Source organism: Epinephelus fuscoguttatus, linkage group LG23 (assembly GCF_011397635.1).
Source record: "Epinephelus fuscoguttatus linkage group LG23, E.fuscoguttatus.final_Chr_v1".
Lineage (NCBI taxonomy): Eukaryota > Metazoa > Chordata > Actinopteri > Perciformes > Serranidae > Epinephelus > Epinephelus fuscoguttatus.
This window is the reverse complement of record NC_064774.1, coordinates 32,194,094-32,266,182: the sequence shown is the minus strand read 5'-3', so window position 1 is coordinate 32,266,182 and position 72,089 is coordinate 32,194,094. Positions and strand designations below refer to the sequence as shown.

The 72,089-nt window shown below is 40.7% G+C and overlaps 2 protein-coding genes across 7 annotated transcripts in view; both read right to left on the bottom strand.

Annotated features, from left to right (window-relative positions):
- mtmr1a (myotubularin related protein 1a) overlaps positions 1–27,821 on the bottom strand; it is a 33,306-nt gene extending 5,485 nt beyond the window's left edge. The window contains exons 1-19 of one of the 5 annotated variants that reach the window (XM_049568834.1): positions 27,399–27,821; positions 24,274–24,379; positions 24,166–24,189; positions 20,315–20,338; positions 11,082–11,169; positions 10,808–10,902; positions 10,582–10,689; positions 10,390–10,488; positions 5,639–5,722; positions 4,969–5,118; positions 3,746–3,934; positions 3,422–3,607; positions 3,143–3,301; positions 3,008–3,055; positions 2,034–2,126; positions 1,778–1,891; positions 1,653–1,696; positions 1,439–1,571; positions 1–898 (exon numbers count right to left, since the gene is read on the bottom strand). The exon at positions 1–898 is cut by the window's left edge and continues 5,485 nt beyond it. In XM_049568834.1, coding sequence (XP_049424791.1) covers positions 737–898; positions 1,439–1,571; positions 1,653–1,696; positions 1,778–1,891; positions 2,034–2,126; positions 3,008–3,055; positions 3,143–3,301; positions 3,422–3,607; positions 3,746–3,934; positions 4,969–5,118; positions 5,639–5,722; positions 10,390–10,488; positions 10,582–10,689; positions 10,808–10,902; positions 11,082–11,169; positions 20,315–20,338; positions 24,166–24,189; positions 24,274–24,379; positions 27,399–27,505 — 2,013 coding nt within the window. In that variant the 5' untranslated portion in view covers positions 27,506–27,821 and the 3' untranslated portion in view covers positions 1–736. Of the gene's footprint in view, positions 899–1,438; positions 1,572–1,652; positions 1,697–1,777; positions 1,892–2,033; positions 2,127–3,007; positions 3,056–3,142; positions 3,302–3,421; positions 3,608–3,745; positions 3,935–4,968; positions 5,119–5,638; positions 5,723–10,389; positions 10,489–10,581; positions 10,690–10,807; positions 10,903–11,081; positions 11,170–14,053; positions 14,123–20,314; positions 20,339–24,165; positions 24,190–24,273; positions 24,380–27,398 lie in introns of all 5 variants that reach the window. The other 4 variants (XM_049568832.1, XM_049568835.1, XM_049568833.1 and 1 more) reach the window with 4 other exon arrangements.
- A 7,464-nt stretch (positions 27,822–35,285) lies between these two features.
- mtm1 (myotubularin 1) lies at positions 35,286–70,360 on the bottom strand. Of its 2 annotated transcripts, none has more exons than XM_049568842.1 (16): positions 70,283–70,360; positions 60,627–60,708; positions 55,057–55,129; positions 54,401–54,495; positions 52,084–52,194; positions 51,448–51,549; positions 46,962–47,045; positions 46,624–46,773; positions 45,884–46,069; positions 45,377–45,559; positions 44,717–44,872; positions 42,865–42,912; positions 42,567–42,659; positions 41,582–41,695; positions 41,278–41,454; positions 35,286–38,775 (listed from the first exon to the last, which is right to left on the bottom strand). In XM_049568842.1, the coding sequence occupies exons 2-16, from the start codon at positions 60,681–60,683 to the stop codon at positions 38,581–38,583; spliced, it is 1,824 nt and encodes a 607-aa protein (XP_049424799.1). In that variant the 5' UTR covers positions 60,684–60,708; positions 70,283–70,360; the 3' UTR covers positions 35,286–38,580. The 2 variants fall into 2 exon arrangements, with proteins under 2 accessions (XP_049424799.1, XP_049424800.1); XM_049568843.1 differs by having other exon boundaries at positions 35,286–38,772.
- Between the last annotated feature and the right edge of the window lie 1,729 nt (positions 70,361–72,089).

The window sequence follows — 72,089 nt, the reverse complement described above, 5'->3', positions numbered from 1 at the left end:
GCTAGCATTTAACCATAGCTGTCTTCATTTTTGTTGACAGGCAGGGGCAGCCGATATGTGATAAAATTTAAGTTTTGAGCCATGACTTCTTCTATTCTGGCTCCCAATAACACAGCAAGACGACATTTTAAGACTCCTATGTAGCCTACAGCCCTGTGGTGGTGAGTGGTGTTTTGCCTCCAGCTAAAGAAAAGGCCCCAAAAGGGTCTAAGAATCTTCTGTGTTGTCGGGGTGAAGATGTGTGTGAAGCATCCATGTTTTCACAGACATGGATGTAAACTTTAAGTGCAACTTGACTGGTTTGCAGAGGCATGTAACAGGGAAAAAGTGTGAGGGAGGCTACACTATAGGTAACCATGTTACTGGCAGCTTTCTGCAGTCATGTGAATATCAGAGCCCTGAGACAAATAGAAGTTATTCTTCATACAAAAACAAAAACACTATGAAGCGAATGGTAAGATTCCCTCAGTACAGGGGAAACCGGTCTTTCTGAATTTAGAGATTTTTTAAATAATATAAATAATAAGCACAGGTGTGTCAGGCTAGTTTTAATACTGTCTTTAAATACGTTTTTATTTTTATTTAACAAACATCTTGAGGAGATTTTAGGAATGTTAATATAAAATTAGGATTCTCTTTGTAAAGGCTCCTTCACATTGTAAACATCAGTATTTATAGTAATTGGGCTAAAACATGCATTTAACTCTGTGTGTGTGTGTGTGTGTGTGTGTCTCAGTCAGACAGCGGTGTGCAGGGGAGTCCCTGTGGTGTGTGAGGGGGAGTGTTCAGAGGAGGAGGACAGGGAGCGGGAGGATGCTTCTCTCTGCAACTCCTCTACCCTCCTCTGGAGCTCTGCTCTCAGCATCAGCAGCTCCTTCAGCGTCTGGTGCACCGGCACCTGAAACACACATCACACAATCACAGTGTCAGTAACTGAAGCGTTCCTCTGCATGGATAACAACGTGATAACAAACCAGCATGCAGGTTTTAACTGCCCCTACATATCCAACACTTATGGTTTAGTTTAAAGTGGGAAACCTTGTAGTCTCTATAACAAAACATTATAGCCTCTATGCAGTGATACAGTTGGCGGCTGTAGTTCGGTAGACAGAAAATAGTTCCTACATGAAACTGCTCACAACAAAGTCTGGATTATCTTGAGTAATCGGGTCATGATTTCTGGAAAGAGACTTTGCTGCTGAGTTTTTCAAATGTGTTTTTTCGGCATTTTTAGCACCACAAGCTGAGTGCCATCTTGTTCCATTACACTGGAGAGAAGGCAGACATCTCTACGGCCGATATCACCAACACGCTGCAACTCAAACCAAAACATTCTAGACTGATAACCAATGGTCAGAGGGAAAATATGTATTTTTGATTTTGGGGTGAACTGTCCCTTTAATGCCCCATCTTCCATCGCCTCCCACAGAGCACGTACCTGTGGTCTCATGCGAGGGTTCCAGCGGGCGTAGTAGGCGGTCCACAGCTCCAGATGTCTGGAGGAAACCAGTGGATACAGAACGTGGTGCTCATAGTCCACATAGAAGGGGTTGGTGAAGTCCTCAGGTTGGCTGGTAGGGGACAGCATTGAACAGTCAGAGAATCACTCCTACTTCACTACATCACTTTTATCAAGGTGGTGAAAAACCTACCTGTTAATGTAGGACCACAGGGACACTGTCTTGGTCTGTACCTCCTGCACAGGACAGAAGAAGAGTTTGATGCGACATGGCTCTTACAGACCCATCACCCCTGTTAACAGAAGAATGGCACGTACCTTGGATGCCCTCTCCTGTTCACTGTTATAAAGGAATGTACCAAACAGACAGCTGTAGAGGTGGTCCAGCACTGTGATCAGGAACAACTCATTGAACTCAAAGGCTGATGGGAACTGCAGGGGAACACAAGTGATGACTGATAAGTAAAGAGTGGCAGCTTCTAAATGCCTACAATTGATATGAAAATGCATAATGTACTCAGGCTTGGTTCTTGAATAAGTAGTTGTTCAGGATTTGAAGCCACTAGAGACTGACCTGGCGAGTCATTTGCCAAACACAGTCGATGAACTGGACGAAGAGAGGCGAGCGTTCTGAGTTAGCATGGTTCTCATCACCGTGACCCACGCGCTGCAACAAAGAAAATACTTTCAATGGACATGCAGTAACATTCAGAGGCCAAGAGTGGCCTTGCTTGCAATTGTATTTTTAATGCCATTATCTCAAGATCATGAGTTAATTATTTCTTTATCTCGAGATAAAGCTTGTTTTCTTGTGAAAACCGGTTAATTTATGTCAGTTCTTGAGAAAACAAAAGGCAGATTTCTAGAAATAACGATATATTTTCACCACAAGAAAACATTTTTTAATCTCGAGATCACGGGTAAAAATTTCATTATCTCAGAATAACAAAGCTTGTTGTCTTGTGATAATGGGTTCATTTATGTCGATAAACAGAAGGCCAAATTTCATATGATAAATTATCTCAAGAAACTGTCCTTTTGTTTTCTCTCATTACAATAATTACGCGAACAACGGCTCACTTGACTGCAATATCTGTATTCCATCATCTTGAGAAAACAAAAGTTGTTTTTCGTGATAAAGTATCTCATTATCTTGAGAAATCTGCCTTTTGTTTTCTCAAAAATCGACATTAATTTTCCCCAGTGTTTTACAGATCAAGAATTTATCACCATTGTTTCTAGGTGTGCAAAATAATTTCTGCATTCTAGGCCTCCGCCTAATTGCTCACAAGTTAACTGTACATAACTGCGTCAAAAATGAGCTCTTTCATATTTGTACATTCATATTATTTGTGTTATGTGATATGTGTTTAAAATCAATAAAATATGCTTAAAAAAAATCAAGTTTCAACATGTAAGTACACGTCTGGCAGCAGCCAATTTCAAAGTCATGCTAGTAGTTACAATGGCAACATTTGCTTTAGTGGACTAAGTTTTCGTCATAAAGGATGATGTAACGGTGAGATCATCAGAGTAACTGTTCCTTACAGCAGCAAACTTGTGTCCAAAGCTAACCCACTCCTTCTCCACCAGAACCTGCAAACATATACATACAGCACATTATTATGTTGTACAGATGAAGACTACAGTGTACAGTTGATGTTGTGATGCAGTGTGTGTGACCTGGAATCCTCTGAGAGTGCGGTAGTGACTGTCGAGCATCAGCATAGCCAGCGAGGTGAGCTGAGCCGTCCGGTCCCAGCCATCACTGCAGTGAACCACCACCGACGTCTTCCCAGACTCTAGCTTATCAGCTATCTTTGCTGCTCCTGCTAATAGTAGCTACACACACACACACACACACACAGTTGAGTGGGCTGCCAGTGACAGATATTTATGATACATTCTCTGTATATGTTCTATAGTGATAAAAAAACAATTATTCTTTATAGTGTGATGTACCCGTATGTACTCCAGCCAGTGTGTTTGGTCAATAGCAGAGTGCCAGTGGGCTTCATCTATGGTGGGATAAACCACATCCTTCATCTTCCTCAGAGACTCCCTCATCACATGGATGTTGGGGATTTCCAGGAAGTTCAACTCCACGTTTGAATAAAAACTCTCACTTTCATACCCTCCATCCTTTGCCTACATGTGGTGGAGGCAGCAGGGGAGGAGGAGGAGGAGGAGGCAAGAGTGGAGGGATTGACAAGAGAGAGAGAGAACAAAATTAGTCAGCATGTAATACAAAGGTGAGGAGAGAGGCAAGCTAGATGTGTGCTGTACCTTGTTGGTGTCTGCTACACTATTCTGCCGGGCGTCAAATATGGTGAGCTTGTGGGACTGGGCGTTGGCATCCATGATGATTTGGAGGAAGCGTTCATCCTCTTTACAGCGACGGTCTGAAGGTCCGACTAACGGCTGGCTACAGCGTATGATGGTGGCCTGAGACTCTGGGTGAATCCAGGACAAGACCTGCAGGGAGAGTGGGGCCAGGTCAGGACACACATATACTATCTTTCTGCCACAAATACTCACTACAGCACCAAATGTGGATTAATCCACTGCTGAAAACAGTCCTGAAAAAATGCACTGTTCCCTCATGTTTGAGTAACATTAAAAAAAATACAGTGTCTGGATTTTTTTTTTAAAATGAAACTTTATTTTTGTGAGGTGTTTTGTGAGATGTAAATCCTCTGTAGAAACCAATGAGCTTGAGTGGCCTAGCTGAGGTCATACCTCAAAACCTAATACTGAAACTCAGTACTAAAAGACAGTAGTAGGAGTTTGTAAAGTCTGTCATAATTAGCATATGACTTCTTGAGTTATGGCCAAAACATATTTTGTGAGGCTACCTTTGACCTTCAACCACAAGTTTACTGTTCAGTTCACCAGTTTAGTTTATTCTTCACATTCACAAGAATGAGACAGTTGTAACGTAACACTAGCCTTTAACCAATGACCACCAAATACTAATCAGTTTATCGTTGAGTCCAAGTGGACATTTGTGCCAAAATTGAAGAAATTCCCTTGAGGCATCACAAGCATGGGACGGATGTACAGACAATCTTAAAACATAGTGCCTCCAGCCGCAGCTATCTTAACAACACAAGGTGGTGGTGCTCATGGAAACACCTACTTGTTTGTCCACGGTAGCGCCATATTGATACAAAATGAAAGTTACTTTAAGTTACTTTAATAAGAGGTCATTTGCATTCTTTTTTTCATATTTTGAGACAGATGTACAAATCCTGTACACATTAACAAATCTAAATACACACAAACACACTGAGACACAGTTTCTGAACTTTGCATGCACTTTGGCAAATGAAACAGCTATAATACTGACCCCAGTCTATGGTAATATTAAGCAGCTTGGACAACTGTAGCAGAGAGAGGATGAACATGGTTTGACAGATTATTTTGTTAACTGCTGTTTGCAAAGGTGGTATTAAACTGTCTCTGCATCAAACCCTCTGTCAGTGGGCATGTGAGCATCTTAGACTGACCGGTATGCGATGCTTGGCTCTAAACACAGCCACCCGTCTGATGTCTTCATCTGTGATGTTGGTGGGGATGACCACGACGGAGGGATAGGTGTCACAGAGCTCGTAGGTGCTGTTCATCTTGCTGATGGTCCAGCTCTCATTAGGGAGACCCTGACAGAACACATCCGACCAAGGAACCATAAGGACAAAGTATATTCCATACAGCAGTGCTATACAGTGTTTCCTGTGGAATGGGAGGTTTGTTGTGGGATTCATTGATACTAATTTGTATTTCACAGCACTAACCTCATCAGTACCACAGCAGAGTCATCAGTCCAAGTTTCTTCTCTATGAAAGTACTGATTTTCATTCACTAATTATTTCTAGTTGCCCTCATTATGCACATTTTAATCACTGTAAGCTACTGTCAATCAAACGCAACACTTCCTGTACAAGCATTTCACATTACAAAAAACTGGCACAGTGGAACCTTCAGGAAATTATTAGTGAATAATAAAAACAGTATTTGTGTTTGGAAGAGAAGAGGAAAGCAGCAAAGAGGTGATCTTGATATAACTATGTTGATTAACTGATGGACTTCATGAAGTGTACACATAAGCTGTGTTGTTGAGATGGACCAAACAGCAACAGATTCTGTGTGTGTGTATGTGTGTGTGTGTGTGTGTGTTACCTGGCGCCTGTACTCTGCTGTTGGGTCATACACCTTCCAGCCATCCACAGGAAACTGCTCTTTGTACAAGAAGGCAAACATGGGCTGCCACAGGAAGTCACAGGACATTATGTTAGCACTCAGTCACTATCAATTTTACATGCAGTTTATACATACATACATACACACACACACACACACATATATCTGTATATATCTATATATATGTATATGTATATGTATATCTATATCTATATCTATATATAAATAAATATATATATATCTATATACACACACACAACAGTTAGTTCCGGCCCTGCAATCTGATTGGTCGAGAGACAGTAAAACCGTGATGATACTGGAGTACAACATCACGGTTATTTCACTGTGTATGTATCACTCTGCCTCACAGCTGACTACAATCAACAATCAAATCAAAACTGACGGTTAGTGTCAGTTAGGTCAGCAGTTGCGTTGCATCCCTGGAAAAGTATTTAAACAAACTTCCACCAGATGCAAATGCCCTTTATCTGAAGCCCAGGATGACAGCAGCTCACACAGACAATATCTATCTAAATCTCCGCTGGGAATAAACTCACTCGCACAGATGCTGCCGAAGATGTGTGAAGAGGCGGGGACAACAGCTATCTACACCAATCACAGCCTCAGGGCGACTGCCATACAGAAGCTGTCAGATGCGGGTCTTGAAGCTAGGGACATCATGACAGTGAGTGGGCACAGGTATGATGTTGTTTTAACGTAGCCTATGTGTAAAGTTAGTCTTCTAATTAGGAGTCAGGCCCTAAAATATACCTTTTGTTTTGCACATCTGAGAGCTTGTTAAAAAGCTACTGCAAGCCATCCATGGAGAGCAGAAAACGATGGAGCAACATATTGTCAGATCAGAAGGCAGAGTCGGCTGTGCCTGTGAAGCGACACTCCACCATGCAGTCACCAGAGACTTATTTCACCGGCTGCACAATTAATGGAAATGTGCAGATAAATGTGTATAAAAAGTAAGTGCCTGGAGCACCATGTCTGCGTTACATAGCAATGGTGACAGCGGAGTCCTGAGGGAACTATTTTTGTTGGTGGAAGACAAATAAAATGCTTAAATTATCTATTTTGTCCTTATTTTTCAACATTTCTTAATCAGCCTTGCTTATTTAACTGTTGAACTGTTGTATAAAAGTAATATCACACTCGAGCTCGTGATGTTGTACTGTGATATCGTCACGGCTGTGATTGTCTTCGGCACTCGGCCAAGTGTGATATTGCTTAAATTTATATATACAGTCAGGTCCATAATTATTTGGACAATGATACAGTTGTCGTCATTTTGGCTCTGTACACCACCACAATGGGTTTTAAATGAAACAATGAAAACCTGCTTAAAGTGCAGACTCTCAGCTTTCATTTAAGGCTTTTTTCAAAAATGTAGTATGAACCGTGTAGGAATTACAACCATTTCTTCACACAGTCCCCCAACTTTAAGGGCTCATAAGTATTTGGACAAACTAACATAATCATCAATTAAACAGTCAGTTTTAATACTTGGTTGCAAATCCTTTACAGTCAATGACTGCCTGAAGTGTTGGACACATAGGCATCATCAGATGCTGGGTTTCTTCCCTGGTGATGCTCTGCCAGCCCTTTACTGCAGCCGTCTGCACTTCCTGCTTGTGTTTTGGGTGTTTTGCCCTCAGTTTTGGCTTCAGCAAGAGAAACGCATGCTCAGTTGGATTCAGGTCAGATGATATGACTTGGCCATTGCAGAGCATTCCACTTCTTTGCCTTAAAAATGTCTTTGGATAAGACAAAGATCAACTACCGGAATGATGGGAAGAGAAGAGAAGGAAGAAGGGAAGGAACTGCTCATGATCCAAAGCACACCACCTCATCAGTGAAGCATGGTGGAGGTACTGTTATGTCATGGCCATGTATGGCTGCCAGTGGAGCTGGTTCTCTTCTCTATTTATTGATGATGTGACTGCTGACAAGAGCAGCAGGATGAAAGCTGAAGTGTTTGGGGCTACATTATCTGCTCAGATTCAACCAAATGCCTCAAAACTCATTGGACGATGCTTCACAGTATAGATGGACATTGACCTGAAGCATACTGCAAAAGCAACCAAAGACATTTTTAATGGCCAAGTCATATCATCTGACCTGAATCCAACTGAGCTCTTCCTGAAGCCAAAACTGAGGGCAAAACACCCAAAACACAAGCAGGAAGTGCAGACGGCTGCAGTAAAGGGCTGGCAGAGCATCACCAGGGAAGAAACCCAGCATCTGATGATGCCTATGTGTCCAACACTTCAGGCAGTCATTGACTGTAAAGGATTTGCAACCAAGTATATATATATATATATATGTATAAATATGTATATGTGTGTGTGTGTGTGTGTGTGTGTGTGTGCGCATGTGTATTATTTATTTATTTTTATTTACTGATTTATAACTGATAGGCTGTCTGACTGATTTCTTGGATGAATAAAAGATTGCCTATCACGTTCAATGGAAGGTTGCTTTTTTGGAAGTGACTTCTTCCATGTTCTTACCATAATGCCTAGTATATACAGTACAGGCCAAAAGTTTGGACACACCTTCTCATTCAATGCGTTTTCTTTATTTTCTTGACTATTTACATTGTAGATTCTCACTGAAGGCATCAAAACTATGAAAACATGTTTTATATTCTAGTTTCTTCAAAATAGCCACCCTTTGCTCTGATTACTGCTTTGCACACTCTTGGCATTCTCTCCATGAGCTTCAAGAGGTAGTCACCTGAAATGGTTTCCACTTCACAGGTGTGCCTTATCAGGGTTAATTAGTGGAATTTCTTGCTTTATCAATGGGGTTGGGACCATCAGTTGTGTTGTGCAGAAGTCAGGTTAATACACAGCCGACAGCCCTATTGGACAACTGTTAAAATTCATATTATGGCAAGAACCAATCAGCTAACTAAAGAAAAACGAGTGGCCATCATTACTTTAAGAAATGAAGGTCAGTCAGTCCGAAAATTGCAAAACTTTAAATGTGTCCCCAATTGGAGTCGCAAAACCATCAAGCGCTACAACTAAACTGGCACACATGAGGACCGACCCAGGAAAGGAAGACCAAGAGTCACCTCTGCTTCTGAGGATAAGTTCATCCGAGTCACCAGCCTCAGAAATCGCAAGTTAACAGCAGCTCAGATCAGAGACCAGATGAATGCCACACAGAGTTCTAGCAGCAGACCCATCTCTAGAACAACTGTTAAGAGGAGACTGCGCGAATCAGGCCTTCATGGTCAAATAGCTGCTAGGAAACCACTGCTAAGGAGGCAACAAGCAGAAGAGATTTGTTTGGGCTAGAAACACAAGAATGGACATTAGACCAGTGGAAATCTGTGCTTTGGTCTGATGAGTCCAAATTTGAGATCTTTGGTTCCAAGAGACGCAGAAAAGGTGAACGGATGGATTCCACATGCCTGGTTCCCACTGTGAAGCATGGAGGAGGAGGTGTGATGGTGTGGGGGTGTTTTGCTGGTGACACTGTTGGGGATTTATTCAAAATTGAAGGCACACTGAACCAGCATGGCTACCACAGCATCCTGCAGCGACATGCCATCCCATCCGGTTTTCGTTTAGTTGGACGATCATTTATTTTTCAACAGGACAATGACCCCAAACACACCTCCAGGCTGTGAAATACTATTTGACCAAGAAGGAGAGTGATGGAGTGCTGCGGCAGATGACCTGGCCTCCACAGTCACCGGACCTGAACCCAATCGAGATGGTTTGGGGTGAGCTGGACCGCAGAGTGAAGGCAAAGGGGCCAACAAGTGCTAAACACCTCTGGGAACTCCTTCAAGACTGTTGGAAAACCATTTCAGGTGACTACCTCTTGAAGCTCATGGAGAGAATGCCAAGAGTGTGCAAAGCAGTAATCAGAGCAAAGGGTGGCTATTTTGAAGAAACTAGAATATAAAACATGTTTTCAGTTATTTCACCTTTTTTTGTTAAGTACATAACTCCACATGTGTTCATTCATAGTTTTGATGCCTTCAGTGAGAATCTACAATGTAAATAGTCATGAAAATAAAGAAAACGCATTGAATGAGAAGGTGTGTCCAAACTTTTGGCCTGTACTGTACATGTTGGGGGTGTGACTGTCTTTTTGGAAGTGGAGGCTGCAGTGTTCTGCACTGGGTGGTGTTTTAACTGATGGAATAGATTTGTGCTACTGCTACATTTAGCAGCAATCATTTAGTGGAAAAATTTGCAGGATAGTGTTCCTCCCTCCTGCCCTCCTTAACTAGATGACAGAGCCTCTTTAGGATCTTTCTAGATTTTTTAATTCAATTAACTCAATTATTGATGTTAACCTGGTGGAGCAGGTGGTCGGAATGTCGTCATTATCATGATATACTTTTTTTTTTCCCCTCGTAAAAAATTATACTTATCGAGAACAATATGAGATGGCCCACACCCAAGCCAGCCAAACTTTTTTTTCTCTTCTGTGCTACCAAAGATTGTGAAATGTTGGTACACTGGGCTACACTGGTTCTTACGTTACATTATGGGGCACCTATCAATTAAAAAAAAAAAAGCCTTATTGTAGATTCAATTGAACAAGTGTACACTGTTAAATTGCAATTACTACAACAAGCCTATGTTATCATTGTAACACTTGTCACAGAGATCACACTAATACAACATATGGAGCTTACAGTACACAAAAATGTTATATGTAGCCAACATTAATGAAGACATCTGAATAAGGCCTACCAGGCCGTGGGAGAGGGGGAAGGCATGTTTGGCCAGCAGCTCCACCACATCTGGATGGCTCTCCTCTGTCTTATAAGCAAACCTGGGACTCCTCATGTCCTGATGCAGAACAGAACATCCGAGCATCAACCATCAGTGTCACTACAGGCTCATCACAGTTATGGCTGAAAGGATGAGATTATTCTGTGGTACCTTGCAGACCAGCTCCAGTCCTTTGGTGTTCTCTCCCTGGTTGGGAACGCTGATGGTCTCCAGTCTGCTGATGACTCCCAGGTTCACATCAAGAACAAACGGAGACTCCTGGATGAGTACAGACAGACATAATCAAACAGCTGCAAAGACACACAGTGCTACAGAGAGACTACAGTCCTGTGATTGTGAGTTAAATGTACTGAATAATAAATGAAATCTGAGGTACCCTTTCCACACTGGAGAAGTAGAGCTTGTAGTCTGTGATGGTCAGGGTTCCATTAACCAGACCACTGAACGGACAGATATACATTACATCCTTGACTGCACGTCAGCATGCACACACACACACACACACACACACAAAGAAATAAAGTTATTGATCTGTGGACAGGTCATTAATATGTACATTCACTGTGATGTTTTCAAATATATACTGCCTCCTACATAATACACACGATGAATATGGACACAGGGGTGAGGGACAGGTGAGGTGCACCTACCTGTGGTCTGAATAGTCTCTCCTGGTAGCAGAGGAACCTGATTCTGAAACATTGTGGCCTGCGCCCCGTATCTCAAAGCTGGAAGGTTCTGTAGAGAACACAGACCTGTCAGTGGGACCATAACACCCAGCATGGACCAGCAGGCAGACCTGGACCACTGACACCTACACCAGTATTACTGAACATGCTGCTGATGAGGTTTTACTGAGAAGTAGTCAGCGATGACTACTAAAAACTAAATAAATGTCTGTCAAGATGAGCTTTTATCTTCAGTTCTCTTTCAAACCTTGCTCAGTATCTCACAATGGGAGGTACCTTCAGGTGTGACCAATCATGGAAACTTTAGTAATACCACATCTGTCTGAGAACAGACCAACCATCTAAGGATGCAAGGGTCAGTCCGTCCCCCTTTACAAATGCCTGCAGCACCCAGACTGTCACTTTTGCTTTGTTCCCCGTACAGATCATACAGGCTCTTTAGCTGTCCTGATGATGGATTTTCATTCAACTGGATTCTTTGCTCTGCAATATTCTAAAATGCCGCGAATCATTGGTCTGAATAGGGCTTAACGAAACAAGCTAACATGTTTAGGTGAGCTGTATATGTCTGTTCCCCTATCCTCTAGGGGGAACGCGGGTGGTGGCAAGGTTTAGGACGATGAGTCCTGCCCTTGACCAGCTGCATGTGGAGTCACCATATTGGGGAGAGACCCCCATCCTCTCTGCATTACATGTATGAGAGTGAAACATGCCCGGGCTTCGCTCAAAGACATAGAGTCCTGTGTACCATTTCAGTGAGGATTCTTGAATGCTGCTTGAGAGTGTAGGTCGGTCTCAAAAGCCAACCCTTGCCTCTCCGACACTGTGGCCAACCCCAGAGAGAAGCCAAGTCCTCAACTCAGAGGGTGGTGACAGAGAAAACAACACGGATAAGGTTAACCTGGTTGTGTTTCTGTGAGGGACACACACATTTTTTCGGTATTACCCCCTGGATGCCACTGCGCCCTCACTGGTGCACTCAGTCATGAGTGTGGGTTCATGGTTAACTGTGTGCTAGCTGATGGGCTGGGCTTGTGGTGTCGACCTTTGTGTGTCGAGGTGTTATGGGCTAAGGAGCATGCAGTTCAGGAGTGGGCATCATCTTCCAAAGTGTGATACCAAGCGAGGTTTAAAAGATAACATTAGGTCACCAGGGTAACCCTGGTTCTATGATAACAGATAGAGGTATCCTACAACACACAACACGAAAGACATATGCTTCTGAATGGCAGGTGGGATGCGGCAGGCATTTGCAAAAGGGGACGGACTGGCCTGTGCATCTGAAAATGATTGGTCTGTCTCCCAACAGACATGGTGTTAATGGAGCTTCCATGATTGGTCACGCCTAAAGGTGCTTCCCAAAGTGAGATACCTCATGCAGTTATCAGAAAACCAGGTTTCCAGTGGTTATCTTGAAGGTTTCTCCCTCTGGAACTGTATTCAGAGGACACCTGCTGCAAACTAGATGAAAAAAAAAAAAAAAAACACTTTTCATGCTAGAGAGCATGTACCAGTCAAAGACAAAGAAATTAACTACGCCACTTTATCTCTCATGAACACATAAGACTTTCATATATATGGATTGACAGTGGAGATGTAGTAGAATGCCATTCACTAATCAGACTCAAAATCTGTCCAATAGTAGTGCAACATAAGTCAGCTCAAATGATACTGTAACACATTAAATGTCGTCATTTTTAAACTATGAATTAATCTATGAATGAATTAAATCAACGTTTTCCTTCAGAGGTTGCTGAAAGAGGGACAGAGGGATGCCATACGCTGTAAACTGTGATTAGTGATATTCGGCTTCATAAATACAATTGAATTGAATTGAACTGAATTGAACCTGAGAAAAAGGAATAAATACATCAAACATTGGGGTAAAAAAAGGTTTTAGTTCTTGGAAAAAAACATAAAATTTGTGCATGTAATTTTAAAAGTTACACGCACTTGTGCATGTACACATTAAAGTATTCCGAGCCCTGGAAAATGACCTCTCATCAGTCTGGAGACAACCAATCAGCTATTTGAAATTTCACTCAGGAAACAGAAAAACCTCATTCAATGAGTACTTTGTCTGCTCTCCCCTTTTGTCCTGAGACTGGACAAACACATTTCTTATGTTAATATTATACTGATAAACTGACTGATGAAAGAAAGATGTCATGAACTCACTGTTGAGTAGCTACAACAGAACAGGGGTTACTAAATTGTAAATAAATGTAAGAAAATAACTGAGGGAACACACACACCTGTTCTACTGAGGTGCTGGTTCACAGGCAGACATCAAAACCACAGAATGAAAAACCTACACACTCAGACATTTATTCCAACTAATAAAGGTCAATAAATCACTTCATGAGTGTACAGCTTCTCCACTCATACTGTATTTTACTATATGATAAATGCAATATTAGATAAATGGGGATAAAACCACAAGGTATACACACAACACTGAGGACAGAGAAATATCACAGGAATATTTCAAAACGTTAAGGCAATGTTAAGGATTAGGCTACATCGAAAAGTGTGAATTATGTTAAGCTCTCAGTAAAGTCAGTAAGTAAATAAACTTTACCAGATAGTTGATTTATATTTCTATAATATCCTTATATCATGAAAATAAATAATATACCAGTGCTCCAGTGAATACGTATTTCACATTTACAAAGCAGAGTATAAGATATTCTGATTTATAGTCTCTGGTGTGGGCCAAGTTTCAAAAACACTGAATCACCCAGTCTGGTTAAATTACATCTGTCAAACTGCAAACTTGTTTATTACATGTGGTATGTATTAGCTGTCATTCATCAGGACAGCAGCACTGCAGGAGGCTGAGAGAAGGAGCAGGATGAGGCATGCAGACCAAGACAGAGTGAGGAGGAGGTGAACAAGAGAAAGGACAGACAGACAGACAGAAAGAGACTTGCCAAAGCATTGGAAGGATGCTCAGAATCACTTTCTCCATGGTAACAAAGCCCTTCATCTTGTGAATCTTGCTGCCGGAGAGAGCCAGCATGGAGGAAGTGAGAGACAGAGGAAAAGAGACATTATACAGAAAATAGACATTATTCTATATGTGGGATCCCGTTATTGTTGTCACTCCCCACTCTCTGCTGTGCTGAGCTTGGTGTGTTCGTGTAGGGAGTGAAGAGGTTAGGGCCTGTAAACACTGGAAATATTCAGCATTCACATAATTATATATTCCATATGAGGTGGCTGGCTGAAGTCCATGTCCATGAAAGTAAAAAAAAACTATATATACAGTACAGGCCAAAAGTTGGGACACACCTTCTCATTCAATGCGTTTTCTTTTTTTTCATGACTATTTACATTGTAGATTCTCACTGAAGGCATCAAAACTATGAATGAACACATGTGGAGTTATGTACTTAACAAAAAAAGGTGAAATAACTGAAAACATGTTTTATATTCTAGTTTCTTCAAAATTGCCACCCTTTGCTCTGATTACTGCTTTGCACACTCTTGGCATTCTCTCCATGAGCTTCAAGAGGTAGTCACCTGAAATGGTTTCCACTTCACAGGTGTGCCTTATCAGGGTTTGCTTTATCAATGGGGTTGGGACCATCAGTTGTGTTGTGCAGAAGTCAGGTTAATACACAGCCGACAGCCCTATTGGACAACTGTTAAAATTCATATTATGGCAAGAACCAATCAGCTAACTAAAGAAAAACCAGTGGCCATCATTACTTTAAGAAATGAAGGTCAGTCAGTCCAGAAAATTGCAAAAACTTTAAATGTGTCCCCAAGTGGAGTCGCAAAAACCATCAAGCGCTACAACGAAACTGGCACACATGAGGACCGACCCAGGAAAGGAAGACCAAGAGTCACCTCTGCTTCTGAGGATAAGTTCATCCGAGTCACCAGCCTCAGAAATCGCAAGTTAACAGCAGCTCAGATCAGAGACCAGATGAATGCCACACAGAGTTCTAGCAGCAGACCCATCTCTAGAACAACTGTTAAGAGGAGACTGCGCGAATCAGGCCTTCATGGTCAAATAGCTGCTAGGAAACCACTGCTAAGGAGAGGCAACAAGCAGAAGAGATTTGTTGGGCCAAGAAACACAAGGAATGGACATTAGACCAGTGGAAATCTGTGCTTTGGTCTGATGAGTCCAAATTTGAGATCTTTGGTTCCAACCACCGTGTCTTTGTGAGACGCAGAAAAGGTGAACGGATGGATTCCACATGCCTGGTTCCCACTGTGAAGCATGGAGGAGGAGGTGTGATGGTGTGGGGGTGTTTTGCTGGTGACACTGTTGGGGATTTATTCAAAATTGAAGGCACACTGAACCAGCATGGCTACCACAGCATCCTGCAGCGACATGCCATCCCATCCGGTTTGCGTTTAGTTGGACGATCATTTATTTTTCAACAGGACAATGACCCCAAACACACCTCCAGGCTGTGTAAGGGCTATTTGACCAAGAAGGAGAGTGATGGAGTGCAGCGGCAGATGACCTGGCCTCCACAGTCACCGGACCTGAACCCAATCGAGATGGTTTGGGGTGAGCTGGACCGCAGAGTGAAGGCAAAGGGGCCAACAAGTGCTAAACACCTCTGGGAACTCCTTCAAGACTGTTGGAAAACCATTTCAGGTGACTACCTCTTGAAGCTCATGGAGAGAATGCCAAGAGTGTGCAAAGCAGTAATCAGAGCAAAGGGTGGCTATTTTGAAGAAACTAGAATATAAAACATGTTTTCAGTTATTTCACCTTTTTTTGTTAAGTACATAACTCCACATGTGTATATATATACAGTACAGGCCAAAAGTTTGGACACACCTTCTCATTCAATGCGTTTTCTTTATTTTCATGACTATTTACATTGTAGATTCTCACTGAAGGCATCAAAACTATGAATGAACACATGTGGAGTTATGTACTTAACAAAAAAAGGTGAAATAACTGAAAACATGTTTTATATTCTAGTTTCTTCAAAATAGCCACCCATTGCTCTGATTACTGCTTTGCACACTCTTGGCATTCTCTCCATGAGCTTCAAGAGGTAGTCACCTGAAATGGTTTTCCAACAGTCTTGAAGGAGTTCCCAGAGGTGTTTAGCACTTGTTGGCCCCTTTGCCTTCACTCTGCGGTCCAGCTCACCCCAAACCATCTCGATTGGGTTCAGGTCCAGTGACTGTGGAGGCCAGGTCATCTGCCGCAGCACTCCATCACTCTCCTTCTTGGTCAAATAGCCCTTACACAGCCTGGAGGTGTGTTTGGGGTCATTGTCCTGTTGAAATGATGATCGTCCAACTAAACGCAAACCGGATGGGATGGCATGTCGCTGCAGGATGCTGTGGTAGCCATGCTGGTTCAGTGTGCCTTCAATTTTGAATAAATCCCCAACAGTGTCACCAGCAAAACAGCCCCACACCATCACACCTCCTCCTCCATGCTTCACAGTGGGAACCAGGCATGTGGAATCCATCCGTTCACCTTTTCTGCGTCTCACAAAGACACGGCGGTTGGAACCAAAGATCTCAAATTTGGACTCATCAGACCAAAGCACAGATTTCCACTGGTCTAATGTCCATTCCTTGTGTTTCTTGGCCCAAACAAATCTCTTCTGCTTGTTGCCTCTCCTTAGCAGTGGTTTCCTAGCAGCTATTTGACCATGAAGGCCTGATTCGCGCAGTCTCCTCTTAACAGTTGTTCTAGAGATGGGTCTGCTGCTAGAACTCTGTGCGGCATTCATTTGGTCTCTGATCTGAGCTGCTGTTAACTTGCGATTTCTGAGGCTGGTGACTCGGATGAACTTATCCTCAGAAGCAGAGGTGACTCTTGGTCTTCCTTTCCTGGGTCGGTCCTCATGTGTGCCAGTTTCGTTGTAGCGCTTGATGGTTTTTGTGACTCCACTTGGGGACACATTTAAAGTTTTTGCAATTTTCCCGACTGACTGACCTTCATTTCTTAAAGTAATGATGGCCACTGGTTTTTCTTTAGTTAGCTGATTGGTTCTTGCCATAATATGAATTTTAACAGTTGTCCAATAGGGCTGTCGGCTGTGTATTAACCTGACTTCTGCACAACACAACTGATGGTCCCAACCCCATTGATAAAGCAAGAAATTCCACTAATTAACCCTGTATACTAGAATATAAAACATGTTTTCAGTTATTTCACCTTTTTTTGTTAAGTACATAACTCCACATGTGTTCATTCATAGTTTTGATGCCTTCAGTGAGAATCTACAATGTAAATAGTCATGAAAATAAAGAAAACGCATTGAATGAGAAGGTGTGTCCAAACTTTTGGCCTGTACTGTATATATATATATATATATATATACATATGCACACACACCCACACACACACTAGGTCTGCCCCTCTCTCTTTTTTTTTTTTTACTTGTCTGCATTGGTCTTCCTCTCAAGTCACAGATTCAAATCGTTGGCTATGATGCCTGACAGGAGCTTCCATGTTGTACAGAGGCAGGTTATTGGCCAGTAGTTGGATAGGACTGTGCCCTTCTAGGGATCCTTCACTATCAGGACGGTCTATCCTTGGGTCAACCACTCTGGATAGGTCCCATCCATCAGCTTGGTGGAGAATATCCTATTTATTTTCCTGGTTTCTTCCTCTCTTGTGTATCTCTTAAGGCAGGTAGCCAGAGCTGTGAGCCTTTGCTTGACAGTCTCCAGTGCCTCAGGTATAGACAGTTTCCTGTACTTTTTAGGGATCTTTTTCTTCCTTACACCTTTTAGTAGCTCTGAGACTTGACTGACCTCTCTCTATGTCGCCTTGATCTTGGCCTCCAGCCTCCCTCTTCATGGAGGGTAATGTTTTTTGTCAGTCAATCAATCAATCAATCAATTTTATTTATAAAGCCCAATATCACAAATCACAATTTGCCTCACAGGGCTTTGCAACATACGACATCCCTCTGTCCTTAGGACCCTCACAGCGGATAAGGCTGGCTCATAGTGTTCATCTTGTAGCCAAGCATCTCTAGGATCACTGTTGCTGTGGCATTTATCAGCTGATTTGTCTCAGTAATGGGTCCTTGTGGGGATTGTACGTAGTACTGCATACACATCATCTAGCAGACTTTCAGAGGGTACTTTGTCACTTAGCCTTGGTAATTGGCTTCTGGGGTGCTGGGATTCCAGCTTATTCATTATTTTCAATCTCAGGTCATTCGTCCTTGCTGAATTTCCCTTTGGGGATGAATTTGAAGCATCCATACATCCCAAATCCTCTGCATGTAGCCCCTTTTGCTAGGGCTGCTTGTATAGTAGCATTCCAACAGTTGCATATTCTCTGCTCTAGTCCATCTATTTCATCTCTCTCTCTCGAGCTCTTTTACATGTTGTTTGGGCCATTCCTGAGCAGTTTTTGTGTTGTGGCATGGTACAATGTCCTGCTAGGTGGTGGCCACTGCCACTGGGGAATGCCTTTGCCATGAGGGGATGCACTTGGTCTGCAACAGTGTTTTGAAAGGTGGTGCATGTCAAGTGGCATCTACATCAACGCTAGGTGCCAAGCATTCCCAGGCAGCAGACCAATGCATTGTAACAAGCTGATCAAGGTTATTCACTTCATCTGCCAGCAGTTTTAATATTTTGGCTGATCTGTATATATATCATATCGCATATATATATTATATACCATATATACTGTATACTGAGTAAATTTTATGACAATGCATTCCATAGCTGTTGAGGGTGACCAACACTGTCATCCAGTGAGCCACACACTGTGATAGTCGCCATCTTCCAGAGAAGATTTAAGTGGTCAACCAGCTGCAGAAGAGTTCCCCTGCTGGAGTTTCAGATTTACACTTGACTTACACGTGATTTAGACATTTTGGTGTTGTAATTTTCCTATTTCATATTCATATTCATATGATAATGCTCATAAGAGAGTTTTGGAGTAAAGAACAAAGAAAAAGAAGAAAAAGGTACAGAAAAAAAAGGAGACCAAGCACACTGAGCTGGGACTGGCAGAGATGTCTACAGTGGGCCTGATAGAGGAAGTACTAATGCAGGAAGCACAGTTAAGCTCTGCCCCCAGACAGTTCATCTGCATACACCTCAGCCACACAGTCACATCCTGTTTACTATACATGAAGTAGCTTGTATGCACATTCAAGTCAAAGACACTGAAACAAACTGTTGTCAGATTGAGCGTTCACTTTTACCTATACATGACATGCTGTGTGGTAACTAGACTTTATTATGATCTTTGCATCAGTGTAGTGAAGCACACAGATTTATCAGGAGGTATTTCATGATTTGCTGGATAATTCATGTTTGTGTATCTTATCCATAAACAGTTCCTCAACTTATTATCAGTAAGTAGTCAAAAGCAGCTTTAGCTCAATTTTGGACCAATATTAAAAAACTGTTGCTCCCATTAAGCCTGGTATACACTGTAATTTTTGTCCCAGACAAAAGTTGACCAATGTGAAAGAAACGTGGTGATATCATTGGTTGTGGCTCTGAAACAGTAGTCCAATGTTACACAGTAAGAGAGGTTCAAGTATGGCCGTTGTCACAGTCTTGCGATCAAAGACAGCCTGTGATAAAATTCTGACAGTGTCAGAAATTTGGGATGACCATCTAACTGTATGACTGCTGTTGCAACCTACGTCTACTAACCAACCAACAGAAATGCAGCATGAAATGATGCACTAATCAGCGCAACAATGCTAAATACTCGTAGATGCTAATAAATACACTTTGAGCTCTCACTGCAAACTTGGCATGCCAAGACAGCCTGCCTTTTATCCTTAGCCACGACCACATTCCTATCCTCCTCCTTCTCTTCTTTAGCCTTTTTTGACACACTTAAATGCAGCTATAGCAAGGGCTTCAATCAAGTTTGTTTTCATTTTTCTTGTACCACTACAGCGGCATAGATGGATGACGCACGCTGATGACGTTTTGTTCTTGCATATTGGTGTCGATGGATGTACATCGTAGCTTGTGATTCAGTTGGTGTTATCATTGTATAGTGTGCATACATCAAACTTGATGTCATACCCAAGGTTATTAGATGCATGTTGCACAGTGTTGCTGTACTAAACTTATATGATTGCTAAAAACTCAGTCTGTAGGAGGTTTTAGTTCAGTTACCCTTTAAGCGAAACAACCCTTTGTTTAAAAATACATGTGTCTGAACTGTATTGTTCCAGAGGACAAACTCATAAGACTACAATTCTTACCCTTGGATTCAGCCTCTTGGACATCTGGAGATTAACAAACCGAATACACAGGACACACACACACACACACACACACACACACACATATATAAAACAAATGTAGTTCACATGAAATGGAAATGACTATATATTCACTGTCTGATATCAAACTGAAGACTACTTTAACTTACTTAACTTACTTTACTGCATTTTTATTGTTAGCAAACTCTATCATTGAAACTGTCTATGTCAAATAGTCCAATGCAACCATTCTGTATTTGGTGACAGACAGGTGCAAACACAAAGGAGCCCAAAGCAAATGCAACAATGTGGATTCAAATATCCAAGCGAATACAACAACCGGAAGCTGCTACAATAGAGGAACAGAGCTGCAGAACACTTTTGTAAAAGCACATTTAAAACCAAGCAGCAGAAAAGTGCTACATATGACAGACACAGAACTTCATTCCACAGAAGTGCTCCATAACATTAAATGGCTCTCAGTAACGTCGGGCTCAGACTACAAAATATCAGCCCTATTATAGCCCAATGTTGCTGTTGGCTCAGATCATGAATGACAGTGAGTGTCTTGGGGATAATCCATTGTTTCATCTCATGTAGTGTGTCATAGGAGACGACAACTGATGCTGCGTCTGGGACGCCTCACAACATCCCGACACAAAGTCTAGCATGTATGAATTATTATTTTGTCTTCCACAACTTCTCCCGTTACAGCCCTCACTTTGACCAATTGGAACACAGAGCGATCTGCTGTCATGGACACCTGTATGGCACCAACACCCCAGTCTTTTTGATATTTCCTCTAGGGATGTTACCATGACGGAATTAAAAAAAAAAAAAAAAAAAAAAAAGAAAAGAAAAATGCTGGCATTAAACAGCAGTGGAACTTTAGCAACCTGCTGAGTACCGCCAGTAGCGTCAAGCTAGTAAAGAATGTTATTTCTTCATAATGGAGGATATAAAGGAATAAAATTCACAAATAGTGCTGGGGCTTTTACTTGCTACAACTGCAGGTACCAGCTTCATTTGAAACAGACTAAATTAGAAACAGGCCTTAATTTATTATTCCCTCTGTATTTTCTACTTTTTACTTAAAGGATAACTTCGGTATTTTTCAACCTGGGCCCTATTTCCCCATGTGTATGTGTGCGTATGATTCATGGGTACCACTCGTTCTAAAATTGGTTCAGTATTGAGGCGCGAAACGAGCTAAAATGGTAACGGGGGCAAATGCGTCCCGTATAAAAGTGCTTTTTTTCGCCACTGACCGGTTCAGATCGCCAGTGCTATCTCTGTAGATAGCATACTGTAGCGGCCCTGGGGCAGTGGTGAGTGTGAATGAGTGGAGTCAGCTGTCAGTCAGTGTTGGAGCAGAGAGGGGGAAGGCGGCCCCGCTGGGTACTGTAAGTGAGTATGTGTGTATGAAGTGTGTGTGTAACGCCAGAAGAGTCAGAGTTTGGGATGGAGTCTTTTACGTGCTACCCCCTGGAGTGTTACCGGAGTTGTTGGAGTGCTCAAATAAACGGGCCTTTTTCCCGAACGCAAGAACAGGATGTCGGGCAACACCCTGCACAGCTTTCATAGGCTGCCTTTGTCAGACAGCGAGATGCTGAAGTTGTGGCTAGTTGTGCTACAAATGGATGCTAACACTCCTCTCCAGACAGTGCGCCTTGCAGACCATCAGGTCTGCAGTGCTCACTTCTCCCAAGATGACTACTGCCAGCCGAAGAAGAGAAGACATCCAATCCCTAAACACCTCTTCCTCAAGAAAACGGCTGTCCCACGAGTAGAGAGCTACAGAAACAGTGGAGCAAAGCTCGTGACATCACACAGCCCAGAGGTAAGGGAAAGGCTAAGTTAGTATGCTATTTACAGAGATAGCACTGGCGATCTGAACCGGTCAGTGGCGAAAAAACACACACTTCATACACACATACTCACATACTCACTTACAGTACCCAGCGGGGCAGCCTTCCCCCTCTCTGCTCCAACACTGACTGACAGCTGACTCCACTCACAGCACTCATAGCACTGGTGACCTGAACCGGTCAGTGGCGAAAAAAGCACTTTTAATGCGCAAACTTATACGGGACACATTTGCCCCCCTTACCGTTTTAGCTCATTTCGCCGCACCGGGCAGCCGCCTCCTTCAATACTGAACCAATTTTAGAACGAGTTGTACCTATGAATCATACGCACACATACACATGGGGAAATAGGGCCCAGGTTGAAAAATACCGAAGTTGTCCTTTAAAAGCCCCTTATAACTTCAGTTTAGAGAATCCCTATATTTATCCCTATTTATCAGTCTAGATTGTATTGGTATGAGTTGCTGAGTGTTGGAGATATCAGCTGTAGAGATGTCTGCTTTCTCTCCAGAATAGTGGAACTAGATGGCACTCAGCCTGTCGTGCTCAAAGTGCCAAAAAAAAAACCCAAAAAAAACACACATTTGACAAACAGCAATGTCTCTTTCCAGAAATCATGACCTGGTAACTCAAGGTAATCCAGACCCTGTTGTGAGCAATTTCATGTAGGAACTGTTTTGTGTCAATCACAATATACCTGCCAACCGTATCACCACACAAAAGGAACTGGGCATCTACTGCTAGCTCACCTAGCACCACTGAGCTAGCTAAAGTTACAGCTCAGCCAAAGACGATGCCATTAATGTTGAATTTCGTGCCGTCTTGAGGTAAATTCTCTCGTCCATGAGTAAAAGCACGCCTCTTTCTGTGGAGTGATATACATACTGATACGCAGAACTAAGTACAGTGTATTCAGCAGCTAATATTTTGGCGCATAGGGCGCACCTATAGTCTGTGTAAAAATCAGCTCCTTCAGGATGTTGTAAAGTCACAATTGCAACAGCAAACACAAATTCAACCAATCCCCATGACTGCATGACCTTGCAACTTTTCCGCAAATCTGACCAATCACTGTAGTTTCCTGTGAGTTTCACCAGTCATAGCAATCCCACGCACAACATCACAAAACTCCCTGCCTTGTTTTTAGTTGTGAAGAAGCAGACATGCACAACATGAACATCTCACATTTAACAACAAAATTACTGCTTAAAACCTCACAGGATTAGCTGCTTTCAGTTTTTAATGAATTTCAAAAAAAAAAAAAAAAAAAAAAAACAATATTATTACAATTTTCACTTGAATCCGCAATTTCATTGCAAAAAAAAAAAAAACCCTAAAAACTTTGCAACATGCATAGCTTTTTTTTTTTTTTTTTTTTTTCCCCCAGAAAAGCTGCCATGAAATCAGGCAAACAATAATTTAGCCCGCAACAATAAAAGCCTAAAGTTTAAAGCCTAAAGTTTGGCATTTTGGCCATCACCATATTTGAAAGAATACAAACAGGTGTGTTATATAAAAGTTCACCTCCATACTGTTGTCATGAACAGAAAAATAAGCTACAGAGGGCAAAACCATTTTTTGTACCAGGGTGTTGTTTACATGTTCATTTCTGCTGTAAAGTTGGCCATTTTAACATGGAGGTCTGTGGAGACTGACTCACTTTTGAAGTGAGCCTCACATGGCCATTAGAGGAACTGCAGTTTTTGGCTCTACGCGTTGAAGGTGCCGCTTGGGTGCACCCAACCAAACATTGCATGTCTTACACCACTCTACTGGTTTGATGACAAGTTTGATAAAACAAATAAGCACTTAGCTGCTGACAGGCAGAAGCAGAGAAGAAACTGTACAGCAGCTCAACAGTAGCTTATTCAGCAATGACAACAGCTGTGATACAGTACATTCACATACACTAAACACACAAAGCTCTGCCCCTGCACACACAGCACACATGTGCATACATATTGCCATTTGTGCCAGCCTTACCATGAGATCTGGTCTTCTTCTGGCCTATCAGTTACAAAAAACAAACTGATGAGTAATACTGTCAGCAGTGTGAGTGTGTTTGTTTGTGAGTGTGTGTCTGTTAGCTACCTTGTTGTCCCTGTTCACAATGTCAGGTGGGACCGATCCTGAGATCTGACTGGAGATGGTGGCTGCTATCAACTGTTTACACCACTCTACATGGGAACCTGTTGGACTGAACAGACAGAGGCGAGAAAACTATAACACCAAAACTATAACAAAATACTGTTTTTTCCCCCCTATTTCTATAACATTACCATTTTTTGATTGCTGTTAAGCTGCCATGAGTAAAACTCAACACTTCCTGCACAATGTAATCCCTTCATTTTCTGGCATGCTTTTGTTGCAAAACATCTGCAGGAAATGTTGAGTTTCAATGGCAGCAATATAACAACCTGGGGCAAGTTTGCATTATCAATGTCTGTTTACTAAAAGTGCTTGTTTTGTCACTGACAGGCTCAGATTGTTACTCTGTCTGGCAACATTATGTTTATTTAAATGGAGTCTGGTTTGTGTGGCGATAGCAATTTCGGGGCTGTTTCTGTTTTAACAAAAAGGATCTTGCTCTGTAAGGATATTTTCCTTAATGTTGTCAGACACTTAAAATAACGATCTGAGCCTGTCAGTGGCAAAAACAAACATTTTTAGCGGGCATAGTACATTGGCAGTGTGCATTGTCCATTAACGTTACATTGCAGCATGTTTTGAGGGCTGCAGCGCTTTCGCTCAACACCAGACTAATTTCAAAAATGATAGATCAGTTGGACACAAACATATGGGAAAACACGGTACAAATACTAAATTTACCCTTTTATTAACCCGACTGATTGCACTTCTGCTGAGGGTAAAGTTGGGTAGAGCTATGCTGGAAATAACGCACGGTCATCAATGTTAGTAAGTGCAAGTTATGCTGCCTTTACATGTGCAACTAGACACAGAGGAAGAATCAAGCACCTCCACTGTCATAAAACAAAGTCTGTTCAGGTTAATAAGTGAAAGCACCTGGTGGCTATACCATGGGTGTACAGGGCCTTAAATACCTTACCATGATATATGCTTATGGACTGTTCTTTGTTTATTAAAGGAGGCGGCTGGGGTGTGATGTACAAGTTCGGCTTTATTTAAGTGTTATTATTTTGACTCTTGAAGCTACAAATATTTTTACTTGAGCCTCCCTGAGTGAGTGAGGGAAATGCATGACCCTCCCTACACTATTTATGGTGTAGGGAGGGTCATGCATTTCCCTCACTCATAGGATAGGCCCTCACCATTGTTTTTCTATATTTACACCAAATTGAGGTACTGGAGTCAATGTAATAAGCAAACAGCACAGGATTTAAGAGGAACACCACCCAAATTAAGAATTCCAATATGTTGCTTCAATGGCCTTGGTAGTTAAATCAGTATTTGTGAACATAACATACTCTCTCTCAAAGCCAGAAACCAGAGAAGTAAGTCTCAAACTTGTAATGTCATAGGATATAAATTCTGGAGCTGCTCTGTAGACAATGAATGGGTGCCTGACTTTGTGGAGCCACAGAATGTTTGTTTTATTTTTTATACCCAAATGAGCTTAATTCAATTCTAATGTTCTCAGTTCTGAAACAGAAAACGTACCCATATACTCAGAACATTCCCCTGGGTGTTCTTAGTGTCACCTGGAACAGTGCATCCCAACAGATCTACAAACCTGACACATTTGCAAGTCACTTGTGGTCCATTCAGAATGGACCTGCGATCCACTAGCTGGGAACCACTGCTCTAGAGCGTATTTTACCATTCAATGTCTATGGACCCTTTAAGGGATGACATCACAATGACGTCATTTTGTCAGCTGGAGGCAAAACAGGACTCAAGCGGATACATTTCGACAGCGAATCTGAATTTCTGAATGGTCCAGTTTGTGCTACAGTGTGCTCACACCCTTGCAATGAGTGATCCCGACTGCTCCCTATTCAGAGAGACTCGAATTATCCTTCTCTATTGTCGGTAACAAGCCAACAGAACTTGCTTGCTAGCGCTAGCTAATGTCTGTGGAGAATTGTTTTGCCTCCAGCTAAGCCCCACCCACCAAAACCATCATACTGTTTACTATCAGCAAAAGAGTCTATGGATTAGCTCCAGACTTTATACCCTATGACATTACAAACTTGAGTTTTAACACTCCAGTTTTTGGATTTGGGAGAGTGTTGTTCATGTTTGCAAATATTTTTTGGACTGTTCTGGGCCATAGAACTAACATGTATGAAATTTGAAAATGGGCATAGCTCCCCTTTAAGAGTTACCCAAAATATTTATTTTTGCTAATTTTACAGTTTCTGACTATGATAACCAATGTGATCTTAGCAGTTTATTTTAATTTGACAGAAAGTATTTATTATATACCAAATACAACCATTTAAAGTTGTATGTCCTTCCCCTAAGCCAAAATAAAAAACATAAGTCCTTCCCCAGAGCTAAAAATATTATTTAACATGCCTCCCCTATTTCTAACCTAACGAACTCCATAATATAGTGCATGTTCTTCATTAAATATCAATTTCGTTAAATTGGTGGTGGGGCTAAACTACGCCCGGAACCCCCAGTGGCTTGATTCAGGCCCTGATCTCATTTCCTAGAGGGACAATTTTATTTAAAATGTATAAATTAAATGTGACAGATTATGGACGGTCATGCTGCATTCCTAAACATACTTAGCGACGCCCACAGTGCATACTATGCTCTGCATTAGCTGTAGCTAACATTAACGTTACTCTACACTGAGTGTTTTACAGAGATAACACTAGCTGCTAGCTGTCTGTTAACCAACTGGCAGACCACACTGTTGTGTCTGACAATATGTTGTGCTGTCGTCTCCTTGTTCTGTTACAGTATAATGGTTTAAACACGCTTGTAGCCTACACACCGCTAACTTAGCTACTCTATCATCGCTGCTATACTGTAACGTTAAGGTACCGTTACGCCAAACTCCATTAAAAACCGGTAGTATGTAGCAGCCTTTGCTTATTAGAAAATCTGATTTAAAAGTTGATATTTCAAAAATGTCTGCATTGGCTTCACGCCGAATTAAAGACAAGACCGTCTTCATTCAGGAAATTTGTGCAATATTTCATCGAGACTTGAATATTGCGGAATAGCAGGAAACTGTAAACGGTCGACATATAATATATTCTTGTAGGACCGAGCCCACTCACCTGTCCAGGGTTTCCCCGGCGGATGGTGCACTGGTCGGGGAGCCCCAGGGCTTTCTGTTCGGCCCTGCTCCGTCCGCCGCCCCGGCAGCTCCGGCCTGTTTCTCCATCTGTTTACTTGTAGGTCACAAGGGGCGGAGGCAGGCGATTTCCTCTGCTCCGAGGATGCGGGGGAAATTAGGCTTTTGTTTAATTCCAATGTTCGCCCTCAGCGCGCGTGTCTGTTTGTTCTACCGGGGCTCGTGGCTGTCTGTGAAATTAGTGTAAATGCTTCCTGTCATTTGGTTATTTGTGCTTCTTCCTCACTCGCATCTCTTCCTCGCTCTGTAGCTCCGCCCATTTACAACACGCCGGAGATGCGAGGATGAGAGGAGGCACGGGCAGCCGGGCCCGTCATGTTGTGGCTTCCACAAGTGCGTGGACATGAAGTGACATGTTCAGATGTGCCATGTCGTTTGGGTTGTCTTGTTAGAGCTAGATTTAGACTGCTGTGTTTCTCTGTGGAGCTCGTATTCACTTCCTTGTAGAAAAATGACGTGAAAGTAAATGTGAAACTATATCTAACCTATAAAAGAGGAATAACATAACCTCCACCCAGTGTTCATCATCAACATGGCGCTGTTTCGTTTAGAATATGAAATGAGATAAGAGTTTGAAAATACACTACACCCACTGACACATGACAGTTAATGTGCTGCTCTAATAGCTTCTGGTTTCAGGCTTTCCATGTGATGTTCAACCTGGCTGCAGTAATTTGCTCCAATTCAGACACAAGATCAGTAGTCCTTTCTTCCTTAACTACACACATTTAGGGGGGGAAAAAAGGACCTGCACACCTAGTATCACTTAGTCTAACCACATTCACCAGTGACAATGGATCAACTGATAGGTGTAGAGGCTGTGGAAACAGTCCAGTTGCCAGAGGAAAATGATGGCATTGATACATTGATACATTTTTGTATGAATGGATTGCTGAACGGGCCTACAGGGCACAGGCCCAGGGGCCTAAAGTGTCAGGGGCCCACCTGGTCTTCACCTGCAAAATGTCACTCGAAAAGACGTACCAACCTGAAAGAGACTCAGAATTATCACAGAGACCCGAAACGACTACAGAGAGATGCAAAACAACCACAAGGAGTCACAAAATGACTAAAAAGAAACATAAATGCTTAGGTTCATTATACATTATTCATAACTGTTTATCTTGGTACAGGGTTGTGAGGGGCTGGAGCCTATCCAAGCTGACATTGAGCAAGAGGTGGGGTACACCCTGCACAGGTCACCAGACTGTCACAGGCCTGACACACAATCACTCAAGCTCATGTTCACACCTATGGGCTATTTACCTGACTTGCATGTCTTTGGTCTGTGGGATGAACCCGCAGAAAACCCACCCTTGCACGCATGCAAAATCCCGTAACAACTACAAAGAGACACAAAATAACTATAAAGAGACACAAAATAACTATAAAGAGACATACACCAACTACAAAGAGACACAAAAGACCACGAGACACAAATTGATCTAAAAGGGACCGAAAGCAACTACAAAGAGACACAAAACACCTACAATGAGACACAAAATGACCACAAAGAAACCAAAAGCAACTACAGACACAAAATGACCAGAAAGACACACAAAGCAACTACAAAGAGACACAAATGACAAAGAAGAGACACAAAACCACAAAGTCAGGTGAATCAACTACAAAGAAAAGCAAATCGGCAACATAAAGATCCCAAACAACTATAGAACCTGTGTGCCTTGCTCTTACTGTATGTGAGAGAGGTGGTGGGGCCTTCAGCATGTCTGTGCCCAGGGGCTCACTGTCCATCCATTTCTGAGCTCTGTTTGTTGTTTGAGTGGAGGCGCGCTTGCCCAGAAATGGTGACACGGACGTGCTATGTGAATTTCAAAATAAATGTGTATCTTTAAGATGACAATATGGATCGATGTTTTCATTTTGCATCAATATAATCGGATCGTTAATCAATAAATCGATGTATCGATGTGGATCAATGTATCGTTACACCCCTACCACCCCGCAGCCCACTGTTTAAAACAAACAACAAAAGTGAGCGTTTTTTTAAGTGAGTCATCACTGATTTTCCAGCAGGGATTGTGCCATAACCTTTATCATGACCAAGTGGTTTTGGTGCCTAACCCTGAACACACGTTAACCACGACAGTGCTGAAATGTAAAGTTTTATCTGCTACATAATAATGTACAAGTGTGACATATCCCTGGTTTACAGAAAGGCACAATACTAACACTTATTCTGACAACTGGGTTGGGAAACAGCATGGAGTATGCTATAGATCAACACCCCATAAAAATACAGAAACAAACAAAGTCAGACTGTTGCACGCTACGAGGATTCCCAAAACACTTACTTCACGTAACTGCTGTCACATAGTCAACGCTTAGTCAGTCATAATGAATGCTGATCAGGGTTTACAACTCTACTTATTTCACCTTTACCTTTCAAAATAAGAGTTCGCTGTTAATCAAGGTTACTTTCTCACCTAAATATATTGTGCATTTTCAGCATCTTTAGTCATGGTAAAATGTGTGGTTGCACTCAGAAAGGACCACCCTGAAAAACAAGGTGAAATAAATAAACAAACAAAAACAAAACAAAACAAATAATTGAATAAACAAGACATGCAAAGAGCCAGAGTCAGAAATCCTTAAATTAATTTAATCAGTAATATTTACATAACAGGACCCATCCAACAAACCGTGGAGAGGATATAACATGATTAAAAGAAATACATTTGAAATGTATTCTGATTTCACTTTCCCTTGTTGATGACAAAAAGATCCTGAAACACATTTCATGTGTATTTATTAAAAAGCAGGCTATATTATGACACAAAACCCCTCAAACTACAACCCCCTACTATAATGAAAGATTACATTTGAAATGAACAATGACAGAGTACTTCTCAGCTTCATCAACAAAGAGCCATAGTGAATTGAAAAGCTAAAGATCCATCAGAGAACTGAGAGGGAGATGTCAAGGTTTGTGACGAGTGAACAGTATCCAGAAGCTTCTGTCTATTCATCCTGGGTTAGCAAGTACAAACCAAAGAAATGCCCTCAAAAATAAAACAAACAAAATTTAACCAATGGAGCAGAAATCCACAATTTATACCAACAATTTCTGAACCAACATTACTTTCCTTTTTATAAAACTGTAAGATTTTACACTACATAAAATAATTGTATTTTACAACAATAGAACTTTAGACAGTAAAATAGGTTTTGATTGAGGTAATTACATCATGGTGCTTGTACAAAGTAAAAAATAATAAAAATAGATTTTCATCTGTTTTTCCCTAAAAACACAACCACCCGACCAATGCACACTTTATGTTGCTTTCACCTCATCTGTGTTGTTACCTACAAACCTCCTCAATGAGATCAGACCTTTCTTAGAGGACTTGTCATAAGTATCCATTTGGTAGAACCTATGTTAATTCACCTCCCTGTGAACACAGGAATCAGGTTGCTCTCTCTTATCTGCTCACCCAGACCCATCCAGACAGAAAAGGTCATGTTTGAGATTTAACATACTTGCAGGTAACCAAAGTCACATTCTCTCTTGAAACTTCAGTACTTAATTTTGTCAGTCTGTTTCTGCCATCATTAGGCTCAACTACAACAAATCAATGAGTGTAACAATAGCAAAGCATTGGTGACATCTGCTGGCCAATCCTCAGAATTACATGTGTACTCATCCAAAATCGAGATCGTTGATTGGAACCTGTTTGTGCTGGTGGCATGATTTTTGGGATGTGCAAATGAAACATAAAAACCTCTTGCCGAGATACCTCAGTTTCAAAGGTCCATACAGTGTTGAGTGCGCCTTAAGTATAACCCAAACAACAGATGTTCCTTGACAGTGGTGTAGTGGTAGTTAATGAGATGTGTGTACTGCTGGGCAAATGGGTAGGTTACTAAGGAGGAAATGGATATACTGTGTATTCCAATGGGTCTTTGGCTGATGGATGGGTATACTGTAAAGGGCCAGAAAACATGGTGGGTAAACCCCCCCCACTACACCACTGTTTTTTCAAGCTCACTGTTAAGGTTTTGAAATTCAACAGAGAACCCTGTGCCTCCTAGCATGGTTAGGAAATGTACATTTAAAGGGTGGAACAATTATATCTTTACAATTTAATGATAAAGTTTCACTAAAATGCGCTCTTAGGTAATTTCAGTGTTGAATCGGATTGTACGGTATTACTGCCATTTGTTAAAATTTGATTGGTTATATTCTTTAGATCAGTGGTCCTCGACCTTCTTGAAATTGATACACATAAGTCACGGACCTCCATTTGATAAGAGTTTCCTTCAGGGACCTCCATCTGAAAATACTCTATAGTTGTCAACTACAGTTGAGTAGATAACCAATCAGAATAGTCATTCTCCTGACTCCTACTCAGTTTGGGCTCACTTTTATTGTGAATTAAATAACGATAATAAACTATTTCTCATTTTTTAAGAACTCCCTGGTACTCCCTCAATGACCCCTGGTAGAACAGCAGGAGGAGATAACGACATAAAGCTGAGGCAGAGTTGCCAGAGGGAAAAGCCTCAGTCAGTGTCCCAATTAAGGTGGTCAAAAGTATCAATGCTTTTTCCATACCAAGTGTTTAAAACTATATGATAACCATTAATTATTTATTTGATTGTATGACTAAGCTCTTAAAAACAGATCTACAATCAGATTTCAATTGTCATAATTATTAGCATTATTACAAACTTGTTGGTATGTCTAAAGTGACTTTCTCTGTATCAGCATTTTGTGCAAGTTGTTCATTAAAAAAAAACAAAAATTATCCTATTTTGTGTGCTAAAGACTTCTTTCTTTTTGCCATGGTATCAAAAGAGCTAATAAGTATCATTTTTTTCTATACTAGTATTGAAGCGAAGTTTAAGACTGGTATCCTGACAACATCGTAGCAACTCTACCTGGCAAGCTGAGGACCAGTAGCAATTGAAATATAGCTTTGGGTCCTTATTTTTTTTGTCCTCAAAGCAGGTTTGGGCACAGTTGAGTTTTTAATAAAGCCAAGATGGCTCTTGGATGGACTGGTAACTGGCTTGCAAGCTCAAAATATCCTCATCAGTAAGGCAGTTTTGGAAAACATATCTTCAGTTCAGACAGAAGATTTGCACTAAACTGAATATGCCTTGGACCTTCTGTATCTCTGTAATAAATGCACTGAGGAAACAATCTTAACTACAGTGGGCCAACAGAGTCCCTTAAAGTTCAACCAGAAAAGTTGTACTTTTTCTTGCTACTATGTGATCTGTTGCAGAGTCACACAGTGTAGGATTTGGGGGAGATAAACAAAGGCTTTCTTTAACACAGGGAAAGGTACCTTGGCCTGTCCTCTGCAATCTGTAGTTGCTGGAGGAATGCCTGCATTGCCCGCCCACTTCCTCCCACTTCAAACTGGCACAGATCCATAAACAACAGCATGGCATCTTTCAAAATCATACAGAGCTTTCTTCCTTTAGAACCCAGAGCAGTCAATCTCAAACATGACCCAGGATAGCTAGAGTGTGTTTTCCCTTAAGAGGTGAAGGTGATTCTCACAAGAATCAAGGCACAAATCTGGACATGACCTGACACACTTAGCAAAATGACTTATTGCGCCTCATTCACAATTGAAACTATCACCACTGTTCATTGCTTCTGACTTGCTAAAACCCTATGAGTTGAACAAAACAATGTGAGGGAAATTGGAGTCTGAGCCGGCTTTTTCTGAACCTCCTTAACTAAAATTCCTCTCTGCTTATTTAGGACTTGATGATGCTGTAGAAAAGCAAATTGGGAGGAAACACTTTGGGCATTAAGGGTCCCAGAGGTAAAATTCTATTAGCCTCGTTTCCACCAAGCATCCTGGTTCAGTTCAGTTCAGTTCGATATACATTAGAACGGTTATTTTTGCATTCCCATAAGTTGTGGATGGTTCCAAAAGGACCGTTCCATTACGTCATGTTTTTTTTGTTACCTCTCTGCTCAGGTACCTCACAGATTGATCCGATATCAAAAAGTGCAGCTAGAAACACTGTAGTCTGTTTACTGGTCAAGAGACAATTGTTATCCTTGCTCGACAAGGACTCAATGCACAAACCCACTATTTACGACAGAGACTTTAAGCACTCCAGCCTATTCTTTTTCGTTCTGAAAATGCTGGCGCACAATCAGTGAGGTGCAGACCGTCCTCTGCATCATTAGTAAAGAGAAAATACAGTAAGTGGAGTGACTGGATGGAGCTGTGATGTGTCAATCACCATCTGGTAACAACCCTGCTACATTTAAGAGTACTGTCTGCTGTGGAAACACAAAACAGATAGAGGGTTTAGGTACATGAATGTATGGGTTATGTACGAGTTCTAAGGGTACTATACCGAGAGAGTTTGGTGGAAACGTGGCTACTCTATGTCCTGTGTACATCATACAAAGTGGAGACTACAACAAGAGAGATTTGGTAAGAAACATCCAAACACCAATGTTCAACCAGTGTTCAACCCAAGTCAGGAGAAGGGTCAGCTGATGTATCATAACCCATTCAGACAGACTGCCAATACCCCAGAACTTCTGGGGTATTGAAGCATAACATTCATTTGTGAAGGAGGTTTTTATGAAATGTTACAAAAATAGTGCCAGGTGGACATGATCTACAGTGGTGGTCCAAGTAGACTTCCAGGTGTATCTACCCTGTATTAGTTCTGAGCGGCTTTGCTTGGGTATGGAGCCAGAGCACAAGATTGTTGCAGTGTTAAAGCTAAACTGCGACCAGGACCGGGTCTGGAACTCCTCTCAATAGCTATCCATTGGTTTTATTGTTGCTTTCAGTGATGGACCCCACAGCTGGCATTGCCAAAACAACACATCAGCATTAGACAAGTTATTCATTTTCTCTCTGAGGGATTATTATGTCCTGGCAACACACAGTATCACACTCAAATCCTCAACTTACAGTATTCCAGTAATCAAGCCCCAGTTATTTATTAAGTGGCCCATGTTGGAATAAAGTGCCAGAGACTGAGGACTACCAGACTGAGAACAAATATGGTGGCAGAGAACTTAAACTCAAGAGTGATTGTAATAAACAGCCCTGTCATCATCTTGACAGACTGAATGATACAGTACGTATATCTTTGACAGACGTGTTACCAGCATGCTGGCCATTATTCTGCTGTCCAAGTTTGTGTCAGCTGTTTTTAAACTAACCAAAACGGGAGCCCTTGGAGTTAGCAGCAAAATCCTCATATCAGGCAGTTTGATTCTGTTTCCAACATCCCTCTTTAAACCCCCCACACACTGTTGTCCATGTGATGTCCTGAGTTTGAGTTTGACTCTGCACACTGCTCTGTATGCACCGGTTCCATGACAGCCCCAGAACCCAAAGAGACAACTATTAAACAATGTGCTTTTTGGACAGGTTGGATGCAATGTGTTCTTTTTGGGGAATTAAATAAAAGCTCATTTGAGTCAGGACAAAAGTGAAATTATAAATAAAAATACTCAAGGTAAGTCAAAATGATGAGGTATCAAAGGGTAACTTCGTTTTTTTTTTTTTTTTTTTTACCTGAACCTATTTTCCCATATTCCTATGAAAATGTATAAAAATGATCCCTACAGAGATAGTCCTTTTTATTAGAGAGTAAGATCCTTTTTGTTTAAGCAAAAAAAGCCCAGAAATCACCATCACCAAACCAGTCAATTTGCATCCACAACAAGCGCTTGTTTTTGCCACAGTCAGGTTCAGGTTATTATTGTGTCTGACAATTTACTGAACAGATCCCTAGAGAGATAGGCATTTTTGTAATGAGTAAGGTTCACTGGGTTTAACCAGAAACAGCCAAAAAAAAAAAAAAAAAAAATCGCCTTTGCCCAAACTGCCAATTTACATCCACTGAAAGTGCTTGCTTTTGCCACTGACAGTAAGTATCTGGCAATGGCAAATTTGGGTCTGTCTATGTAAAACAAAAAAGTTCAAAAAGCTCTATCTCTGTAGGGATAATGTTGTCAGAAACAATGACGCAATCTGAGCCTGTAAGTGGCATAAAATAAGCACTTTTAATTTTGTAAACTGACAGTGAGAACAAGGCAAGGGTGGTTATAATTTAAACCTGGTACCCTATAATAATCAATATTTCTATTTTTTGTCATTCCAACATTGCATCCATTTTTTCTTTTTCTGCTAGAAATTATCTTCCATTAAATTTCCAACATGAACATTACATTTGCCAGAAGTTACTCTCTGTAAAAATCAAGAGTAGTTCCTCTACCTTTATGACTTCACCTTTTTTTATAGCTTTCCTTATCATATTGATCAGTTATAACATGTTATGCATCAATTCCCATGCTGATGTTTGAGGAGACCAATAGTCAATATGCTACACAAAGGTGTATTCTGGCAAACAATATTTCATTCATTGACTTAAAGTTTCCTTTCTAATGTAAAAACTGAGGCACATGATATCCAACTTAAATGTGGGATGAAAAAACACTCCTGTCCAAAAGGCACATGTTTTATGAGATTACATGTGAGTGTTCACATGAGACTTTACAGTGGGGGTGGATAGAATAACTAGAAACAGTCAGGTCTACAAAAAGTGTATTTAAAGGGGAGCGAGAGCTAATTGGTATTTCTGTGTGCTGGTTACAAACATCTTGGCATGGTAAGGCTATCATGGACCTGGGCTGGTTTCTCCATCCAGGGTCTGTGTTTAGTGACAACATCGAAGCACAAGAAGTGATCCAGGATCAGAGGCCAGCACCACTTCATTTCCCTCAACTATCTTGAGCACCTAAAATATATTTCAAACCATATCAAAGCTGCATTCATCAAAGTAAATCACTGATTCATTCTAACCTAACTCTGCCTGTAGGCTAGAACTGCATTTACTATCAGCGCTATAGCTTAGAAAGTGCTGGAACATACTGCTTCGGTGAGCGTAGCTGATAGCAATGTCAAACCACACGTGACAGAGACAACTCAAGCTTTCACCCTTAGATGTTAAGCAACAAATTACACATCACTCCATCCAAATCTGACACACCTGATATATACACTTAGCTGGAGACATACAGTGACATCCACTGTAGAAGCTCAAAGCCTCCCAATTCGCTGCACAAGCTCTACAGCACTTCTTATCAATTCCTCGAGGGAAAGGGCAACACGCAGTAGCAGTGCAGCAAGTAGGAAGAAGTGTGAGATGTGAGAATTGTACAACATCTTGATTAGCATTTCGCTTTGTTCACACAGGACACCCACGCTTGTGTAGCAGGACGCGGGCAGGAGCCCACCTCACAAAGACAAAAGTTTCACCTAGCAGCATTCTGATATCCAAATATGAAATATGTTGCAAGGACATGTCTTGCCTCTATTTTTCTCATGATTGGGCAAACTATGGGCAATCTTACGCTTTTCTCTCTTTACCTCTTTAAATATAAACACATAAACATGTTTGTTGTTGTTTGGCAAAATAATAACAGCATCACAGGGTCTTTCATCAGTGAGTGGAGTTTGCATAAAGGATAAGTTTGATATTTTTCAACCTGGATCCTATTTTCCCACGTTTTTGTGTCCGAGTGATGTCCAATATTGCGTGAGGGTGCTGCAGCCAGGCAGCAGGGAAACAGGCAACAATGTAACCACTTGATGCATGTGTGCACCGTTTCATCCTGTGAAAGTGCTTGTTTTTGCCACTGTCTGTCAATTTATGGAAAGAATTCCTACAGAGATAGACCTTTTTTTTTTTAGACAGAAAGATCCTTTTTGTTTAAGCAGAAACAGCCCAGAAATCGCCATCGCCCAAACTGTCAATTTGCATCCACTACAAGCGCTTGTTTTTGCAACCGTCAGGCTCAGATTATTATTGTGTCTGACAATTTATGGAACGGATTCCTACAGAGATAAACCTTTTTGTTAAAGAGTAATGGTCACTTAACCAGAATGACCCCGAAAATCGCAATTGCCAAACTCACCAGACTCCATTTAAATTAACAGTAATTTTAGTGTGTATAGAGCCAGCATATTTTTTAAGGATTTATTTCAACCAAACCAGAGTTGGTGATTGTTGTAACAGTGACAAAAGGAACTAAGATTTAAGTTTTTTGAGTTTTATTTTGTTTCTGTCAACTTTGAATGGAGTGTATTTTACGGTGATAAAATTACTTTTTGTTTAAATGGAGTCTGGTGACTTTGACAACAGTGATTTCAGGGCTGTTTCAAGTTTCACAAAAAGGGATCTTACTCTTTAACAAAAGGTCTATCTCTGTAGGGATCCTTTCCATAATGTTGTCAGACACACGGAATAATAATCTGAGCCTGTCAGTGACAAAACAAACACTTTTAGTGGATGTAAACTGACAGTGCAACCATGCCCTGAATGGTTATATTGCAGCCTGTCTTGACCAATTCCAAAAATTGTTCTTCCAATTAGTCACTTAGACACAAAAACATGGGAAAATAGGGTCCAGGTTTAAAAATACCAAACTTACCCTTTAACTTTATTTGAAAGCTGAGACCCTGAGTTAAAATTTCTTTCCATGGTTAAAAATGAACTTTAACACTCAACTAGATGGATGAGAATATCAACATCAGTTTGATGTGATAGGTCAACAACATGGTTAGCCTCGCTTAGCAAAAAGAGTGGGAGTAACGGGATCTACCTATAGCGGATGTATGTGGTTCTATGGTGAGTAGAAAAAACCACAAACAGATTTCCTGGTGTGTTTCTGTCAAATCAGAGTATGACGTTCAGAGAAAACACATAACATGGCTGAGTTTTGCTGCCTGTGTGAATGTCTCTGCACATCCGCTGTGTGTCCTGTGTGCTCAAGCCCTTGGACTGAAAGCCACTGAATGTCTTTAAGGCTTCCCTGTATGATGAGTGTGTGTGTAGAAAAGTCTGACAAGGCTGTACTGTGACATATTGCATAAATCACCATCATCACCACTATGGTGTTAGAATTACCCATCAAATCTAAATCTTATTAGCATTCTCTGTTATCAACAGTTAGGACTGCACAATACTAATTAATTCCCTGCGTGTGTGAGAGACTGACAGAAATCAGAGTGAAGAGGACATAAGTGCAAGTCAACAAGTTTATCTGTGTTTGTGTATGTGTGTGCGTATGTAAGCAGCCCTCAGAGGGGAGTGTGTAGCTGTGTGTATTGCTGTGGTGGTGTGGAGGAGGTGGAGGAGGAGGTGTTGGGGGTGGGGATGTTAGCCAGACGGGAGGAAGGGGAGGAGTCAGACAGCTGCAGCTCCTCCAGCTTCTTCAAGTACTCGTCTCTGAGGGCCAACAGCTCCTTGTAGCGCTGCTCCACTGGACTCTGCTGCTGCAACACACACAACACACCACACACACACACACACACACACAAAATGAATAATACACACCTCCTGGTGCATCCAATAACAAAACCAACAAAGGTAATTTGTCATTGGTTTTAAAACATTACAATTTCACCTGTCTGACTTTTTATTATATGTCATCATTAGAAAATGTGGCAGCTTTGATGTGACGGTGTAGTTTACAATTATTATCTAATCAAATAAGAGAAAGGTTGTTAGATTTCAAATGTTGACGCCCTGTCATTCCAGGGACAACAGAAAGCATGCCTGGGAGAAAGAGAGATCTTCCTTAGGATGCCTTCGGGACGGAATGACACATTATCAATGTGTCAGGAGACGCACCCTCCTGTTTCTTTGATAATGCTATGAGGTGTGCGACAAATCTGTGCTGACATTGACAGGAGGAGAGCTAGCTACTGATAGCTGTTAGCGGAATGTGGCTGGAACTAACAGCTAACAGAGGCTGCATTGAATTCAAATACTGTATATACAATAAAATACATTACATTTTTTCCCCCATTAAAGGTTTTTTTGGGGGGAATTTTTCCTTATCTGCTGTGAGGATCCAAAGGACAGACGGATGTCGTATGCTATAAAGCCCCAAGGCAAATTGCTATTTGTGATATTGGGCTTTATAAATAAAACTGATTGATTGAATAGGTTTTATGACCATCATACAGATGCTCATTCATTTTCATCCAAAACTGTGCTGTCCCACCACATTTAGCTACATTTAGCTCTGCTTTCCAAAGAGCGGCCAAAATATCGCAAGAACAAGCAGCAATCTCATACCGTGCCTGAAATCTCGTGAGAACAAGCAGCAACAGCTGGAAGGCAGAACCGGACAGTAGCCTGAAAAGTTCATTCATTTATTTTATGAAAGATTTATAGAATAATGGCTGACTTTCTGTCAGACTTCGACTTTGAGGAGGAGGAATTTGATTTTTCAGAGTTTGATGGCCGCCCTTATTTATTTGAGCCAGAATACACTGATGAAGAGCTTCGTGAAATTGAAGAACGGAGGAGGAGAGAGAGAGAGGCGCAACAGGTAGAGGACGAGAGAGGAGGAATGGCTGCTGCGAGGCTGCATAGCTCTGGAGATTGGTGGTGTACCTGTGAATGCTGTGCCCCAGTGCCCACAGAAGAGGAATGCCTCTGTTGCAAGGAATGGGACCGGTTGCAGCCTTGTTTTCAAGGTCTGGATGTGACCGAGGACGAAACACCTCCACCTGGAGTAGTATCCAGCTGGGCTTTATCTAGAGCTCGGGAGATATATTTCAGCCGCGCTTTGGAAAGCAGAGCTAAATGGTAAACAAACATGGCAGCACACCGGTAAGGTAAGACAACACGTTTACATGTCGTTTTCTATATGTTCTCTGACATTTATCCTAACGATATGAGGCAGTCTTTGTGGAAAAAAAGTTTGTTTAGTGGACTAACTTTGCACTTGAAGGTATACCCGTTCACTTACGTTTTAACAGGTCTGACGTTACTATGCGCCCCGGCTGTATCTAGGTTAACGGCTAACATGCTAACTATTATTTTTATGTCACTAGTCACTTGAAACAAATTTAGGACGATAGGAGACAGGTTGAAATAAACCGAAATTTCCCTTTAATGGTTATGAAGTTAGGTCTCTTTACGAGCTAAACCATGCCCCTTCTAAAGTTTATTGGTCAATATCTTAAAAACACAATGAGTTATTAACAAGCTTTTGATAACTTTAGATAAGCCTCATATGGTGATTAGAAAATTTGGTACAAATTGGACCTACGGTTTAAGAGACAATGTCAAAAATGCATTTTTCAAAAATTTCAAAATGGCAGAAAACTTAACTGGTAGGACATCAATGGTTCTTGTGTGTTTTTCATGACATTTAATTGGAGATCTATTACGAGGTCAGTCCCGCGTTAAGGCTCAAGTCCCAACAAATGGTGCCGCCTTGTAAAAGATAACACTGGTGCCTAGATCACAACATTTTGGTGTTCCCGTGTGACACATAGTATTGTTACAGATTTCCAACAAATAATATTCCCGTTTTTTTTAACACCCAGTACATTCCCTACATTTTTGGTGTCATCGGTGAGGCCTACTATTGTTGTTCCCTACAGTTATTTTAAACATCTGGATCAGCTGAGAATTTCACTATTGGTGCATCCTACTTTGGACTGTTGACTACCTGAAAGAAACAAAATGGAAACATTTTCTAATAATACTATCTCTGTAAGACTTTTTCTTTTTAAGATGACTTCCCATAACATTAAAACTTTTCTTAAAATATTCTGATTTAACTCTTGAAATCTTTCCTTACAGTGTCTGTGATACTTGAGTAGCAAAAGACAGACACGTATTTACTGAATCAGCTTAGTGAGTAATTTGTGATGCCTTGTCTTGTTATCTACCATGTCAAGAAGTAAATACTGCCATGGCTTCCAGGCCCTTAGCAATCCCAGAGCAGGTCAGAGTATATTTTAACAAACACGTACCTGTTGTCGTATGCGTGGGTTCCAGCGGATGTAGTATGTTACCCACAGCTCTAGGTGGCGCATGCTGGCAACGGGGTAAAGGACCCTTCCGGACTCCGGGGTGTAGAAAGGGTTTAAATACATTTCCATCTTACTGTTGACCAGAGACCACAGAGACACCGTCTTTGTCCGCACCTCCTACACAACAGAGAGGGTGGAACTGTGAGACATTTTAATCTCACATGCACGGCAAAGTAAAATTAAAGCATGCTTGCATGCATGCTGTAGGGAAACAGAGCAGGCACGGTTTCACATCCCATCTTACATGCTGGTCTCGTGCACTCTCACAGTTGTAAAGGAAAGTCCCAAAACAACAGCTGTAGAGGTGATCCAGGATTGTCAGCAGGAGGCGCTCGTTAAACTCAAAGGCTGTAGGAAACTGGGGAGAGGAGAAGAGGAGAGTTAATCAGTTATAAATCTGACCTCAGATCTCACATAAGGAGACTCTCTTTGGTGGACTGGTCTTTAAGATACATTCCCTGTTTTTGTAATAGCACTGCCATACAGTAATGAAGCTCAGGATCTTATTTTTGTTATATCCTCAGCAGGAAATATTTTCACTGGACATGATAAGTGAGAAGATTTAAATATGTCAGACTCAGACAGATTTTCTTGGTCAAAAATCGAATTACAAAAACCCTGAGTGCAGCAGCGCTGATGATAAAGCTGCTTTTTGTGTGTGTTTTAGGGAGACAGAGACAGAAAGAGAAGGTGGAGGGTGGACTATTGTTAAAATGTTTCTGTAAGTTACTAATAACTTACTCAGAATGCTGCTTTGTCACTGAATGACCCGACCGCCAGAAACCCGCAATAATTTGTAACAAGCTTACCAGCACCGCCCGAACTGCTGGACCAATAGGATGCAGGTTGAACTGCACATCACCACTGTTTTTACCACTAATTCTATATTTGTATTGAGCCTTTTTGCACTTTGAGCTGCTGCACCCACATAAACCAAAACCGCAGATTAAGATGCCCACACAGTCCATGCATCTAAGACCTTAATGATTTGCGCTGGTTATTGTGCTTACAAAATTGAATAAGGGCTGCAGTATCTTTTCAGAGGGCTTGTTTGTGACACAGGATTTAATTAGATTAAACCCAAACTGCTGGGTCAAGCAAACAAAACACCCTCCCCATGTTTTCTTCTTGGTCTAATTGCTTCTTTGTAACCACCACATGACGAATGATAAAAATGCTTTTGAGCTTACATCACTACATGAGTGCAACGTTCTGTGCATTAAACATACCTGTTTAGTCATCTGCCATACACAGTCGATGAACTGAACAAAGATGGGTGATCTGTCCTGATCTGCATGGTTCTTATCACCATGACCTATCCTCTACACACACACACACACACACACACAAATTAAATGATTAACAGGAGAGTTAACTATTTTAGCAGTCAGTTGAATCATTTTTTTTTTGTGTAAATATCAAACTCAATACTGCTTTAAAATATCTCTGACAGGACTGAATATGGGTTCATTAACACACATAGCTGAAGATCATCTTAAAGACAGAGGCTGTAAAAATGTTACTTACCGAGGCAAACTTGTGCCCAAAGCTGATCCATTCCTTCTCAATCAGCACCTGAAACGGCACAAAACTTTCTGTCCATTCATGATACTACAGCTTTAGGAAGTGACACCCCATTACTTTACAGTACAGTAAAACCACTGTAACAGTGCATATACAGTGGTAGAAAAAAGTTTTCGGACACCCTTAAAATTTTACACAATCTCAAATATTATCATGAAATATTTGTGGAAAAATCTTTTTTGTGTTTCAAAAGGTGTGGCTGCATTAGACAGATACAAACAAATACAAATTATATTTTTTTGTTTATAGTTTACAAGAAAAACTAACAAAACTAAATTCTTGGCAGTTTCAATATGTCAGTTCTCAACATTGTCGGTATCAAAATCAACAAATAACAGAGAATGTGTTCAAAACTGAACAAAAAATAAATAAACCATCACATCATCAAATTAATATTTAGTAGTCCTGCCACTGGCACGCAGTAGAGCTCTAATCCTGGTTGGCATGTTCCCCACGAGCCTTTCACACTGTTGAGGGGTAATCTTGTCCCATTCTTCTTGAATTACTGCTTTTAATTCTTCTAAATTCTTTGGTTTATGCTTTGAAACAGACCTTTTGATAATCCACCACAGATTTTCGGTGGGGCTCATGTCCGGGGATTGAGCTGGCCACTCTAAGACCTGGATACTGTGCTCCTGCAGCCAAGTTCTACTGGCCTTGGATGTGTGGCAAGGGGCATTATCTTGTTGAAACATCCAGTTTTCACCTCGACGGAACAGTGCACGCAGAAGGGAGCATGTAGGTTTGAGAATGGTACAATACTTGGTAGAGTTCAATGTGCCATCACAGACAGTGAGATGACCAACACCAGCAGCACTCATGCATCCCCAAACCATGATACTGCCTCCACCATGCTTGACAGTAGGTACTGTACATGCTGGAGATAATGCTTCGCCTGGCCTTCTGCGTACCCTCACATTAGTAGGAGGAACATAAAGCTGGAAACTGGACTCATCTGACCACAAAATCTTCTTCCAATTCCTGGCTGTCCAGTTCTTGTGTGCCTGGGCCCAACGACGCTGGACTAACCTCTGTCTCTCATTGATCAGGGGCTTCTTGATAGCCTTGTAGGACCTTAAGCCATGATCTAAAAGTCGGCCACGTACAGTGCGGGTGGAACACTGGACACTGGTTTGGTTTGACCACTGCTGCTAAAGCTCCTGTGATGTCATTCGGCGGTTTTGCCTGCACATGCGGATCAGGATGCGGTCATTTCTTGCTGAAGAAACCCTTGGACGCCCAGATCTTGGTTTGTCTTCCAAGCTGTTGGTTCGTCTGTATTTCTGCAGAGTGTATCCAACTGCTGAAGGACTGCATCTGCACTTCCTGGCTATCTGGCGGCAGCTGTACCCTTCCTGGCTGAGAATCTTTATCTTCAGGCGTGTTTCCTGCATTAGGTTCCTTGTTTTAGCCATTTTTGTGTCTGAAGAACGTTCAAATGTGCTGGCTTTATGTAGACATGAAGCTTGGCAACAAAAATTGTGTCTTTTAATAAAAAGAACGAGCTTCATCACCGGTACCAAAATGACCCAATACTCAAAATTTCTTATGTATTTTTATGGAACCAATCAATTTTAAGTTTTTAATGGCTAATTTAGGATTTAATTAGTATTTTGGCTGTGACTGTACTAAAAGAAATTGCACTTGAAGACCTAAGAGTGATTCTTAATGCAATATTTCACAAATGCATGGGGTGTCCGAAAACTTTTTTCCACCACTGTACAGCTTACTGTGCTGCTTTTTGGTGTGGATGAGCAGTTTCCCCTTGCTTGTTCTTGTTTGTGAAGTTACTGACCTGGAAGCCTCTGAGAGTGCGGTAGTGACTGTCCAGCATCAGCATGGCCAAAGAGGTGAGCTGGGCAGTCCGGTCCCAGCCGTCACTGCAGTGAACCACCACTGAGTTCCCACTGGAAACCTTGTCTGCTACTTGGATGGCTCCTGACAACACCAGCTGCATTCACAAAAAAACACTTTTAGAAAACATGCAATGACAGGCCACAAAGGCACAATACTTCAAATAACTAGAATTACCACCTTACAGTTGTATTAGGGTTGCAGCGACATACCAGTTTTAAGGTGTACCATGATATTTAGAAGTACCATGATTCATTTAAAGTTGACTTTTGACTTTTTGGATATGAACTGTCATCACTTTATGGTTAAATCCTATTGGACATTTGTGTGGAATTTTGTCATAACTATAGTATGAATTCTTGAGTTATGGCCAAAAACTGGTTTTGTGAGGTCACAGTGACCTTGACCTTTGACCACCATATTCTAATCAGATTATCATTACATTCAAGTGAACATTTGTGCCAAATTTGAAGAAATTCCCCCCAAGGCATTCTTGAAATACCATGTTCACGAGAATGGGTCAGATGGACAGACAGACAGACAAACCCAGGGCATAAATAATATGATGACATTCATGTGTGCACAGACACTGTTGTCTTACCTTAATATGTTCTAGCCAGTGTGTCGACTCTAGACTGGACAGCCAATGAGATTCCTCCACATTTGGGTAGACGATGTCCTTGAGTTTCTTTAGGGATTCTCTCATGACGTGGATATTCTGAATGTCCAGGAAGATGAGCTCTGCGTTTTGGTACTCGTCACCCTCATAGCCTCCTCCTGTGGCCTGAGGATAGCAAAGACAGTAACCGATAAAAAAGGTAAAATTAAAAAAGAAATCCTTAACAGTAACAGAAGATGTGCACTAATCCAATTAACATATGGAAACATCAGAGAAACTATGGGGCCACCAAAGACGGTCTAGTGGGCTGTTAACATTCACCATAAATATATTGAAGTGTGGTTTTTGAGATACTAGACATGAACAAAAGTGTTTCCTTGGGAATCATCTTATAAAGACAATACTAGAACTACCCATATTCAAAAATGTCATGGTGATGTGGCCAGTAGTTGATTCTAAACCCTGAGGGTACTTCCTTTCTCTTCTAACCTTGTTGGCCACAGCATTGACGCTAGGCCGAGCATCGTAGATGGTGAGCTTGGCAGTGTCATTTGCCTCCCTGATAAGATCCAGGTAGCGCTCGTCATCCTTGTTTCTTTTACCAGACATACCAACCAGAGGCTGACTGCAGCGGACGATCACCGCCTGGTTCTCTCTGTGGATCCATGACAAAACCTAAGGCACAAAGACCAGTCAGTACTGGAGGACATGGATTCACTGTCAGGTGACTTGTGATGGCAACAAAGTCATGATAAACTGCTTAAAAGTACAGCGCAAAGAAGGCGGCCTCAAGGTAATGGGCACTAGGGCAGACCAAAGAAACCACAGGTCACACTTAGTTCCAATCCCATTTCTTGTTTAAATCCTGACCCCTTGTTTTCAAGTGCCCCTTTGCCCCTCAGAACAGAGCTACTTGTAAGGACTAGTTGTTGAAATCTTCTCCCAAATTGCTGTTAACAGTCTGAGCCTTTCACAGTTTTTCCAATGCATCCCACTCAAAGGATAATGCTGGTGTTATTCTATGTTTTTTTTTTTTTCAATAATGTCCATGAACAGACCAAACCAACATGTATTGATTCTAATAACAAGTACTGTCTGTGTATCCAAAGCCTGAATATATTATTTTTCCATGCCATAGAACTTAATATAAATTCCAGTAAGTGGATCCTGAGTTAAGATTTTTTTTTTCAAAAACATGAAACTTATGTGCAGATGACTTTGGGGCTCACCGGTATGCGTCCTCTTGACCTGAAGGCAGCCACTCTTCTGAGGTCCTCCTCTTTACTTTTAAAGGGTACAGTCAACACAGTGGGGTAGGTGTCACACAGATCATAATTCTTATTGATGAACGTTATACGCCACTTGCTATTAGGTAAGCCCTGCAAAACACAATGATCATCATCACTGAAACACTGTCCGCTCTTTTTGCAAGATTATTCAAATTCATTTTTTAGTTTTGTTTACACAACACATCTACACTACAAAATGATGTACAATAGCAGCAATGACAGTACTGATAAGTACTATAATTGTAAAGTTGTAAGGCTGTACATGTATTCCTCCTTACCTGCCGTCTGAACTCCTCTACGGGTTTGTAGATGTCCCAGCCGTTCTCGCCGTACTTCTCCTGAGTCACATATGCAAACAGTGGCTGTATGGAGGGGAGAGGAAGACACTTCTTTTATACACCATAAAGGTATTATAGCAGCAGCACAGACACACACACACCTGTCAGAGCATTGGCAGCTTGTGATTACTGACCACTACTCTTTAACACCAGGGGCCTCATTTATAACCATTGTGTACACACAAAAAAATGGCTTGAAATGTGTGTAAGCCACTTTCCAAGCCTAAGTTGGGATTTCTAAAGAAAAACTTGACCAGGAAATGTGCGTAAATCTAGGCCAACTTAGAGCAATGGGTACATTTTGGAGACGGGGGAAACTAGTGACACAGATGGTGAGGTGATGAATTGCAGCCAGATTGTAAAAATTTGATGTGAGAGGAATCACTATACACCAGGGGCGACTGCTCTGAGAAAACAAGGGAGGCTGAACTTCCCCTAATATTTCATAGAAGAAATGATCAAATATGCACTATTGAATTTACATTACAGTTAGAAGGTACATTGCATTAAACATGCGCTAGGATTTCGCATTGACTATGATGTTCAAACGTCAGCTATTTATCACTAGTTTTCAAACGCGACCTCCCTGTCATACATTCTCGTGTCAACACGGTGGACGTGGAGCCTTCAAGCATTCCTATGAGACAGTGCTGAGCAGGTTTTTTTCGTGCAGCAAAGCGAGAAGGTCATCGGATAAATGTGACAAAATCGTCACTTCCAGGGAGGCTCAGCTTCCCTGGGACCTAATGGAGCGGTAGGTGGGAGAGGATGCTCGGTGTATGCATGATGATTGGAGGAATTGTCTAAAAGGCTGAACCCCTTTGTGATTGACAGCAACAGTTTAGTGTGACAGTTTTGTCAGTGAACTTTGTGAGTTGTAATGGAGCCAAACTGTGTGCTGTTACCTTTGTTAAATGTTGCTGTTGTCCCTGGTTTTATATGAGAAGAGGAAAAGATTGCTAGTTGCTAGGCTAATTTATACAATGTAAAATACGATAGGTTCGTGCTAATAACATTAGCATGTTGTATTTGTGGGGAAAATGTGTCCAGATAAAGACAAGTGTTTGTCTGTGAATGCTGCGAGTTATAGTGAAGCTGATTTGTGTACTTCACAGAAACCTCCGCTGCCGACTAGTGTTTTGGAGGTGTAACTGCAGAGTGACACAGACACACCACCGCACAAGAATAAATGCTCACAATGATGTGGGCGGTGTGCGTTCTGGAGTTTTTTATTTCCATAAGCCATATAGCTAATTTTCACTGTTTGTACAATACACACACAACACACACTGTAAACAAGGGTTAGGGTGTTTAAACCCATCTGAAAATCTTTGAGGTGTGTTTTGCTGTGGTTCTATGGCATGAGTGTGGTTGAAAAACGGCTTCAATTAAATGTTCCTTTTATAAGTTACTGCCTCGCTACAATATGACAAATTTTATGATGTAAACTTAAAGTGAGCTTCCCCTGCTTTAAAGACCAGCAGCCGCCACTGATTTGAACGTATGCAAACATTTAGTATGGATTCTCCACAGAGTTATATAAACGAGGCCCCAGGACTGCTGCTGGGAGAGAAAAAGAGTGACTGAACTAAGGTCAAGACATTTTTTGTAAAATTCTGAGGAGAAGCTCGGTGAAAATGTCCGTTCACCACACTAATATCCATTCCTGATCACAGTACGCCAGGGCAGCCCTATAAACACAAAAGCCTGCATTTAAGTGAGTGAGTGGGTGAGTGAGTGAGTTAGTGAGTGAGTGCGTGAGTGAATGATGAAGTAATACCTAGGCCTGTCGCGATATACGATAAGTCTGTTAATTGCACGGTAAAATTAAAGGGAGACGATAACTTTTCTGGCCGTGATCAATTGCCATATTCATGCGTGTTTGTTTTCCTCGTCTCTCTCCACCAAAGAGACTGAACGTTCACTGCCGTGCATCGTCTGGCAGCCAGGTGAGTTGGTTCATTAGTGTAATGAACTCTCTGTCTTTGTGGGGGAGGCGGGGCTATGGTCCACACACACACACACACACACACATACACACACAGACATCTTTGTGCCCCCCGTCCCCTTAAGAGAAACAAAGTCTAAGTCATTTTTTTCTATTACAGTGCATTTTTTGTTAACAGGGACTGAGGGTCTATTTTTTTTTTTTTTTTGTATTTACAAGGTCTTTATTTATTTATTTATTTTGGTATTTTTGATATTTAAAATTTTCTTTTTTTGCATTCTAAATGTTTATTTCTCTTTAAAAGGGTGTACTTGCATCATTATGCCTTTATTTTCATTATATAAGTTTAAAAAATGGTCTAAAAACCGCAAAATTACAACAATAATAAAAATGGTCTTGAAAGCATAATATTACGTAATATTATCGCTTATCGCAATAATTTCTGACGCAATTAATCGCCCAGCAAAATTTGTAATTATGACAGGCCTAGTAACACCATTGGTCTGCCATGACTGCCATCAATAATTCTCTATCGTCCTCATGGGGCGTACACAGCCGCTCGGTTTATGAATGCTGTTCATTCATTCCGAATCTATTCCACGATGGCTGTGCAGCCTCCACCAGTGATGCAAGGCCTAAAATCACAGACTGCAGCTGAAGAGGGGAGGGTTGTGTTAACTGATCAGTGGGTACAGCTCCAATAAATGCAGGTCCCTTCTGCTGTGTTTGCGTCTATGTTTATTGTTCATTATAGGATGTATTTACATTCATTTCATTGCCTGACTGCAACAGTGGGGCCAGCATGGATTTATTAAGAGAACTGGATACAGGGTAGGACGTGGGGCTCCATTCAATCTTGTGAAAGTTCCTCAGTGGTACATGAAGCCAAAAAAGTTCAACTTGCTGGGTATAAAATTACTCGGATCTTCCACATCATTGGGCCAAAAGAGAAAGCGCATTAGAGACTTCCTCCATCTGAGGGGCTAACTTCCAATTTAGCCCTCTGCTAACTTGAATGGAAATGAAATGATTTAATCTTACTGCTCTTCTAGACTTTAAAAATGTTATCAAACCCAATGGATCAAACCCTGATAATGAAACAAGTCATTTTGCAGGGGCTATGGTGCAAAAAAAGTGTAGTGTCACTGATTTACAGACATCTCTTTGCCAATCTAAGTCTATGGGAAAAAAGTCCTTTGGGCCCATTGGCATCATGTGACTGACACAGAAATTGTAGTTACTCAGTCTGGCCACTATGTCAAATTGGTCTCAAAACTCAGTGCACCTACTGGGGGCTTGGGCCAGCGCTTTACTAAGAGCTAAAGTCTGTGACTTAGTGAATGGTGTCACTCCCTGTTCCAAATTAAAAGCCTTCTTACATTTTATACATGCCACAGTCCAGCCATATGTCCAGTTTTGTCCTCATCTTTATTGTTCAGTCTGTGTAATGTCTGCTACGTCATCTCCTTCTTCTTCTTCTGGGTGAAAGCCCACGAAAGAAAAAGTGGTGCTGGAGCTACGGATAGCCCAATATCAGTCGGACCTAGCTGTTGACATGCATGCTGCATGTAAACGTCTGACTGTAACAGTTAACTAAAGATCAAAATTATTGTTGTTTTCTTACAAATACGTACAAATTCCTGCTTTGTTGTCACAATCAAAAACCCGGATTTGCTTAATGTTTTATGACATTTCACATCAAAATGTTTAGCTTCCATTTACTGTTAGTAGAGCATGTAGCATTTTAAGCTCTGCGATTGGATGGCTATTATTGAAATTTGATAGTCAAGGTTGGCTTTTACCATTGGCTTGTAGCTCTGACATTTTAATCAAAGAGCCAGACAGAAGAGCCCCAATGGATATCATGTAAGAGACTGTAGCTATAAACACTCTTCAAAGATGAACCAGTGCCAGCATCCAATACAGCCAGGAGGTAGTTAGCAGGATGAATGTGAGGATTTTCACTGTCTCAGCTGGCTCACACCATAAACAGCACAGAGACAGTAGCCCTGGTAAAGCTAGCTCTGGCACAAATGTTAGCATGCACAAATATTAACCAGGCAGATGTAGCTGTGATGTGGGTGGTAGCTGTGTGTCATCACGGCATATGAGGGGGAGGCATTCAACATTTGCATGAACACTGGGCATGGAAACAAATGGAGGATGACTGTAAGCAGAAGAACGTTGTTTCTCAGTTTGCTGCTTCAAATACACTCAGTGTTTAAGGACTGGACTAATATTCACAAAACAGGAAGTGGAGCCTCTGTTTAAAGTCATCTCTATATACAGTACATAGCGTTCATCGTGGTTTGTTCAACCAATGTGGATCAAACCATCTGAGAAAATGTGGCTACATGTGCATCATCTTGTAAATGAATTCCCTGTTGGCCCAACAAAGAATTATGTATTTTTGCCCCAGAAAAAAGAAAAGCCGTGTGTTAGTCAGAAGATGGCAGTAGAAGTCAGAAGCTGCCTTACCAGACTATGTGAGAGAGGGAAGGCATATTTGAAGAGGAGCTCGAAGATATCTCTTCTGCTGTGACCTTCCTGCTTCAAGGCAAACCTCAAGTTCCTCATGTCCTGAGGAACACAGAGAAGATCAGCAACTTAACCATCAACACAAAAAAGGTACTATTCCATTGGCATGATATTTGGATGAGTTTATAAAAAGTCACTGAGCTTAAAAGAGGATTCCACAGATTTAGCACTGCACTCCTATTACACTGTCAGACTTCTTTAAAAAAAACCTCATTACTACACTAGTCAGACATTTCCACAGTAATGCCTGGCTGAGTGCCCAGTGATAGCTGCCATTACTCAAAAGTACCATGAGGAGTTTTTGACCTCTAGCAGTACTATGGATTTGTGTCAGTAGTTGTAAAACAATGCCCAGGGATAGAGAAAGTTACTTTAAGTGAGTAACACTAAATGTTACCCCCATGCTCTGGCCACAGCTATCGCTGGTGCAGAGGCATAAAAGCTCTACAGGGCACCTTTAAACTGAGAGGTAGTACAAGCACAAATTATCAACGAGCAGATAACGAAATTTCACATGCTGTACCTCTCTTCCACTCTCACACACACACACACACACACACGCACACACATACACACCTTGCAGGTGATATCCAGGCCGTAAGAGTTTTCTCCTCTGCTTGATGCCCCACCCATCTTCTCCACCCGACTGATGGCACCCAAAGGAACGTCCAGCGTCAGCGCCACATCCTAAAACAGACAGAGTCAGCATGTCACTCACCAACACATGAACAAGCACACATGCCAACAACTTCATCACAATACAATCTTCACAAGAAAATCTCACTTTGTTCTCCTGCGTATGTAAAAAGGATACCAAATGTACACCTTTGGAACAACCTAGGGGAACCCTAACGGTAGACCACAGATAGCTTTGTGACCCCTTTCACACATGTACTGCAAACCTGAAATTATCTAGACATTACCTGGAGGAGCCGTACATGAGAATGCAAATCTCTGAATCAGCTGGATCAAACATTAAACAGACCACACCCTGCCAACTCCCTTGTACAAAGTCTGTGTAATGTCCAATTGAGCCCATGGGTGAACAGAGTAGGTCATTGTCCAGAGAATTCACAGTGAGCAAGGGGTCATGTTGATGTTTCTGTCATGCAGCTTGCACCAAACCGGAAGCCAACAAACATCTGAGGGTGAAGAAGAAGGGTCATTTACACTAAGACAGCAACGAAAATGTCTAGCTGACGAGATGATGAGTGGGGGGCGTAGTACCCGGAGAAAACCCACACTGACACGGGGAGAACATGCAAACTCTACACAGAAGGGGTCCCTCCTGGGATTGAACCAGTAACCCTCTTGCTGTGATGCGAATGTGCTAACCACCACACCACCACTGTATTAGTCTGAAGATTAAAAAAATATATATATATAGAAAACATATTGACTAAAATTTGACAACAATGTCATGAATTTTCATCAACTAAGACATTTTAGACACTTGAATTTCCTCTCTAGGGATCATTAAAGTAAATCTTAATTTTGAATTTTCATCGACTGAAACTAGACTAAAACAAGAATAAAAATGACCAAAATGTGACTAAAACTTATCAGCATTTTTGTCTAAAGACTAAGTCTAAATCTAAAATAGCTATTACCTAACGGTTCTGCCTGCCCACTGTGAACTGCATGCCCCTCATGGGAGGAGGGGGTAATGTCAGCTACATATTCTCTTTTGAGCTCCATGTCTTATTTCAGCCTATATCTGTTTACATTTTTATCAAACTGGCAATATTAAAAGTACTACAAATTAGCTATGAGCAGTTCGAGTTAGCGATGCACCCATGGACATACGGATAACTATCACTGAATTACTTTGATATTGATGAAAACTTGAATACCTGATGATTCTAAAGCAAGCTCTGAAGTGTACTTTTTCTATGATTTCTGAGAAGACTTGTGGACATTTAATTGTGATGGACATTAGAGATGATGATCTCCTCAGGAGGTGTAAGTCAAACTGAATAATGTCAAAATGTGTTTCATATCCATGTGTTCAGATTTCACTGAGTTATGACTCAGAGAAGGAGTGTGATTTTTGACTCAAATTCACTTCATGCAGTAACTTTGCCTTGCATCTTTCCCCTTCAGCTCTCCCACGCCCCCTTGGGGAGGCTTAAGGCTTTACTTCTCAGGCTTTGTCAGACCACATCCTGTATTTTCCTGATGCCTTTCTGGAATAATGTGTTAAATCACTGAGGAAAACAGTAAATATTTCATCCCTCACCTTCCCTTGTAGGGTTAATCCTGTCGGAACATGGCTTAAGTCTCTAATAACAGACCGAAGCAGCAGTGCATCATGTTAAAACACTACCATTCTCAGAACCCATCGGCTGTATTCGGCGTCTGATTTCCAGCAGACGGCGATACAGCCTCTGGGGGCAGACCCCCGATTTTTTGGCATTCTGGTTTGATTTGGGCGGAGGAGGCGAATTTCCGTTTCCGACTTCCATTTATATTTAAGTAAATATGCTGAACCATTGCGATGGATTCAGAGTTTGCAGTGACGCCAATTATGTTCCGCCTCGTTAGTTCACCACACGGAGCGTTTAACCTGGCAACAACTGCAGCCAGCTCAAACGTGATTGATCAATATCACGCGGACTACAAACAGCCTAGCACCGGAAACCAAGGCTCTTCCGCTCTTCTTCCGGAGGCAAGATCTCCGGGGTTTGCCTACAGACTCTACATTCACTGAATGTAGAGTCTGTATATAGAAACTAAAACAGCATAAACAGCTCACAGACATATGTGTCACACAGATATTGTTAGATATGTTATTTAACCTCACTGCTGATAGATTAGTTGATGCTTCCATCGGTCAACCACAGTCACACAGCTGAGCCACTGACTGGCCCCACATGAGTTTAATGGGACTTACAGCATCTGAGCTCTTAAAATAGAGTCTGTAGTTGGTGATCAACACTTTGCCTTTCACAGCTCCACTGTATGGACAGATGTAGATGATGTCTTTATCTGGAAAAAAGATCAACACAAACATTGTTTATGGATTTGCTTTCAATCCTTCTCACATGATCTTACACGGGCCTCATTGGCTTACAAAAGGTACTTTTCCACACTAGCATTTCTGTTCAGACATGATATTGTTGGTAAGCAGTGAGTAGTGTAAGAAAGATATCAGCACACAGAGGCAAAGGAAGGCTATAAATGCCATTTATTCTGAGTGTTTAATAAGAGACTAAGAAGGACAGGCCCACTCAGTAAATGGGTTTGTCCTAATGAATAAAATAAACACCTTATGAAAAAAACGACAGTTATAGTTGTATGTACATTAGTTACAGATGTTAAAGATGTAACATATGTACTATGATTAAGATCAACACATCTAGGTTATGCATAACTACTTCAACAATATAAAGGAGCACTGTTCTACAAGCTACACAAGCAGTTGACCTGACAGACATGTTCCTGGGAGTCAAACTATTTGCCCATGATCACAGTACCACCACAGGGGCACATCTCTTTGGAACAGAGTGAACAAATAATTTTGTCAAAGACTGAGCTCCATGTACTCACCTATAATTCTCTCCTCCCCTGGCAGCAAAGATACGTCAGCTAACAACTCCATCTTTAGAGACTCTCTGGAGGTCTACAAACACACACAAAACAAGGCATAAAAAACTGAATAATAGAATAAATTGCAGTAACACCTTATTTATTTGAAAGTAAAAACAAAACGAAGAAAACAACAATGTACACAATCATACAGAAGTAAACCCTCTCAACCATCACTTATGACCCACTCTCAGTGTGTGCCGATGTATTTTTCTGCAGAGACTCTGTCCTCTGCCTGGATTTTCTTATTTTCTGTGTTTGGGATGTTTATGGGCATTAGGGCTGGGCGATAATCATTATTAAGTTAAATAAAGTACTGCTATGATAAATGATAAATGAAAATACCTAAAATACTGTTATAATAATGTTAAATAAAGTGTTGTTACAATAAAGTTAAATAAAACACTAATAACGGTAAATAAAGCACTGTCAGAAAAAAAGCTGAATATAATACTGTGAAAATAAAGGTAAATAAAGTACTGTTATAATAAATTTAAACATTATACTGTTATAATATAGAGAAGTAAAGTATTATTATAATCAAATTAATCAAGGTGGAACCATCTTGGGCTGGAAGTGTTGTTTTTGCTGTGAAATTGAAGCTTCCAGTCTACGGTTGTTGTTAGCAGTTAACAGACGGTTAATCTGTTGCTGTAGTGACTTTACGCGAGGATTTACTCACTGTGAGCTGGAAACGCACTAACAGCTCTACTACTCTAATATTTGCAAGTCACACTAGCGCTCCTTGGTTTCAGAATATGACTAAATAGTTGCGGTCTGGAACCCCGCAGGTACAAAAACATGTTTTGTCTGCGCACACTACCGCTGAACTCATTAAATTTAACTATTACCACTGCGCCATTAAAAATGAGGATTTAGGGGCGTCAGTAGCATAGTGGATAGTGCTGGCACCCCATGTACTCCATTGACTCCAGCTTGCGACCATTTCTGCATGTCACCTCCCCCGCTCTCTCTCTCTCACCCCATTTCACTTTGTCCTGTTCATTAAAGGCAAAAAAAAAAAATCTTTAAAAAAAAAAAGGGGGTATCCACAGTAAGCTGGAAATAAGTTAACAGCTCTCTAGTTCAAGTCTTAGTAATACTTAAACATTGCAGTAGAGCTCCATGGTCACAAAAATTCTACTTAATACTGGCAGTCTGGGGCCCTGCACACAAGACACCCTTTGCCTACTCAGACACTGTCACTCAGGCAAAAGGGATTTGGATGGGAGGAGTGTGTCTGATGTATCATGTATGTGAGTCTTTCTCTGTTGTGTGTGTGCCTGTGAGAGGGAGAGGGCCGCAAAAGGGTGAGAGAACCAAAACACCAAAACAAACAACAGCTTAAAGAAACGATATGAAAATTTATACTCAATCTTCACGATATAGTCATTTTATACATTCCACATGGAACAAGCTGCCATACAAGTGTCATCGATATAATGCCCACCCCCTTGTGGGTGTGTACTTCCACAGCTCTCAGGTAAGGTCAAGGCTTTAGAAAAAGATAGCAACCAGGTGCCGGACTGTAAGCAGCAGGCATCCAAGAGACACAGCCCAGAGAAAACACAAATACAGCAAGGAGAGACACCAAATGAGAGTCAATCTGTGGTTAGCTTTTACTGTCACTTTCACTGGCAGACATATTTACAAACAGTAAACAATAATTCTACACAGTATACATTTAAAGGATTGGTGGGTGTCAGTTTTTCATGCTTTATTTGGTGCTTTTTTTACTTTCCGGGGAAGTACCAGAAAGGAAACACAAAAGGAAAAGAGGGAAAAAGAGCCAGTCTGCTGTGAGCCAGCTGAAGTGTGGTCAGATTTAGTGACCAGTGAGATGAGACAGCACACACACGCCACTATTCCTTTTTAAGATGTTGAACTGACAAACTGTGACATGGAGGATTTAAGGAGCTTAGCAACTAAATTTGACACTGCTGCTCTTTATCCTTATTTGGAACTTAAGCCTAATAAAAAAAAATTTCCTCCAAAGCCTACTATTGGCATTTGGATTGGTCTATTCTTCTCTACAGTTCAATTTCAATAAAATCTTTATTCATTCCATTTAAATCACAACTTCCATAAAGGAAATGTGTTTCTAGCTTTACTGTGTTTTATGACTGACAGGTTTTATTGTACATCCTGGATGGGGCTTTGCAGTCTTGTTTGTATATGTTTTAATTCTTAATATAAATGACTCAACCAGGAAAACCACCTTGTTGCAAACACCATGGAGCTGGCAACTTTTCCCATCCTGTTGGTTCACCATAATTGGGCACACACCCTCAGAGTGACTACTTTATACGATACTGATTCAAAATGAATACACTAAGATTCAAAGCTACTAGTACAAGGCTTGCTGACCTCAATCTTAAATGTCAGGGACCACTTATTAGGTTTGCTTAAACAACTGCAATTTAACTACAGACAATAGTCTCTGAATTGAAACTAGAATTACTGCCCTGCAGTTGTATATCTTCGTGCATCAGTCAAGTTTCTCCTACAGTTTACATCCATGTCTGCTTCACACATATTTTCCCCTAACAGCACATAAGATCTATACAATCAGCATAGATTCAGAGGATCAGTGTCACCATCTTAGTATCTGACCAAATGTCTCCCCTTCTGTTCCTGTGATATGATCTTGAATAATGGTCAGAAATGTGTTTTATGCACAACATTATGATGTCATGATGAAGTTGACTTTTAACCTTTTGGATACAAAATATCATCACTTCATTATTTTATCCAATGAGACATTTGTGTAAAGTTTTGTCATTATTTGCATATGAATTCTTGGCCAAAAACATGTTTTGTTAAGTCACACAGACCTTGACCTTTGACCACAAATTCTAATCAGTTTATTCTTCAGTTCAAGTGGACATTTATGTCAAATTTTAAGAAATTCCTTTAAGGTAATCTTGAGATATCACATTTACAAGAATGAAACAGATGAGGTCACAAAGACCTTGACTTTTGACCTATGACCACCAAAATCTAATCAGTTCAATATTGAGTCATGGAGAACCTTTGTGGCAAATCTGAAGAAATTCCCTCAAGCTGCTCCTGAGATATTGCGTTCACAAGAAGTTTGAGTGTGGCTAGCACCGCTAGCAGCAGCAGCCGTTGTTCTGCGCAGATTACATCCAAATGCTTGAGTCAATATGGTTGTGCATTGCTCCAGTCGATTGATTATATGCCAGTTTATTTTCTGACACAGTCTACATTGTTTTCATTTTCTAGATCAAAGTACTGCCAAAACACGCTGGTTTTGCGAGAGGACATCTCTCTTATTTCCCTCTGTGCTGCTTTAAAACTCCAGTCTACTTAAGCATTACCACAGGGAGGGGGGCTGCTGTCCAACACTTCTGTAGCACCCACTAGTGGCAAGCGGCTGCATGACAGTTAAGTGGCCTTGTACATGAATAAAACACTAGTTGGATTAACTGACTAATATTTCTGGTGCTGAGTAGTGAGGGGGCAGACGTTTAATCGTTAAGATGGCTAATCGCGCGCATCCCATAGTGGAAATATTTTGGATTTTGGAGAAAAAACATACACATGCCATATGTGAACATTGCTGTTAGGAGATAAAGTATGACGTAATGTTGCCTGCCTGGCCAAGCATCTCATCCTGCTAACTTCTCACTCCAGCAACATCAGCTGCTTTGTTTCAACGTGCATGCAGTCTGAAACTCAACCAAGCTGTTCTGTTGGGAGATACACTGACTTAAACCAACAGTGAATAAGAAAAATACTAACATTACATGTCATTTGTTAAGCTATGAGTTTTGAGAAAAAGTTCATAAGCCGCTAGCCTAATTTCTGCAGTGTATATATGCATAAGCTAATCATGAGTGACTAGCAAAAAACAATGGTTTTGTCAATAAACCTTGACAGTTATTACTGAGATGAATTTGCTATTTTTGTTAAATGATGTTGTTATTAATCCATGTGTTATGGCTGTTGGGAGAAGTTTGCTTTCACGGCTTTAAGACAGATTACCCTGAAGTTTTAGGAAACAGATGATGGTTTGGGTTCAAATGGAAAGATTTCTTTCTTAAGACAAACTTATCTCATGTGCTGTTTAATGTGTTAGTGGAGTCAGAATAAAGTAAACTGTACTGCACTTAAGCAGTTATATTTATTTAGAATATTTATGTGTTGCTTTTCTCCTTTATGGCCATAAGCAAAAAAGAAAGGGATAGCAGCTTCTTCTGTAACCACCTGTGTTATATGGGCATATAATATTGCTCATATCGATGGCAGGCCTCTAAATCGCATCGAATTGCAATCGTATCGTGGCAGACTTTGTAATATCTGCAAATATTGTATCGTGATGAAACTGCTGAGTTTACACCCCTAATTAGCATATGAAATCTTGAGTACTGTCCAAAAACATATTTTGTGAAGTCACACTGACCTTGAACCTTGAACCACAAAATATTAAATAGTTTATTCTGGACATTTGTGTCAAATTTAAAGAAATACCCTAAAGGTGTTCTTGAAACACCACGTTCAAGAGAATGAGATGGTGACATAGACCTTCACCTTTGACCTCCGAAATCTAATCAATATGTTGGACATGTTTGCATTCACATCTTCTACAACTGCAGAGCACACTGTCCCATTGCTATGCAAAATTCTCAAGCCCGCACAGGAACTAGCAGGTGGATCCTCCAGCCCCGCTCTATTAATTTGTGCTCGTCATAGTGACTGACTCGCACATCATTCCATTTGTTGTGCTAACCTCAGCATTTTTTTTACTGTGTTTCATATTATAAGCCCACAGATATTAATCTATATCTCATAACTGATCAGACTCTGATCCTCTACCTGATGCTCCCTGTGTCAAAGGCTATTCGTCTGTCTAAAAGGTCTATACTATTTAATTGCTCTATATCAACACGCTATTATTAATATAGGCAGGGGATTTTAATACAGAGTGGTAACCACTGTATGTGAATGCATGAATGGGTCAGACCTGTGCAGCACTGGATTTGAAATGAACTGTAATAAACTGGAGCTTATGTGCTTTGATTACCTGCTGTGAAACAACATGACCTTCATCCATTTAAAATGAACATTAGTTCTTCTGAGCTCATTTTGGTCAAAGTGATGCAAAAGTATTGTAATTACTAACTTATCACTCTACACAGAGACAAATATTGTAAAGTAACTTTTATAGAAGGTAACTAGTAATAAATTACATTTTGAGAGTAACTTGTCCAACACTAGATGGCAATGGTCTTTTTTTTTAGCTCTGTATTTTTATGCCATTTTCTTGTCTTGACCTCCTGACCATCCAGTAGGTGGCACTAGTGCCAAGATCCCTCACTGGCTTCCAGTGAGGCAACCTGCATCTTTGCAGTAGTGGGGGACTACTTTTTCCCAGTATGTGAGCTTAATATCCTCAAACAGCACACATGTAGGATTTAAGTACTTCAACCTTAACCAGCTGGCACAGGTACACAGTCCTATTGCAGATACACCAGATATAGCAAACAGAGTCACATAAATCCACTTACACTGGAGATGTGTGTGTCCAAGGCGTTGGAGTTGTAGACTGAGACTGGTGAGGCCATTGCTCAGGGAGGGGGCTTCCACAGGCTGAGAGAGTGAGAAAGACACACAGAGACTGTTAGTGGTGTCAGCAGCGAGGTCCTGCTAAAGCTGGGCTCTCATATTTCTGTAAGGATATAAGCACAGATTCATCAGCAGTAAATGACAGATACCAGAACATTTTCACAACAGCCTCAGGGCCACAATACACCACGTCAGATTAGACAGAACTTGTCAGTACTAATGCTGACATGGATCCTGTCAGCAAAAAAAAAACCATATTTAGAATCAACAGAGTCAATGACAGCAGTGTTTGTTTTTTTACCATGAAATATAAATTACAGAACGCACATGGTGACAACACTATACTATGAAGGAGTGACATATGGGGTCTCATGAAAACAAATAATACATTTTTGCTAACAATTTATTACAACATACAGGCCAAATCACATTCGTCAACATCCACTTTGCTGCAAGTGAGGAACCATGGAGCTGATGACTCCAGGAACATCATTGAAGATGTTGTAGATGGGGTTTTTTCTACAAGAGTGATCAATATGAACACATTGACTCAGGCTGAAAACCCTTTCAGCACCATTGAGCCCACTCATGCGATTATTAGTATGTATCATCAATAATAAATAACTAGCCCTCTTCTGATATTGAATTACAACGTCCAAGAGAACACACAATAGTGTGTAAAAGGAAGGTGAGTAACCGGTGTTCAATGATCTGGGGAAAGTAACCCTCATCTCTGCCAGCTGCCACTCAACAGTAGTCATGGTAACACCATCTTTTGAAAAATTCATCATGGTAACAATGCATTGTAGGGACTACCCAGAAGTTTCGTGTGAAAACTCTTCATGGGAACCAAGCAAGAGCAGCAGGTTAGCTGGCTAACTTCAGGCTTAACCACCATCCACCAGTCTCATTTCCCTTCCCATGTGTGCCATATATGGTCACGGTAGTTCATCATTGAGTCTAAGTCAACCTTCATAACAAATTTAAGATATTCCCTTGAGGCATTCTTGCTGTATCATGTTCGCAAGAATGGGACGGATGTACAACCCGAAAACATATTGCCTCCAGTCACGGCTATCACTTGCACGTAGGCATAAAATTTTTTTTTTTTTAAAAGAAGGTCAAAACTGAAGCAGAACAGGCAGAGATACTCTGACTTTTAATGGCTTTTTCAATGGTCCAGTGTAAGCCTGCTTTAACTGCACCATGCCAAGCCAAGCCATGGTGAAAAGCGCTTCCACTATTGTCTCACATTGAGGGAAAGCCATCACCATGTCATGTAGCACTGTGACATGGTGATGGCGTAGCTGAGTCCTCAGCAGCTTAACTCTGTGCTGGAGGCACAGAGTTAGCAAAGCTTCATTAGTGGTGCAATTCTTTCAAAAAAAAAAACAAAAAAACAAAAAAAACAAAACAGGTCTAACCAAACAGATGTATTCAGATCAGTTTTAACTATACAAACTGTAACAGCCACAGTGACGGGAAAAGAGCTGCAGGCGACAGGCTCTTACTGTGGTGTTTGACTAGGTGTTGTTTGACTAGGTGTTCAACAACAACACATCATCAAGGTAAAGTATTTTACACTGCTTTGGTGTGCATTCATTCATCTTCTAACCGCTTCATCCTCTTGAGGGTCGCGGGGGGGCTGGAGCCTATCCCAGCTACATCGGGCGAGAGGCGGGGTACACCCTGGACAGGTCGCCAGACTATCGCAGGGCTGACACATAGAGACAAATTCACGCTCACATTCACACCTACGGTGTGGGGGTACGGTGTACCCCCAATCTGCATGTCTTTGGACTGTCGGAGGAAGCCGGAGTGCCCGGAGAGAACCCACGCTGACACGGGGAGAACATGCAAACTCCACACAGAAGGGCTCCCACGCCCGGGATCGAACTGGCAACCCTCTTGCTGTGAGGCGAGAGTGCTAACCACCACACCACCGTGCCGCCCGGTGTGCAATTTATGAACGGGAAATATCAAGCCAAGTCTAAGATAACCCTAACATCCAGAGCCACATAAGACATTAAACATGGTTCAGGTGGGTGATTTGTAAGGTGTGGTGTAAACCCATAACGTCAAAGACAGTTTTTATTCTGACAATTTCAAACCACTGAACAGAATATTGGCAGAACTTAGAGAATGCTATGTCCCATTTTCACAAGGTTTAACAAACAAGATTTTAAAAAGAAGGTTAATAACAAGTTCATTTGATGAATTCAAATGCAACACTGACCTTTTTTTATTTTTGGCTTATAGATAGTGCTGCGGTTATATCTGCGTAACATAAGAGCTTTAGGAGAAAGGAAGGGAGAGAAATTGAGAATAAACATTTGTTGTTGAGCCAGAGACAGTGTGAGTTATGCGGGCACAGAGGAAGTGTGAAAGAAGTGAAATTGAAACTTTATTTAGAAATCATGACAATTAACAGATTTTATTAGGCCTTTGTCAGTAAAAACAAACAGGCCTATTAAAGACAGAAAAACCAGACCAAAATCAGTCTAGCATAAAGTGATTGATATCAGCTTAGAGAAGGGGGTGTTGTTTCACATGCAGTCTACTGTATAATTTTGTCAGTGGAGAAACCACCTTCACAGAGGTTTATGGTCAGGAACAGTATGATGTTACAGAAAGACAATGGATGGATATTGAGCTTTGATGGACAGCAGAAATGATGAGAGAGAGGCTGCTGAACTGAAAGCATGTTTCAACATTTTACATCAAATAATCTGGTCTTGTTTTTTTTTTTTTTTTTTTTTTAAGATTTTTTTAGGCATTTTTGCCTTTAATGGACAGGACAGCCAAGTATGAAGGGGGGAGTGAGAGAGAGGGAGATAGAGAGAGGGGATGACATGCAGCAAAGGGCCACAGGCTGGACTCGCACCTGGGCCGCTGCGGCAACAACCTTGTACATGGGGCGCCTGCTCTATCCACTAAGCCACCAACGCCCCTGGTCTTGTTATTGTGAAAAGCAGATGCATCAATACTTAAGAGCATGAAACTACAAGTTATGAATGGTTCCTCATTCTGGGAAAGTGTGTGGCAGCGGGGGCCAGTTTGAAGAGTGAAAAACCTTTGTGAACTAATTATAGTTAAACTGAGGTTTTGTGGAAAACCACCGTAGTACAGCTTCCTCTTTCTTCGGTTATTCTGGGGCTGGGTATCAAACCTCAATACTGTACCTTTTTGGTAAAACCCAAAATGTGTCTATAACATTGGGAACTAAAAACTGTTTGGGAGCAAGAGTAAAAAACTAACATTTCAAATCAATGCAAATTAATGCAATCCAAAAAAAATACATTTTTTTTTCCCTTTTTGTTTTTCTCAAAGGAGAACGCAGGAATTGATAAATTACACATGAATTAGGCTACTTCCAGTTGGATTTTAGTATTTCTCAGAGTCTTAAGGCCCATTTATATCCCTTTATGTATGAAAATAGATAATTCCATTTCAAATGTTGTGAACATCACTGCCCTCATACTTTCCTGTGTCCTTTATGATGGCATAGATACAGCCAATAGATGGGACTAGAGGGCAGAGTCAAAAGTTTCACACAATAACAAACAACGATGCCGATGGGGGAGGTCCTAATAATGTACCTTGAAAGGCAGTGTTGTAGACGGCGGTGGTCTAAGTGGCCATTATATACATCCCTACATTTGGACCGAGAATTATTTTCACTACATTACTGATTCAGTCCGGTCAGCCATTATTTACATTTCTTTGTTGTCTCCTACAGCTGTGTCTCGCTTGAACTATGCTATACTGTCTAAAAATCCTCAGGTAGTTTTTACAGTGCAAAAATGAACATGTCCAGTCTGTCTAGTCAATAAAATCTGTAAAGCTATACTTTCTGTGTTAAACATTTACGGACAGTTGCAGACTTGTGCCAATTACATAGACGTGCACGCAGTTCTTTTCATACTTTGAGAATCTGTGTCAGTCTGGCTTTCCAAGCATGCCAATTCCCTGATCCACACTCCATTCCAGTAGTCCCCGTTCACTTTGTTTTCCTTTAAATATAAACATGGGTACCTGTGGATCACCTTGTCTCTTAAAACAAGCATGTGTTATTATCTTGTTGTTGTTCTTGGCAAACCAACTAGAGAATAATTAAAAGGCAAGTTTTGATACAGAACTTAGAATTAAATGCAATCCATTTTTTGTCCACAAATAAAAACTACACAACAATGAGAAAAATAGACATGGTAGGTACTGGAAGGAAATGTAATAGAAGTATGAACTGAATATCTCTACAGTCCCACTGAAAATTAAACAAAAAGAAAACTAGACCCCAAAATATGTCCTGACATTATGTTACTGTATACCAGGTAGGGGTGGGTATCGCAGAATTTTTGTGTGGCAATATCGTATCTTCACACAGTGCCAAGTATTGATTTTTTTTTGTAAGAAAATGTTTAATCAATTTATTTGTAAATTATTAATATCACAAATACAAATGAAACTTTAGGAACCCTACTAGAATAATATAATCGATTGCTTTTTCAGTCCACTACATATATTTTACTCCAAAACAAAAAAAAGGGCTGAAGTGAGATGCACGGACTGAAAACTTTATCTCATTAGATAAAACAGACGTTGTCAGAGTTGAAAAAAGGTAATAAATTGCAATAAATTTTATCGTAATACTTAGCATATCACAACATTTAAAATCGTAATAACACTGTAACGTGACCCAAGTACCTAATACCAGGCATGTCTAAATCATGGCCCTGGACCAATTTTAAACAGCCCTCAGCTTGACTTTCAAAATATAATATATGTGTCCTTTCACACAATATTGGTTAATCAAGCAAGATCACTTTGCATTTTCCCTTCATCTCACAATAGCACGACTGTCATACATACAGTTTACAGACATGCATCAAGAAGGAACTATGCAATCAGAACAAATGTGTTTTCATAAACAGACAATAAAGAAAACAAGCGAGGGGAACGGTGACCTAACAGCAGACAGTTCCTGTAGACATAGCTACCGCAAAGACGCGTTAAGTTTGGACACCCCTGCTGCATATGGTAACATTAGCATTAGTTTTAATTTAATTTAATATCATTTAATAATACTCATTTATATTATTTATTTTATAGGCTATTTGTAGAGAGGAGGGCAGGATTAATGTTGGCTGTCATTCGTCTTCCTGGATGTTTGCTCAAGGTGAGCCTATATTTTAGCAGTTGTTGTTTCATTTTTGAGCTAACTGAGACAGTGAACAGGATTTTAGTCAACAGGTGAGTGAATCCAGAATGAACAGCTGTTCTGCTGCAATCAATGATGACCAGTTGTCAAGAACCACAGAGAGTGAAAGGCTCTGTTCAAACAGAGTTTGGGAAGGACAAACTTTAGTTTCTGCCAAACTCCTCCCAAACTAACCAGCTCCTCTACACCCTGCTGCAGAAATCCAAATCAAGACACTAGCATCTGCCTACCATGCTGTGATCAGCTAAAGGCCTAGCCTATAGGATATGGTAAACCCGTAAATCACAGCCCATCGACTATGCTTTGTTGGGCACCCAACAAAAACTGAAAACTCTTCAGATTGCACCTTGGCCCATCAAAAAACAAACAAACAAGCAAACAAAAAAACTATCTCTTATTGTTTCCAAATGTAGTACTTGAAACAGTTCAGTGTTTTCTTATGAAGCTTGCATGCTAGCATTAGGGTTGCTACGGTATGAGATTTTCACAGTACAATCTCAGAAAATATCGCTGTGTCATGGTATCACAGAATTATTATTACCATCAGTTGCAGCCCTAACCCTTAAAGAAAAGAAAATAGAGGGGATTTTTTTAGTTAAACGAATGTTTTACTGATTGAAACTTGAAACAACTTTTACCATCAACTATAACCATCACTGTTCATATCACGGTATACCTTGAAACCGGTATATTATGGCAACCCTGGCATGAGTGAGCTAGCTTGAGTCTTTATTCACATGGTTAAAAGCGCTTATTGTTAGTCGCTTTAAATAAAAGCACCATCTTGACTGTAATGTAATGTCAACTGTAAGGCTGTACCACATGTCATCTTTTTACATTTAAAGCTTCTATTGAGATTTTCTAATGAAGCTTTGAATGCCATCATATTTTATGACATCATTACCCCACCAAAAATTGGAAAAAAAAATCCTTGAACAAAATCCTCAATCCACTTAAGTGATTAATTATTCATAATTACTTCAATAAAGGGATACTTAATTAATAACGATTTTAAAAAACAAAATCAACTTTACTTAATCAATAGATGTAATTTTTTGGTGCTGTTAGGCCAGGTAATACAGGTGTGTGCCTCCCTTTCTGTGGGACAAGTTTTTTGACTGCAGTGAAAATTATGTTTCTTAAAGGCTAAATGCCAAAAAAATTTGCATTGAAAAAGAATTTTTCATTAATAAACATGTGAATTTTGGAAATGATTACATCTGTCTTTTTTTTATTTTTTAAATTTTGACTATTGGTAGGCTAACACTCTGGAGTTATTGCAAATGTTTAAATCACATGCCAAACACAGTCCCACACAATCCTATGCATATACAAATAGTATAATACTTATAATATTAGTGTAGCCCAATAGTGGTTGCACCAGGATGAGATTTTTATGGTACCATAACCATCTCAGGAAATTACAAACCCAGTACTGATTCCGATTCCTGAACTTGCATATCAGCCAACACCGGGTACCGATCCAATACCATTGCATTAAAAGAAATAAGAGCTAGCTATATATTACTAACCCTGTATGAATATGAATTGATTGTTATCATTGTTGTACAGCATGGCTCAGTTTAAACCTTTTGTAAAACATGAACAAATAGGCCTACATACACGATTTACCGGAAATCATTTTTTCTTTGCCGCTCTATAACAGCTGTTGCCAGAGCGGCAAAGACAGCTAACTGCTGCTGTTTTATTCGAGTGTAAAACAATTTTAAAGTTTATTAATAAATGACAGATCGGATCTGTGCATAGACTTGTGTACTTGTCAATGCCCGCTCCAGCTTTTTAAACACTGTCAGAGGCATTTTCCAATACTGGTATTGGTATCAAACAACTCTACAGAAAATATCACGGTTTCACGGTATTACAGTATTATAAATTGTTACTGCTATCACCAGTTACAATAACCAAAGGAATGAAACAGAATTTTTTTTTCTTTTGTTGAATGAACGTTTTATTGTAACTGAAACTTTTAACTGTTTTTTAAAATGGGGGTATGTGTAAAAGTGTAAAAGGCAGTCCAGGGGGAAAGGAGATACCCATGGTAGCTTTACTTTTGTTATAACCGTATATCAGTCATTCTCAACAAGAGGTCTGGAAACTCCCAGGGGTCCCTGAGGGGGAATAATTTATCTTCACAATTTATTCCACTATAGAAGTGAGCCCAATGTGAGTAAGAGTGACTATTCTGATCACAGGTTTCACTTCCTCCATGTTTATTCCTCAACTGTAGTTGACAACTAAAGGATCCTGATCTTTATCATGTCCAACAACTAAAGTAATTTCAGTTGGAGGTCCCTAAAGTTGGAGTCTGTGACTTAAACTGTACCAGGAGGAGGGTTGTAGGAGTTCTTGTCATGAAAAAGGTTGAGACGACTGCCGTAAATAAGCAGATTCAGAAGGCTATGATAACTGTCAATTTTCATACCATGGCATACAGTTTCTGGATGTACCATGGTACGAAAATTGAAGGTTACCTAATCTTTATCTGCAACTGTGCCAAAACACTGGGATAAAAAGAATAAATCAACATGCAAAGAAAGTTATGTATGATGTATGCTATCAACTGGATCTAGTCAGAGAAATGATTACAATAAACAGTGCCTTTAGTTTTCTATTGACCTCACAAAAACCTCATGTAGGGTTGCAACAGTATGAGATTTTCAGGCTACGATAACTGTCTCAGAAAATATTGTTGTATCTCAGTCTCACAGTATTACAGAATTTACATTATTATCAGTCAGTAGGACCCTTACAGGTATGAAAACAGAAGGGTTATTTTTGCAAACATTTTATTACTCTAACTAAAATAAAGTGATGATTATTCATCTAGCTGCCATTTTATACTTTTATATCATGGGATACCTAAAAACAAGTATATTGCTGCAACCCTAGATACACCTAACTATACTAATATCAGCACATCATCAGTATATTCCAATTTTGGCTTTAAAATGAACTCAGAATGGGCCAACATTCTTTTTCTTAATTTGCACAATGAATGAATATTACATACATTTAAAAGTACTGTATTTCACATCTCCATCTGTTGGTGGGCCATCACCATTAGCGTATGCATTGATAATATGTAAATTCCACTAAAGACGAGACTTGATGAGCACTAAAATTAGGTCAGGAAAAAAGTGGATATATCGATATTAATATAAGTTATCAGTCAAATGAGTCGTTACAAATCGTCATTTGGGATATCGGCAAAAAATCCAAAATCTTGCACCCCTAAAACTGGTATATCCCTGCAACTCTAGGCACCTGTAACCACAGTGACTACATATCCAAAATTGCAGATGTAGCCTTAGAAAGCTTAGAAGATGTAAAAATCATAAATACATGACAAAAACTAACATATATGTGTGTGTCAAAGAACTAAAACTAAATCGAAATGAACACTGTTCCTTACTGCAGTTTCTTGTTGCTGATCAGCCAACCCATACAGTAACGTTAGATCCATACTGATGTACATGTGGCATAATGAAACCTATCAATAATATTAGAAATGCTGATGTATTGATCTGAGCTGGTGCAGTGAGCCAGGCCAGCAGCACAGTGTGCACAAGCTGCACTGACAGGTCTCTATAGAACAGAAACACAGTCAAAGAGGACATTATTACTTCCCCCTTTAATCATACTGGAACAGAAGCCTTGCTGGTGTGTTTGAGCATCTTCAGCACTGGAGCAGTTTCTGACCTGTTGGCTTTTAACATCAGCAGCTGGCCAACTTAAATCCCATTACAGCAAAGCAGAAATACTTGCACTTTGACAACACAGACTATATGTGTATATACTGGAATTTGTCTGGTAGCACAAAGAGATACAATTATAATATCGTCAAAAATAACGAGCGCGGAGTTAAAGTTCAGTTGTTATTAGTAGACGGTGTGTGGTACGGTGTAATTCAGGGTGGTACGGTTAGCTAGCTTTTTCCACAGACTAACACAACCTGACAGCAGAGGAGCAGTTTGCGGTGTGGATACCAGCTCCAAGGTATGAACACACAGCCCAAGGGTGGCTTTCAATCTATTCCACTATCGAGAATGCAGTCGGCGACAGAACCGGGTAGTTCTCATGGCCATGTACGAGCCCACAGAACAGCTACAAGCATAGTGGAGAACAACAAAACTCCACCACAACCCCCTAAACTGAACTTTTCCAACTTGGCCATTCCCATAGACACAGCTGTAGAGTTGCACCAGGAAATAGCGAAGGCCCAGACGGTACGACAGCTTGTTCCATCCGAAATTCAGGCTATTTCTGAGCCACAGTGGACAGAAACCTCCGGCAAAGCCCTCCGAAGAACACTAAATACAAACTCAGGTGGCCTCGCTGGGGCCAAATGTCTTATCTTACCCGCAAAGTGCGATTCTCCCGTGGCTCAATGTCGATCTGTTTCCCTCAAGCCACAGCAGGAACTTACCCTACGTCACGTGCCGGGCTGTCATGGCGCGGATTGGCTGGTTGTCAAATTTGCGCGTGCAAGGAATGCAGGGAAAGGTAGTTTTCAGATGGGTTGCTATATTCCTTTTCTTTCTTTTTTTTCTTTTTACTTTTTTGATTATTCTGATTTATTATCTAACATTTGTAGGACAAACATTATCTAGTAGAGGATGTTCCTTCTATAAACAGCAAAAAAAATCACATCAAAATAAATCAATAAATAAATCAACAACAACAACAAAATAGACTGAGGGGAGATTTATATATAAATAAATACGAATTGTAAGTTAATGAATTAAAACACCAGGTATAAAAAGTTAACAAAATAGAGCAAAAACATCAAGATCCAAAACAAGGATTATTCAAAATGACAAGAAAAGTCGACACTTATCTTTCTTGCAGTCCTGCTGGAGTTCTTTTTATCCACTGACAGAAAACTCTGCTTAAATCAATTTATTAACCAGTTAAAGAAGGGCTTACTATTCCTCCACTTGCTGCAATGAATATGGTATATAACCATGAGTGAGATTATATTTATTGTGTCAAAGGCAGATGAATTCATATTATCCATATGAAAAAGAATGTGAGAGCTATCATATTCCTTTTTATAGATCACTTAAAGTGACAATTGTGTTTGTTTTTTATATGAATATTGGTTTGAAAAGTGAGGGGAGGCACAATACAGAAGGGGTCTGGGGTTCCTCCCCCTGAAAAATAATGTTATTTGAATCCCAAATCCTGCATTACTACACATATTTCGGGACTATGGTGACCAAAACAAAATCTGGAAGATAATGAAGGTGGTCATAAAGTCTGCCAGGATAGGATGCAAACAGCACCCAGCACTGTCCCTTTATTGACTTGACATTTGAGTAATTTGTAAAGTAGGTTTGTAAAGTAGATTTGTAACATTATCTCAGTTACTATAATTCTGCCACTGTAATTTTTTTCATGCTTCTGAATAAATATTAAAATTATTCATTATCATGTGTGGGTGTCTCTTACAGCTTATACAAGTTGTATCACTGCAGCCTTGGGGATCACATGCTGGACTTTCACCCTGACTGTATGAGCCTATATGAAACTGCTTTGACCCACCAATAAAGATAAGTCCAAGGCAGCATCCCTGACATGACTGCTTCAGTCAGAACTGGACACACCTCCAACATTTCAGCCTGCTTCTCTGGTACGTCTTGCTGCTCCTGCATGTGCAGACACACCATGAAAAGCTTACTTTCAGAAGACTCGATTAGGACACCTCCAGGTCCATCAAGCCCCCAATTCATCTTCAGGAGATCAGTCTCATCTCACAGCTGCAGTAATCCAGTTCCAGTGTTCCACAGTGTCCATGTCATTAATTGTGTCAATGTTTGACATGTGCTGGGTTGAAGGACACAAACAAAAGTCTTTATTGGTGAAATGTCACAGATTTGCATTAAGTACTTACATTAAAACAATGATTAAACAATAATCTAAATTCTACTTCTAGACGATACTATAGACCCCCTCCAGTAAAATCCATTTTTTTTTCCAGTTTCCTTGATAACACATCCTTGTGGTGTTTTGTACACTGCAAGACTTATCATGTGTAAAATAAATAGTCAGCACTGTGGCTGAGCATTTCCACCTTGGATCTGCAGTGTACCAATGACAAGAATGTGGATTCAGACAACCAGGGTTTCATACATCACATGCCTTTGGAACTAGTAATGCCATAACA

Excerpts from the sequence above, each read along its gene's own strand:
- mtm1 (XM_049568842.1), bottom strand. The coding sequence starts at position 60,683 with ATGGCCTCACCAGTCTCAGTCTACAACTCCAACGCCTTGGACACACAC. Across the intron at positions 54,496-55,056 it reads AGGGGAGGAGAGAATTATAG|ATAAAGACATCATCTACATC; the intron begins GTGAGTACATGG and ends TCTTTTTTCCAG. Across the intron at positions 46,070-46,623 it reads GGTCAAGAGGACGCATACCG|GTTTTGTCATGGATCCACAG; the intron begins GTGAGCCCCAAA and ends TTTGTGCCTTAG.